This window comes from Anastrepha obliqua, chromosome 3, assembly GCF_027943255.1.
Source record: "Anastrepha obliqua isolate idAnaObli1 chromosome 3, idAnaObli1_1.0, whole genome shotgun sequence".
In the NCBI taxonomy this organism is placed as follows: domain Eukaryota; kingdom Metazoa; phylum Arthropoda; class Insecta; order Diptera; family Tephritidae; genus Anastrepha; species Anastrepha obliqua.
In genome coordinates, this window is record NC_072894.1 from 49,396,450 (window position 1) to 49,457,397 (window position 60,948).

Sequence of the window (60,948 nt, forward strand, 5' to 3'; positions counted from 1 at the left end):
CTCCGAACGGCAGATATTTTTATGAGGAGCTTTTTCATGGCAGAAATACACTCGGAGGCTTGCCATTGCCTGCCGAGGGGAGACTGCTATTAGAAAAATGTTTTTCCTAATTTTGGTGTTTCACCGAGATTCGAACCGACGTTCTTTGTGTGAATTGCGAATGGTAGTCACACACCAACCCACTCGGCTACGGCGGCCGAATATAATAGTTACTAAAATAATTATCGCAGTTTTAATACATATATGTTTAAATATCTATACATTGCTAAAATACCCCGATTTCCATGAAAATTTAAGGAAAAATAGTCCGATGCGAATGGCTAAAAGTGTTACCAGACTTCACTTTACATTAAATGTTTTATACAGCAACAAGATGTTTAAACATAGTAATTATAGAAACAGTGCTCAGTTATGTAAAATTATAATAAAACCGCTACAAACTCGAATTTTTATATGTTTCGTACTTATGGATTGAATTTTCCATACCATATGTCGCATTTTCAAAGACAATTTTTTCTTGGAACTAAATAGCTTTATTCTGTAATGTATTGCCCATTTTGATCAATGATCTTTTGCCATTTTTCAGGCAGCATTATAATCCCACGTTCATAAAACTTCTGGTTTTTATTAGCAAAAACTGGACCAGGTACGATTTGACATCATCGTCATTATTGAAATTTTTACCATTCAAGGAGTTTTGTAAAGATAAAAAAAAGTAATCAGATGATGCAAGGTCAGGACTATATGGTGGATGTGTGTGTGACTTTGCATTGTCGTGATGGAATACAATACTTTTTCAATTTGTCAATTTGGGCCGCTATTCTTCAACTGCATTGTTTAATTTCGTTAGTTGTTCAATGTAGACATCAGAATTGATCGTTCGGTTGGGTGGTAAGAGTTCAAAGTAGACAATTCCTTTGTAGTCCGACCTAACTGATAACAAAACTTTCTTTTGATGAATATCAGCTTTTGATGTTGTTTGAGTTGGTTCTTCTGGTCCACGACCTTTTCCACTTGATATTGTTGTAAACAACCCATTTTTCATCGTCAGTTATCAGTCGTTTTAAAAATGGATCATTTTCATTACGTTTCTTTAGCAAATTGCAGCTGTTAATGCGTTGCGTTAAATGCGTTTCTTTCAGTTCGTGAGGAATCCATGTATCGAGTTTGCAATGCATGTATAGTATGTGATACCTAAAGCTTCTCTGCAATCTCACGTGTTGTACTGTGATGATCCGGATCGATTATTGCTTTGATTAGGGTGTCATCAACTTCAGCTGGACGACCAGAGCGTTTTTCATCTTTGAGTGAAAAATCACCAGATCGAAATTTGGCAAACCAATTCCGACACTGCCATTCTTTTAAGGCTTCGTTACCATAAACAGCACATAACTTTTTATGAGCTTGCGATGTGGTTTCCCTTTGCGAAAATAAAAAGGAAAATATGACGAAAATGTTCCTTTTGATTTTCTATTTTTCAACGAACGCCAAACGAAAACTACGCGATCGATTAAAAAACTGTTTTTACTGATTGACAGCTGAGTTACCAATTATCAAATAACAAAATGTGTTTTACATTTGTACTACGTCGGCAAACCTAAAAATTCAACTGAAGCCATCTATGAGTGAAATCCGTAATTACTTATTTGCCAACCCAATATTTTTGTTTGCACGCTTTTCTAAGGAACGAATTTATCGTGTAAAAACAGAGTTAGATGTATGAACAAGAACGAGGAAGAGATGAGGATAACGAAATAGTGGTGGAAATGGTGTTCATTTCACAGAACAGAAATTAACATAATTATATTACAGAAGCAAACTAGAGCTGAGTTCCAAGTTCTGATCATCTTAGTAGCACTTTTAACCTTGGACACATAAAAAAGGATTACACGAAGAAGGATAAGAAACAGGCATTTGAAAAAAACATGTATGAACGAATTTGAATGAATGAATTTTCTAAAGTTTTTCCCCAATTGTGACTTATAAACAGCGATCACCATAGCATTGAAAAATCATGGTGATTAAAAAATCGCAATCGCTTAATTCACTAATAGCGAAAAATCACACCTATAAAAGCTTAGGAAATCGGCAGATTCAAACCAACATCATATAGGTTGGTAGGTTTATTCGCTATTGGAAGCAGCTTTTAAATGTATTTTTATCCACTATAAGTACTTTCATTACTTTAGACACCATCGGGGTGAATGGTGCGGGTGCATATCCCGGGATGCCGGAATATCGGTATTGCTTAAGTCCCGAAGATTTCGGTATTTTTGAAAAATTGTAATCTCTTATGAAGTATTATAAATGCAGGCAGAAAATCTTATTTTATAATAATTATAAAAGCAGCAATAAAAAACACTGTGCGACAACACTTTTGTCGTAGAAATCAGTGGAGGGTTTTGAGTCCAATGTATAACTCTGGAAATTACAGAAATTAATAATTAAAAATGTCTTTGTAAATGACAGTAATTTATAAATACAGAAATAAATAAAGAATAAGGAAGAAAAAGAAATAAACCTGTCGAAAGCCTCTGCTGCTAGCGCTGCGTTTGCTTAAATCTACTAATAATTTTATTATTATGTAAGCTTAAAAAAAAATAAATAAATAAATAAAACTCAGTTCTGTAGACTTCTTTTCCACGTTTAAGTCTTTCGCAATCGACCTTTTTTCGCTATTAATTAAGTTACTTTATCAGATATGTACACGCCAAAGTATTACTAAATGAGCATAAATTTAATCTTCTGTTTTGTTGTTACTATTGCTATAATTTTCACTTTAAATGAAAAACTATTATCAAACCCCATTAATTTAGTACAGGGTGGCTGATGAAAGCTGCTACCAAAAAAAAATTGAATAACTTTTTTTCTTTTTAAGTTATCTGTTCCATTTTTGTTTTAATTTGCAGATTGATCTTTAAAATTTATTAAAATGGACAACTGGGACACGCAAACAAGAATTTGGATAGTCCGCCGCTATCACGCACTGGAGTCCATAGTTTTGGTACAGAGAGAGTACAGGCGGATGTTTGGCGGCGATCCCCCGAGCAGATGGACCATAATGAGACTGGTGAATAATTTTGCTGAGCAAGGAACAGTCGCAAGAAGGCCTTATCATCGAAACCCACCAGTTCGGACGGAGGAAACGATCGCTGCTGTAGCTGCAGCTATACAAAGCAATCCAATTGTTTCAACAAGAAACTTATCTGCTCAACTTGGTGTCAGCCGACAGTCTTTGCAAACAATAATGCACAAAGATTTAGACTTATTTCCCTACAAAATTCAAATGGTTAACAAACTGAATGCAGCAGACTTGCCGATTCGCTTGGAATTTTGCCAGAAGATCCTGCAAATGGTGGAAGAAGACCAAAACATGTTAAACTGCCTTTTCATGTCTGATGAGGCCCATTTCGATTTAAACGGCAATGTGAACAAACAAAATTGTCGAATATGGAGTACTTCTAACCCACAGATACTCCACGAGACGGAATTGCATCCTCTTCGCGTGACAGTGTGGTGTGCGGTTTCTTCACACTGTATTGTCGGGCCTTATTTTTTTGAAGAAAATGGTCACACCGTTACGGTTACTGGAGACCGTTATTTGAAAATGCTGAAAGAATTTTTCTGTCCAGAACTACGCCGAAAGAGAATTCCTTTCAACTCTGTGTGGTTTCAACAAGATGGGGCAACGTCTCACATAGCCCAGACTGTTATGACAGAGTTGCGACGAAAATTTCCCAATAAACTGATTTCAAGAAACTCCGAATTTCGTTGGCCCCCCAGGTCGCCTGACCTTACTGCACCTGACTTTTTCTTGTGGGGTTTATGTAAACAAGAAGTTTATAAAACAAAGCCAACAAATTTGGATGAACTAAAACAATCCATTCGGGCAACAATTGCGGCTATTCCTGTCGCAACTCTCAAAGCAGCAATGAACAACTTTTTACTAAGATGCCGCACTTGTGTCAACGAGCATGGGGGCATTTAAATTCAATTATTTTTAAAACTAGTTAAGCTACGTTTAATAAAATTTAATGACCTTCAACTTGAAAAAAAAAATAAATGAGTTCCATACACTAAAAAAAAAGTTATTTGAGTTTCTTAATGTAGCAAAATTCATCAGTCACCCTGTATTTGTTGCATAGTTGAAGGGCTACTCAAATACTATTGATGCAACTTAAAATTAAGTTGTTCCAAAACAATGAATATCTCAATCCCTGGATTTCGGGATTATTTTCCCGACATCCCAAAAATTAGGGTACCTTAACAATCGACAAAATTTACATCCCTAGTATGTACGCATTTCTCGAAATGAGAAATAAGAAAAAACTTGTCAAGACCATTCACCAAATTAGCTATGAAAATAACTACCAGTATTGTATTTTTGTGTACTCTCAGTTTTTCGTTTACTCATAAAATGTTTACAGTTGTAAAAAATTGTTCAGCACCCAAAAAAGAAATACCAACTAATCCAACATTGCCTACAAAGCAATTGTCAAAACCCATTCTCAACGCATCAACACAGCAGCGTTAATAAATCTTAAATTTTTTTATTAACACTTTTTTATGTTTATGCATAAATTTAGTTGCGTTGTCTAGCGTACCACTCAGTGCTGCATTCATGCAAGTTTTTTTTTTATAGAATTCGTTGCAGTCGATAGACTCCTACTTTTGTGCTAATTACACAAATGGCCATTGACTTGATTAGCAGCCGAAAATAATTGCATATACATACATACATACATATGTACGAGTATATGTGTTTGCGCAAGTTTCTCACTATGACGAGATTCTACTTAAACTCGCACAACCAAAAACAAAAAAAACAAAAACATTGTGACCGTTAAATGTTGTTACCGCTGCTTTATTGCGGGTGTCCGTGTTGCTTTTTCTGTGTGTTAGCTTTTAAGAGTTGATAAATTTTTTATTTCGTGGCGGATTCAATTTCAAGAATAACTATCTATGATATTTTGGGGTTCTGCGCATCACCTCAGACGAATGCAACTTACCCGAACGATTCGTGGAGCGGCTCAAACACTTTTTACTCGTACATATGGACATATAACAGAAATGATTTTCCTCAAGAAGTACGATTGCATGCAATAATTAAATATGCAGCAATTCATTTCATTATTGATAGCTGAAATCTTCGGTGCATTGTAAAATATGCACTCGCATAGCCAGCATCGAATTGGTCACTTATCAAATAAATTCTTCGCATGCAGTTAGTTGTACCTTCAGTTAGCGGTAAAATCGCCGTAAATCACGCTTTGATTACGGTTACGTTGTCATTATTGATGCGGATGCCAATATTAGTGATCAATGTAAATCCCGATACTTCGGGATAATTTAAAATTATTAGCAAACAGCTTAATATATCTATTTAATTAAATTGAAATTTTAAGTAAGTGTGTAACCATCTGAGCGATTTTCAAGCCATAAGAAAGCCTTTCAAGTCTTTTTTTTTTCTCATATTCAATAGATCCAAAAAAAAAAAAGTAAATTCAAGCTCTTACCCACTTTGTAGAAAATAGTAAATAAATGGCGCGCACACTTTGCTCAGATGTTTAGCCAAGCTCCTCGTCCTATTTGTGGGGTGCATCTTGGTAAATGGTTGTTTTATGAGGAGCTTTTTCATGGCAGAAATACACTCGTAGGTTTGCCATTGCATGCCGAGAGGCGACCGCTAAAAGAAACAACTTTTTCTATCAGATCGGTGTCTCATGCTCGGAGATTCGAACCTACGTACTCTTAAATGGTAGTCACGCACCAATCCATTCGGCTATGGCGGCAGGGTTAAGAAATAGTGTGTTAAAATGTTCCACAAAAATATGAGGCCAAAAAAGGAAACCTTCAATACGTTGCGAAAAAAATCGGGACGTTTTCTTTCTTTGGTATAATTGCTTGACCGTATTCTTGTCTTCATTTCATTGCATTTTGGTGCACTGTGCAATTGTAATGATTAATATGAGATATGCCTGAAGATCTATTATAAGAGAGTTCAATGCCTCCTCCAGACCCAATGAGCTTAGAAGTTATAAAAGGAATTTGGGAGCTCTTACTTTGCGCTCTGCAATGGTCCGTGTGGATATCTCACAGTGTATTCCTTCGGATGTTTATAAGGTGTTTAAACCGTTTGAGGTTGCAGCCTAACAGTAGGACTTTTGCCACTGTAGTCCCATATTGTGGTGTGAGTGTTCGCTAGTTATTTTTATTTTTTTTTTTAGCTCCATTAATTGCCTATTGCTCCTAGCTAGGAGAAGCTGCGGTTCTTTTATTTTAGCCTCATCTTCTTTTCAATCGGTTTCCTTGCCCTTGTTAGTAACTCTTAGGTGCGGAAGCTGGAAGGGGTTACGGTTCCTTGAGAGATCAATTTTCTATACCTTGAATGCAGCTTAAATTTCACTTAAAATTATCGTGCGTTCATTGCAGTAGTTCCTCTGTAGGTAAAGCTCAGCTCACAGACTTTTGGCGTGGCGACTGAGTTCTACAGCTCATTGCAAGTAAATGGGAGTTTGTACCAAATGACTCGGATATATGCTTCCAAATTTGTATGGTTATAGCCTAAAGGCCTGCTTGGCAGTCATAAAAGCTTTGCAGTAATATTAAAATCGTATTTTCGTACAGCCGAGAGCGGGTTTTTTACCATTTCCGAACTATTTTCAAGATTCAACGTTTAAGTATAGTGAATATCTGTTTGATGGTGCAATCAGTTCACGGACGATGAGTATTGAACCCAAAAATTCAGCTGGGAAACGCATTTTAAATTTTGTTGCTACAAAATGAAATGAACAGAATGGTGGAATTTGGAAGACGGTGTATTCCATTAATTACTGCTTTGTGAAGAGTACAGCTTGGAGTAGATATGAAGCTGTATTTTATCCGAACAAAACAAATTTGATCTAAAATTCTGTTCTTAACAGGGTGACCCAAGCAGGTATTTTCATCAATAGCCACTTTTTCTCGGCTAAAATTTTGATAAACAGTCAGCACCATAACTTCGAGAACGAAAAGTTAAAAACGTTACCAAAGACTCGATTTTGGTCAATGGTAAGTGCTACAAACCCAAAGCTAATTTTTTGTGGGTTTACATTAAAGATTTGAACTTGGATAGCCTTTGCTTTCAGCAGGATGGCGCACCATGCTAAATAATTCATCGATTAGTCGATCCTTCGCGCGATTAATAGGATGCAAGTTATCCAGAAACGATTAAAAGTCTTGTAGTAAATATCGTTTAAGTCACGTGATTACACGGCCGCACGACCTGCTGCAAACTCAACCGAATGAAATTTATTCCATAAATTAAAGAAACTTTCACATTTATTTAAATTTTGTTAATTTTATTCCTGCCTGCGGACCACCCTGTCTAATTTTTTGATGATTTCAAATTAGAAAACAACTGGTTTTCGCCTACAAATCGCATTTGGACTTATCTTTAATTCATAATAAATCCGATTAGAATCTCTATTCAATATGCAGCTTTAATAGAAATGTCAATGCGAACCACCAAATTTTTTTGTATTTTATTCAACACAGAAAAACAATATCAGATAATCCTCTTCAATATTTGTAAATGCAACTGAAGTTCAACATTGCAATAAAAAACGCGTACGAAGTTTGGGCCAAAAATACAGGTGCAACAAAACAGTAGTTAAGATTCTTTACAAATTTATGACCCCAAACTTAAATCTTACGAAATTATATAGTTTTATAGAAGTTAGCGACGCAGTTTGATTTTTTTTGGAATTTAACTGCTAATGGTTGACCGTTAAATCGTATTCGCTGGCATACACAGTTTAAAGTTTTTTAACACCATGTTCGGTGAACAATTTTATGTGAATTTTTGTCTTTTTATACCCAATGCCTCCATATGCGTATTGGGCCTTTTGCTAGCTGGTTTAGTTAACATATATAATATAGTATAAGTATAAAAAAATATGCACCCAAATGTTAGTTTTTCGAAAAATGTGCTCAAAGTCCAGTAAGGGGATCGTACCTAGAATCTTTACTTATGCCTCCAAAGCTCTTTATGGGATCTCTTGGTCCAAGTGCTATGTTGTGGTAAATTGGTAGAGGGGAAGCTACTTAGCTACTTGGCTACGTACTATGCATTTTTCAGACAGTCAATCAGCTTTACAGTCATCTTTAACCAATTCACAAATTATCAGACAATGCAAAGAAGAACTTAATGCCTTAGCGCGCGCGATACACATCACACTCCTCTGGATACTTCGCTATAGGAACATAGAACGAATTAAGAAAGCTGATGAACTGGTAATACAGGGGAATCCTATAACGAAACCGAAGCAGTAGAAACAGGATGTCCCCAAGAAATGTGCAAAAGGCAAATCTTCTCGCTATTCCAGGAGCAGGCCGTTGACAGATGCAAAATAACTAAACGAACGTGGTCCAATTTCAACAAATCTAGAACTGGCAAGTTGCTAAGAAAGCTACGAGCAAACATATTACATAAAAGAAAATATACGACATAGGCAGATTTGTAGTCCAATCAAGATGATAGGACTAATAAGAAGCAGTGGTTCTACAAGTGGTGTATCAAAATTGTATCTTTGTGCTAATTGGGTCTGGGCTGTTCCAGTCAGACAACACCTCCATGACCACCAGCATTAGCTATATTAACAAAGTGTAGTGTAAGCCATTTTTTCCTCATTGTTAAATATATCAGTAAACATAAGCAACACAGCGGTTGGAGACCCCAGAGCCTGCGAGCTAATTAACCCAAAATGGGAGGAAATTGAAGAAAGTGGATCCGAGAAGGTGTTCATTTCACAAAAATTCCCAAAAATTCTCCGTAAGATTCATTGGCGCGTTCTATACTTGCTTACAGTAGACATTGACACTCAAGACGCGGATAGTCTCGTTCAGAAAAAAGCTCCTCAAAAAATTTAGAATAGTAGGATTGTCTTTTATATTTTGTGCTTTCGTGATGATGAGCTATAAATCGATATTTTTCTTTTCATTTCATCATTTCATAATTTTTCATTTATTATTTTCACTTTCGAACTTTATGTATTCCTTTTTCAGTGAATTTCCAAAAGATGGGAAACTCGCAAAAAATTTCGTGCGATAATTTATTTCGATTTCTGTAGTGGATTATCGAGGCATGAGTGCATTGGTCAATCTACTTCGACTTGTGGCATTCAAGCACCACACTTAGCCACTTAGCTGGTTGAAAGAGTTTCCACGTGACTGTCGCCCCTTGCAGGATGGACGAATTAATTAATTTGAGAACATGTCAGTTTTTTGAACATTTGCTATAAGAAGTACTTCTACTTGTAGCATTTATAGACTTTTATAACTAAGAGCTTTGTGAAGAGATGGGGTCATAAATTGTAGGGTGCGTGGGTTGTTTTGCCATATAGGTAAGTGATGGTGTAAGTGATGATGGGGGGGCCTATGCGTTGGGTTCAAACAATGCATTGCATATTCATTATTTGTCTTTTTATGTAATTTACTTATTATAAATTTGTTAATTTACTTAAAACTCTTTTTGTAAGCTATTTGAAATTAGAAATTATTCGGCAATAACATTCTGAAGGCCACTAGCCGAGTGCCTAACATGGCGTCAGCGCGTTTTTTACTATTTATACAAACTGTTGTTGGTTTCTTGTAAATTATCGCCATTGGTACGCGCTACTCGCGAATGTTGTTTTTGCTTGCTTCTTTTAAGCTCCATGAAACATACTCGTATGCATGTATTAGAATTGCAGAAAACTTGTATTTGGTTGCTGAAACGTGTTTCACGATGGTAACGCCAACGGCTCCATCGTCTGTGGCTTATTGCTGAAGCTACGTGCTTGACATCTCTGGCCATTGCAAAAAAATATGACAATATGGCGATAGTAAAAATTTCTACATTATTTGCGTAAATCAGCGCAAGCTAAAGATTGGTAACTATTTACAAATAAATATTCTTGTGCAATAGTGCTCCACCCGCGAGCCTGCTTGGATTATTTGCGTGCAAACAAGTTAAACTGCTGTCGCCGTCGCTGTTGCTGTGGCGGTCGCCGTTTTGCAAATTAGATGGTGCAGCAACGTTAAGTGTCCGCCATGGCGTATGAATGTGCGCGGTTGTATGCGTCTTAGCTTTAATGCATGACGCTGTCATTGATCAATGTTCGGTAAACTATTTGCGATTACCAATTTGCAATAGTACATCAAATTCTGGTCACTGCATTTTGTATGCATTTGTTGACGTGTTTCGATGGTAACTATTGCTGTTGCTAAGGCGATGATGGCTAGCGATGGCGCTTCTTCTTTTACATTGCCATAAACATACATACGTATGCTCCTATGATATTTGCAGATTCTAAACCGTTGCAGTAGCGCATGCGTTGACGCGTGCCATGCTGCATTGATCGCTCAAAACTATAAAATGCATTTGCACTGCACTGCAAAAATTATTCTTGCCTACCTTTGAGCGAGCAAGACGTGCAATTACCGCATTTAAACGGTAGCGCTAAAAAATAGTGAATAAAAGACGGACGCCATAACACACGGATAACTAAAAAGTGAAATTACTTACGTAATATTATTTATAACTTGCATTTTGCCAATATGAAATTGGTAAGTGAATGTGAACGTGTGACTTATATACAATTGCATACATCAACATTTACAAGGATAACGCAATATTAATGGACTTTTTCTTCTCTACAGATGCTAGTCTTGAGTTTTTTGTGCCTACTTGCCGGTAGTTTGGCTGCACCACAAGCTCCTGTCGAAATTTTAGAACAAGAGGTGGATAATATTGGCATTAACGGTTATAAATTCAGGTAAGTTAAACAAGACTTTTGTTTTTCCTATTATGCCTGTCTATTCTGGTAAACGATATTCGATTTAATCAAATGAGAATTTCAAATGCTGAATGCAAAAATAGTATCCTTCTGCTCCCACTCGGGTGGGGCGACAAACTATGAAGAAAAAACTTATTTAGAAAGGCACTATCTTGTTTTACTTTGAAGTTCGTATCGTAGCTTATGACCTAAAACAGATATAAAACAAATATTCACAAACTCGTTAAACTTTTTCCCACCTTCATTGCTAAGAAATCTTCCTGGCTACTAGCGAGAAGTTACTTAGATAATCGGTTTTAAATACCTACTGACTCAACATTTGAAAAACGAGATGGTCAAATGCATTTACTCGTTGAATTGATGAACCTAAAATTTTGTTAGATTTGCACCAGCATTCGCAAGCAAATATGAAATATTGTTTTTTATATTTGCTTGACAATAAAATGCGAAATATGAGTAGGATCTTTTGTTCACTGGTGCTTGTGGGCAAAGGCACTTTACCCTGGATTCGCAAGGCGAAATACCATTGAAATTACCACTATGTGTGTTACTAGAGATGCCATAATAAGGGACACTAATGGAATCACGTAGGTGTCTGTGCACATTATTAGCACAAGAAATGATATTTTCTGGATCATCTCTAAGGATTCCATATAACAATCTCTGTATTGAAGCAAAGCAACTAATATTAACTGCCCTTAAAAACCAATTTCCAAACTTGTAGCCGCCCTTATCGGTCATCAGTGGGCGATCGGCCCTCAGGCAATAAAACTAGGTTTACCTTTTAATCCCCATTGCAAAAGTCGTGGCGACTTTTCAGAGAAGAACGCTTTTGAGCATGTTCTCTGCAAATGTATGAGTTTGGCAGCCATACGATTAAGGTCACTGGGTGGTTCTTTCTTCGACAGCCTGGGGCAGTGCTACAACTTAAGTTCCATCAACCTTCTTTGCTACATCAACAGCTCTGGTTGGCTGTAGATATCTTCCTCATGGAGGTCTCAGAATGGTATCAAAACGGTGCTTTAGTGCTCCTTGGGGAGTGCCAGTTTGGTTCACCTAAATACTTACTCTTAGAAAAGTTAACACGAAATATTATTTGTATCATGAAAAGGAAGAACTTCTGAAAGCAAGCACTCCAGCTTTATAGTAATTTGAGTTTCAGGTTATGAGTTAACCATTTTATATGTAATGTGACACTCTGGATACTCCTATCCAAAAGTGCAACCTTGGGGATAGGTAGATGCCGCTACATTTCACCCACAGCTTTTCATGATTTTGTGACGTAAAAGTTTTCCCAAGCTATTGTCAGCAAATGCGAAATATGAAAAGCTCTGTGATGTACTTTTTTGATTCCTTTGTAATACACATTTTTTACTTTGTTATTTCTTCAAAACTCTCCAACTGACACCTATTGGTCGTTTCTCAAGAACTTAAGACCTTCTAATAGAACATGTTATGCAATTTAAAACTGGGTACTGTAATATTAGCAGAAAGTAAGTAATAAATCTGTCCATATGGCATCAATGGTGGCTCGAATATTGAAATAAATAAATTGTTAAACGCTGTATGACAAGTTGCGCCGTCTTCTTGGTCCCAAATATCGTCGCTGATTTGCTGATTAATTTTTAGAAATAAAAACTCAGTCAGCATGGCTCGATAGCGCTTGCCATTCACGATGACGGCAGCTTTTTTCTCAACTCGAAATAAATAGGGATCGATGATGCCGCCAGTGCTCTCTCTGTCAAACCAAAGCTATCAAACCGATAGTTCTCATGCAGCTAAAAAGGCATCCGATGAATCGGTCACTCCACTTCTACTTTTGCTTAATTTTTTTTTTCCAAAAAAGTTTGAAATTGGACTCAATTAGGGAACGTAACATAGTCCCAAACCAATATTTCATCTACTTTGAGTTATGTTAAAACTCTTACGCTCCTGAAATTCCCATGCTATTCCCTTATATGGTATATACATATAATTGCCGCTTACGACCTTTATTTGGTGGTTGGTTGAGATCCTTGTCCTTTTTGTGGTGTGCATCTTAACATTATTCTACAATTGTAGGGCCCTACAGTTGTACGCCACCTCCGAACAGAAGATTGTTTTTCATGAGGGACTGTTTTATGTCAGAAATAAACTCGGAGACTTCCTATTGCCTGACGAAGGGCAACTGCTATTAGAAAATATTTTTCTTTAATTTTGTGTGTCTTGCCTGGGATTTTGAACCTCAGTGACAATTATAATTCCTAATTCAATTTTAGTAAGTAAAAAGCAATTTTTTTCAAAAATGCGAAAAATCTGCTGAAAAACTCAAATAATTAGCAACGTACTTATTATTTTGTTCAACTTAACAACTTTAACATAAAATTCACACTCTTCTTTTCGTTCTAAAAGATGTTGCCATATCGAATTTTTTAAAATCAAACCAATATTGCTCTCGCGTGCTCTAATAAATTTGGTAAAATTTTGCAGTGGATTGAAAGCTGCATTTTTATTTATATTTATATTTCTGTTTCATTTATATTTAAAGCTTTTTTTTGTTTTTTCATCTCATGACAAATTATTTAAATTACATTTTTTTTTGTTTCATGGTAGATTTTTATTTCTCATAGCTAATTATTTTGGCCATGAGTGATGGTAGAAGGTGGCGCAAAATGAATCACCCTATCGGAAGATTTATACTTTTTGCAAATAGCGTCTTACGTCGATCATATTTGACACTTGTGAATTAGACAGCTGCAGTATACAAGCAGACAAGCAATGCAGCATCTAAAAGTCAAAATAGAGACTTTTATCACTCAAAATCATGTTTTTTTAGTTATTAAAAAGCTATTGAAAAACAAATCGATGATTATTTTTGCGCCAATTTTGTACACGTCTGTTATAAATGCACATTGTTGTTTGTTTTGTAAAATTGTTTTGCTTTACATTTTTGTTTTTTTTTTTCAGCTATAAACTGAGTGACGGCACAACACGTACCGAGGAGGCTGTTCTCAATAATGCAGGCACCGAAAATGAATCACTATCTGTGCGCGGTAGCGTTTCTTGGGTAGCGCCCGATGGACAAACTTACACTATTAATTTTGTGGCCGATGAGAACGGCTTCCAGCCAGAAGGTGCACACATACCGAAATAAGGAAATGTGTAGAGCCACTAATTGAAGCGAAAGGATAAAAACCAATTTAGTAAAAAAATTGCTTAGGTACATCGAAGACAATAGGAAAACAAAAAAACAAAAACAGGAAGTTGTAGATGACGATATGTGTGTGTGAAAAACTATTAAATAAATAAATACAAAAATTGTTACGGTCTCAGTCAGTGTCAAAAGTGTGTGTTTCATTGCAAGGCTTCTATTATTCAAAAATCGTATATGCAGCTAAATATTCTATTATATATTCTGCATTTTTTAAAACTTTTTATTAAATTTTATCAAACGCTCAACCAACATTAGTAATAAACAAACATAAACACATTTTTATGTGCCAACAACAATACAAACACTATATTTAACTTGGGAGAAAATCACTTCTTGGTTTCTCTTGGACTCTCTTCAATTTATCCAGCAGCTATGTATGCTTGTTTAAGCTTGTGGCAAATGTTCACCCACTGGCTGGAATCCATTCTCGTCGGCCGTATAGCTCACTTCGTAGGTGACACCATCATCGCCAACGTATTTGTATGAGCCTTTCACAATGATTGCCTCATCGTCGGTACCGACATTTTTCAGCTGGCCCTCTTCATCATGTTGAGTCCCATCGCTTGTCTCGAAACCATATTTGTAGTTTTCTGGCGTGATATCTGCATCCTGGCGCACAATTTCGACGTGATGTTCTACTGGTGCTTGTACAGCCAAGGTTTGCGAAAAAAGCGCAAAAAATGCAAAGGTAATGACGAATTTCATTTTAGTCGATTCAAAAAGGAATACTATTCTGATTGATTCCACTGCTTAATTCCGAATGTTGCACGATTTCGAGACTGTCAAAAAATTGCCAATGAAGCTTATTTATATGGCTGTCTCCCTAAGAACTTCACCATGAATTAGAGCAAAGGTGTTAATTTTTGAAAAACAGCCAAAAAAAGTTATAAAATTATTTAATATTTTATGTAGATGCTGCGGACTCATGAAAAGGTGAAAATTAAATATAAAACTAAATCAAAGAATTTTAATATGTTTGTGCTTACTAACCCCTACATAGCTGCACATACATGTAAAGGGTGATCAATTTAGAGCTATCGGATTTTAAATTGAAATAAAATAATGGAAATTCGAATTGAGTGAGCAATCTTTATTATTTTTGTGTAGAACAATTCATGAGGTATTTTCAAGATAATCCCTTTCAAATGTTGGATGCAACTACGCCGTAATTCGACTAACCGTAAACACCAATTTTGAATAACTCGGTGGAAGACTTCGGTTGGTATCTCGTGAATAACTTTAGTATGTTGATTTCCAATGCCTCAATCGAAGAATTTAGTCTTTGCATACCCATGACTGTCAAAAGATATGATACCACAGGATCTTAGTGTTCAATCCACTAGTCCGAGATGAAAGATAAATTGCTCCATTATTTCACAGGTTGTATGGCAAGTACTCGTAGTGCCGTCCTGTTGGAAGTAAATGTTGTGGGGAGGCTTCAATTTCCGGCATCAAAAAGTTGTTTTTCATAGCGTGATAGCGTTCGCTATTCACTGTTACATTGGCGCCAGCCTCGTCTTTAAAGAAATATGGGCCGATGACTTCTCCCGCCCATAGGCCTTCCCAAACGGTTGTTTTCAAAGGATGTAAGGGCTGTTCTTGAATGGCTTCAGGTTGCACCCACCTACCTGGCCTGTAGGAGATGTGAAAACACCAGTGTATGCTCGTACAGCTCGTACTGCAGAAAATATTGCTGCTGCTCGCGATAGTGTGGTTGAAGAGCCGTCCTCCTCAACTAGTCGTCGTGCCCAACAATTGCACCTCTCTCGCTCGTCGTTGATGAACATTACGCCTAAAGACTTGCATTTACACGCTTACAAGGTGCAATTGACTCAAGAACTAAAGCCTCTTGACCATTTCAAGTGTCCAAGAGTGATTGCCGAAAAACCAATGCACCCACAAAGAGTGACTGTTTGGTGCGGTTTATGGGCCGGCGGCGTCATTGGGCTGTATTTTTTCCAAAATGAGGCCGGTCAGGCAGTTACTGTAAATAGTGTTTGCTATCGTGAGATGATAACGAACTTTTTATGGCCCGAATTGAAAGATATTGATGAGGACGATATGTGGTTTCAACAGGACGGTGCCACTTGTCACACAGCTAACGAAACAATAGCTCTTCTGCGCGAAAAATTTGATGGCCAAATAATCTCACGTCGCGGCGATGTCAATTGGCCGCCAACATCATGTGATTTGACACCGTTGGACTTCTTTCTTTGGGGTTATTTGAAAGAAAAGATGTACGTCGATAAGTCAGCAATAATTCAAGAGCTAAAGTATGAGATAATTCGGCACATAACTGCATAGAACCTCAATTATGCCTCAGCGTCATCGAAAATTTGGAGCATCGGATGGAGGTGTGCTGCCGAGACCGCGGCGGCCATTTGGGCGTTGTATTGTGTTTCATACGTAATTAAGCCATACCAGTATTATCATAATAAAGAGAAATGACAATAATTTCTTAAAAAAATTGTATTTTATTCAAAATCAACACCGGCCCTTGAAACTTCACCACCCTTTACTTAGTTTGACAGTAGTTACGCGGGATCTGCCAAAAAAATCCTATTGGAAAAAGTACCTCCAATCTGATCACCCTTTATGTATATGTATATATATATACAATAAGTTATCCTTTTTGGATGCCAAAATTTAAAAATAAACACGGGTACGCAAAATAACGGTTTTGGAGATATGGAAAGCTACTGATGTCTCAAACATTTATTTCCAATCAATCAGTGCGTATTCTATTGAGAAATTGTTGTTAAGTATATTGTAAGCGTTCAATAACTAAGTATTTTATTTTATATGCAAATGAAGCCGCGGGTGCTATTTATAGTATACGGAGGAAGACTCTCAACATAGTCAGCACCAAAAAAAAATACCAGTCTAACGTTTAGACGCGATAGAAGTGAAACCTTCCGTAAAACAAACTGAGAGAGAATGAGACGAAAGCAGCATTAGGGGCGGGATAATTATAGGTTCATTATAATATTGCTATAAAGTTCATATTTTATTTTCTTCATTTTATTATTATTCATCCTCAATGTTTTCAATTTTATAGCTAAAATATGATACAAATGCTTTGTCAACATTGGTTTCGATGTTGTCAACATATCTTTGAAATACCGCGTCAATTGTTGTTTTTGATCGTGTTGTCGATTCAGTGCGATTGTTACACATTTTTAAATTGAATGTTGTATTGAGAAAGTCAATTAAAGGAACCCCTGTGTCCAATGCAAAATTTACGTTAAAATCGCCACTTAAAATCATTGGAACTTTATCGTAATCTTTTCTAAGTATCCGCGATACTTCTAGTGCATACTTTATTAAATTTTCGTGAATGAATTCCGTGATGCTATTTATTGATTGATTCGGTGAAATATAAATTGCCACAATTAAAACTGTTTTAGTTTTATTTTCTTTTTGTTTTTTTTTTTGTCGATATTCACTACACTTTTCTGCATTATTTTTCGGCATAATTGCGGTAAATATTTAAAAATGAAAATATATACGAATATAAAAATACGGACGCAATACAGCACAAGCGGTTGCTATTATGAGCGTCGTAACGCGTATATTACACAGACGTACTAACATACACACAAACATTCGTAGGACGCTTGGTGTAAGCAAGTATTGGGTAGTGTAGTATAGGTATACATAATGCCTTCTCGCTCACCGTGGCTCCGTAATACGCAGGCGCGCACACATACGTACTAGCACACATACAAACATACATACGTATGACGCTTGAACTAAACACCAAAACAAGTAATAGGCAGTGTAGTATACATACTATAATACTCACTATACTAGCGTTGCCCAGCAATACGCAGCCATACATATATACGTATATCAACATATGACGCTTCGTAGTGTCGCTTTTTCGTTTCATCGAGTCTCAAATCACTCCCAACGATACTAAAGAAGTTTTCGCTTAAAAAAAGACAACGTTTAAAATTAATTTCATTTTTGAAAAATGCGATATTCTAATACCTGAACTCTTAACGTATCTAAATACGATATCGCAACAGAAGTTGTATGTGAGCCACCCGAGTGGCAAACCTCCACTTTTCATTAAATTCTACTCCTGAGGTTTATAAACCTAACCAAATTCAATGAATTAATGTTGTTCGGCTGGATGTAACATTTGACGCAAACTCCTGTCGATATCATCACATTGTGTTTTCTTTCCCTTGCAATTACTCAAGCTTAACTAGCCTTGCGAAATCTGATCCCTGATGAAATTTAGAGACAGAAGAATCTCTTTCGTTGTTAAATATCGACAGTCAAGCCGTTCAATAAATATTACGATACCTCGAAACTCAAACCCAGTTGACAATGTGAATGACCGCGTTAACACCAAGTTAAAACTGTGGCGTCTTTCTTCAATGCTTTGCCAAAACTCTATGTTGCAAGCCAAAACTCTATGTTGCTGCTGGTTGTCCGAAAAAATTGTAATATTTACTTGGGGCTTGGACACCTTAGCGAAAGACCTTAATCAGTTCGATATGCAATTAATAAAGAAGAAGAGCGTAATTCTTATTCTGATCTCCCTTTGCAAGCTAGAAAAGCATTGATTCCTTGCATATAAGCACAATTAATTGCCTCCATTGAAAAATCAAATTCCACACCTTCTACTTCTAATTTGTTTACAAGATATTCGAAGTTAAAATTTATTTTAAAAACCATAATTTCTAATCCATATTTTCGATACGAAGCTAAAAGATGATGAAACAACACCACACGGCAAAATATTCAAGTCCACATTTGCATATTAAATAGATGATAATGGTGATGATGATGCAATAAAAAACTGATGAAATTCAATAAATTGTTTATGTGCGTGATGTAGGCAAGCTTTATGAAATAATTTGTGTAGAATTCCACCCATAAGGTAGAGGAAACCTCTTATTTCCTCAGAAGTCTCAGAATCTTAGTTCTATTTTAAAATGTAATAAAAATAACAAATATCAAATCAAAGTTTTATGGGCCGCTTGCTCACAAAGGGGTCTTTCTATTTATTTTTTCACTTTTTATACATAAATTTTGCCCCAAAATTGTGACGTAAGTTCTCGCATAATTTTTATAGTTCGATGACCGGCGTTGAAGATAAAAACCATAATGATCGTGTCAACATCGCTTACTACATACAAATACGTTGTACACACTTACCTACATACATTCATAGACACACAAGTATACAAAATTTAATGCTACTAGTTTTCTGAGACGATATTGAAAGATTCAAATATCATTTCCAGCATATTTTATTACATCTCGCTTTGGCAAAACGTGTGCTTTGTTGATATAAATTGTATTCTAATTTCGGATTAAAAAGCAATAATATGCAAATAATATTGGCTATGCAGAATATATGTGTACGTTCGTTATCGTTTTCGTCGCTCTATTCGCTGTGGCTTATGCTGCCTCTGCTACCCATGAAGTGGAGATTCTGGAATTGACATCTGATGTTGAGCCAGAGTTCAGCAGGTACTCGTAGGTTATCAACAAAATACCCAAGATCTAGCTTTCAATGATCCTAATCCTTTAGTCCACCTAATAAAGATTTTATAATTTCAAAATTAGTCTCGGACATGACAAAATTTTTGCTTTTCCTTATTTCCCCTGAAGGCCAGCGAAGGTACAGCATAACAAAAAGATGATCGAAAGGTCAACGCTGCTGTCGAAGATAAACACATTGTTACACATTGACACCTTCTCCTTTGACTCCTAGACTTTGAAATACATTGCTGATGAGAATATTTTTTTGAGTATTCATTGACATTTCATCATAGCAAGAGCTACGCCTCAATAATATTTAAAAATCGTTTGTGAAAAATGTTCATCGCGCACTCAGTCCAACTTATCATGTGCAGCGATAAGGCCCATTTTCGACTTAATGGCAATAAGCAAAGTTGCCGTATTTGTGCTGAAGAGCAACCCGAAACTATTCAAGAACAGCCACTAGAGCTGGAGGAATTATCGGGTCATATTTTTCCAAAGACGGGGTTGGCGGCAATGTGGCATTGAAATGCAAACGCTATCGCATAATTGCAAACGACTTTTTATTGCCGGAATTTAAAGCCCGTGAGCTCGACAATATTTGGTTCAACAAGACGACGCTACTTGCCATACAGCCCGTGAAACAAGGGAATTACTGCATCGGCATTTCGGTGAGAAATTTATCTTTTGTCTCGGACCAGTGGATTGACCACGAAGATCGTGTGATATCACACCTTTAGGCTTTTACTTGTGGGACTAAGGAAAGTCTAAGGCGGCCGCAGTGGCCGAATAGGTTGGTGCGTGACTACCATTCGGAATTCAGAGAGCGAACGTCGGTTCGAATCTCGGTGAAAGATCAAAAATTAAGAAAAAGTTTTTTCTAATAGCGGTCGCCCCTCGGCAGGCAATGGCAAACCTCCGAGTGTATTTCTGCCATGAAAAAGCTCCTCATAAAAAATATCTAAATGAAAAATATATATTGTAAAAGAAACGTCTAAATGTTTTATGAAGATACCGACAGAACTCCTCCAGTCAGTCATTCAAAATGTAGTGCATACGTATGACTAAATTACGGCGCAGTTGCGACCAACATTTGAAAGGGATATCTTTAAGAAATAAATGTTTGGTTCGACACAAAAATAATAAATATTGCCCAATCGATTTGAATTTTCGTTGTTTTATTTCAATTTAAAATCCGATACCTCTAAATAGACCACCCTTTGTTTATGAGGTTTTGCATTGTTTCGGCAGCGAGCCGCTTTGACGTTGTAGCAAGCTTTCCAAGCTTAACCTAACTGCATGTTAAAAATTATCAGGTACCATAAGTCCATTTTCGTCTTTTAGGTTGGGTGCCAGTAGGTGATAAGGTAATAAGTATGGATGCCTGAACACAAATTGACTTCAGTCACGAAAAGCGTAAATTATTGAAGTCATTGGAATCATTCTGCAACTACGTCTACTGCCTTTGTATGCAACAAACATTTCGATTTGTTTATTTAATATATTTTAAGTCTATTCTTAAACCAATGGGGTGTTACATACTTACAGACCAAGATTACGATTCATATAGTTTATAAAATTAATAATAAAAATAAGTAATTTGAAATGGCATTCCAAATGAGTGTACATAGCTCCAGTTTGAGAAAACTTTCATGAATCGAAATATGTAAAAATTATATAATATAATATTATACATATATTTTCATTAACAGCTTATTGAATTGTAAAAGCGATCTAGCAAAATTTGTTTGATGTAAATTTATAAAAAACAAATAATTATGTCGCAAGTATTTAAGAGGAACATTAAAAGCTACACTCGTATGTTCTAACAACCCACTACTGATATTCGCCTTAACAATTAAAGAACTCACCTCCATTCATCTGCATTCAATGGAATGCAAGCCAATCGCCTTCTGCAAGTCTGTCTCGATAGGAAACATGGAAAAGGCATCGACATCTCAATTATAATTAGCGATAAATAAAATCTCCAATTGGAAAGCAAGTCTGTGCATATGAACTTCCGCCGAGACCGAAATCATACGAGTATATAAATGGTACACAAGTTCCCTACTCAAATACTGCAAAATACTTGGAGACGACTCTCGACGCCAAGCTAGGATGGAACGCCTTTGTAAAGGAAAAGAAAGAAGAAAGGAATCAGCAATATATATAAACAAATTTGAAAGCCTATTTCGTCCTACGGCGCACACTTATGGGGCTGCTCTAGCCAAAGTAACATTCAATTTATATAAAGGTTCCAGAATAAAATTATTAAATGTGCAGTCGGTGCTCTGTGGTTTATAAACTCGGTAGCGGACACAATAATAAACGCAGCAAAAGCCCACAATACAAGATTAAAAAACCAAGTAATTACGGAGGCATCTATTCTTGTTTCTGGGGTCCCGGTGGTCTAAAGATTGAAACATTTATGGTATTTTCAGGAATTGTTTTTACAATAAAAAAGTGTTAAAAACGTAATTTAAATTTTTTTGGCTTTTTATTTAACTTCTTTTACACACAAAAATGAAAAGAATTTTAAGAAAGGCATCACAAAAATTGGATCTGGACGGTGTTATCCATTTTGGCTTTTCAATCTATCTTAATTACAAAAACTAAAAAAATTATTAACCAGTATGACTGTAGCTATGCCCAGTACTAGAATAAAAAATAAAAAAAAAATTAATTCAGACACCAGGCCGGAAAAAGTAGTTTTGCTGTTGTGTAGTTGATTTTAAAGTAAACTAAATAGAATCACACCTTCAGTGTTGTATGTAGGCGCAATGTAAAATGCAAAAAAAAGAAACTTATGTATAAATTATTATTAGATGTGTTTTTTTAGGTGCACATGTATCTGCGCTTAATTTCGTCTTATATATATTAATATAGTTTGGGGAAAAAGACATGACGATAATCATTTTTATTATAAAAAAAATGATAAGATATTCTATTATCGACATTTTCTCTAACATCAAAAATGCCTGAACGGAATCGACGAAACCAAAATTGCACTTAACATAATTATCTGTAAAGTATCGGCACCATAAACGTCATTAACAGTTTCAGCGGGTTGGCTTGCATTTCCGTCTTTATCAAGGAAACACTTTAAAATGTAACGAAGTTTCTCTTTGTTGATTTCCATTGTTAACACCCTGTAATTCACAACTGAATGGAACAAATAGAAAACAGTAAAAGAATTTTTTAGTGTGAAATATCACTTTGACAACGAGGATAAACTTTTCCTCCAACATTGTTGAACATTTATGTGAAGGACGGAAACAAACTTCAGTAAATAAGGGTTTTTCGATGTCAAAGTTCTTTTAAATCTGGCTTTAATAACATCAACTACAATGTGTATCACTAAGTTCGGTGGAATGTTGCTTCAGCTCTTTTTGAGAGGTAGTATTATGTGTATGGAAGGTGCATCTGGGCGGCCGCTATAACCGAATGGTCTGGTGCGTGGTCGGTGAAACACCAAAACGAAGAAAGAGTTTTTTCTAATAGTGGTCGCTCCTCGGCGGGAAATGGCAAGCCTACGAGTTTATTTCTACTATGAAAAAGCTCATCATAAAAAATTAAAAAAAATATCTGTCGTTCGGAGTCGACGCCACAAATAGGACGAGGAGCTCGGCCAAACACCCAGAAAGGGTGTACGCGCCAATTATGTATATATATAGATAAGATGCATCTGGTTAACCTTTGTTTTAATATGACAAACCTGGTTATGTTTTCCTAAGCAACCATATATTTTTCCAAATACTTTTGAGAATTCAATGTCTTAGTATCTGAAAGGTATAAAAAAGTTATATGTTGAGCAAAACAAAAATATTGGTGCAGTTTTATAGGCGCGGAAGATTATTTTTAAATTTCCAACTTATACCCTTATACATATATACTTGTACAAGATAGATATAGTTTTCAAATTTGAGTTTGAATTTTAATAGATAAGAAGAATAAGAATAAGGCTATAGAAATAAGTGGTTACATCAAATATTGGATTTTTAAACTTCCAAGTAAATTTTCTTAGTATACAATTGGTTACAGTAGCCCAGCATAGTCCAATTTTATAGACGCATGCAATTTTCTCAACTGTTATGTTATCGACATGAGTCGTTACGAGCCATTTGTTTCAAAAGCATTACTGGTATGACAGACGTATACAATCAAATGAAAAATTAAACCAAGGAGGAGAGAAGAGAATATTTCACTATTAATTGTAGAAGAGGGAACTGGCGGTAGGGCGAATGGCGATGTGGATGAAGATGGTGAACGAAGTAGTCCTGCAGATGCAGAAGGAACACCAAAACGCCGCACTTCAAGGAGGCTTTGCCTTTAGCTTTTTTCACATTCGCGACGTATTAGATGTAGTAGAGGATCCTCTTTCTTCCATCAGCAACCCAATTATGAATAAAATGGCTTTCTCGCGGAGCTGGCTAAGACTTAGCAATTTAGTTGTGATTAACATTTAATTAATCTTTGATCACTATATTTTTTAGGCTGATGCTGTGCAATGCCTTCAGAAACACCGACATTATAAGTACAGAAATTTTAGTATAAGGAATGGAATCGAGGCGATGCTTCAACTCGTGGTTGAATTGAATCAGGGGTCATCAGGCTCTCAGGATATATTTGCAGAGGTTATAAAAGAAAAATTAAAAATCACAGACCATACTAAGACACCATATTTTATTAAGACGTTTGGAAAATTCGTATTCACACAATGGCTAAGGTTCGATTTTGCTCATTTTAAGTACCAATAAGTATAGGATGTGTGTGGCATGCATACAAATCCAAATTTTTCCTAGAATTGTTCGTTGCATAGGCAGGCGTGCGGATGCGCTGCCAGATATATTTCCCTCATATATATATTTTCCCAGCATTCTAAATATTTTTCTATATATGGTACATTAGTACAAATGTGCCGCTATATTTACTTCTACAAATAACCGTTATATTAACATAATTATAATACCATAGTGGGCACTGTTTCAAAAATCGTATAAAAAAATGAAAAGAAGTAAGCAAAACTAGTTTGCTAATTTATCGGCTCTGTACGATGTGCGTACTCAAATTTAAGAATTAATAAATTCCTTTTGTTTCTTCGTTTACTTATCATCACAAATAGCAGTAGTTAATGGCCAATTTTTCGCATAAAAGCCCGTTGTCAATTTATCAACCACAACAGTTAGTAGTCTGATTTTGTCGTCTGCACACACAGCAAGCAATTCACAAAACATATCAAAATGAAATTCGTTATCGTTTTCGTTGCTCTCTTCGCTTTGGCTTATGCTGCCCCAGCTGCCCCTGAAGTGGAGATTCTGGAGTTGAAATCTGATGTTGAACCAGAGCAATACAGCTACTCGTAAGTTATCAACAAAATACAATTTTGGTCTTAGTCCTTTAGTCCATTTGATGAGGATTACACAATTTAGGTTCGAACTCAACTACTAATAACAAATGATTTGCTTTACATTATTTCAGCCTGAAGACCAGCGACGGTACAGCAAAGCAAGAAGATGGTCAATTGGTTAACGCTGGTGCCGAGGATGAACACATTGTCGCCCGTGGCTCTTACTCCTTCGTTGCTGATGATGGTCAGACCTACACTGTCAACTACATCGCTGATGAGAACGGTTTCCAACCACAAGGTGCTCATTTGCCAGTCGCCCCTGTGGCTTAAGTCGGCATTTGTTATTTGAGTGTGATTTTGTGGAATAATTGTTAGCTTAAGTGTGTGGAAATATGTTAAAAAAATAAAATTAAATGTAATACTTAGTAAAAGTAAGAATTTTCATGACATTTTTAATATTCGGAACCTTCGAAAGTGTTAAGTTAAAAGATTGAGTTTAAGTGCTCAAAAGAAAAATATGACAATAAGTGGGACAAATTTTAATTTTTGAAAGTTCTATTCGTCTTTCAACCAGCAACACGCTACTAATTGAAATCCTGTCTATGCCTCTGCTGGGATGACTGGAAACTTGAAAGAAGCCTACTTAATGTGAAAATTATAGAGCTGGCTACTTCTTCTATAAGCTACTGGCTAAGATGACATACTTACCATATAATCTGCCTTTGTCTCGCTAAAACCATTCATAATATTCCTCTCTATCATACGGTTTGCTGAAACCCTAGCAGCAGGACGTAGCAGCTGTTTAAGTGAACATAGTAAACAACAATTTACAAAAATGTTTTTTACTATTTTTGTTCGTATAATTTGTTCTTCTCGGAAAAAGCAACCGCAGTTGCTTAGCTCTATGCTTCAGTCTTGTGGAGGCACCTTCTATAAGCCAATGTCTAGTTCATAGAGTTTGACCACACCATAGTATAAAATACGAAGAAATAAAGGTAAATACGAGTAGTTGAATGTTTTTGATGACTGTGTTTTTCATATTTAATTCAATTCTAATGAAAAATAAATGTAAATCTGAATGAAAAATAAATTTGAATGTACATAATAACATGAAGATTGGAAGTTTATTACTTTTTCGTAGCAAGCTTGTTTGCTGTAAATTGTTGTTACACCAGCAGCGATCAATAAAGCAAAGAAGGCATATAATTATTTTTGTGTAACACCTTTCCATGGCTTTGGTTTCGTTACATTCGTTCTGAATCTTTGTATATGCATTAAAAATAATAATGCATTTCATTTCTTCGGTAATAAAATTATGAAATACATTAATTGGAGTCGAAGCTTTATCAACTGAACATCACCTCATTGACGTAAAAAGTTAGGTGCCTGACTTCTAAAATAATCTAGTTTGGTGTTTGTCCATTTGGTACCGTCCATTGACGATGAACTAAGCTCTTCATATTTGATATCTTTATCAAAAATAAGTTACAATACTTCTTTATCCAAAACAGTGTTTTTTAAATAACTGTTCCTTTTAGATAAAGGCGATATCACGGGATCGGACGAACAGAAACGAACGTTCGTTAGATATTCCATAGTGTTTTTTCGTGAACTTTTTTTTATGATGCTCGCGATAATATAGAAGTTTTTGTTTCTGAATCTATAAATCAGTTCTTCGCCTACACCAATTAATGGGGATGCAAGTTCTGGTTGATCCAAAAAGCGCGTGGCTGTATTGCCATTGTTAGTGTAGTTAGTCTTATGGTGTTTACTTAACTTAATTTACTTACTTAATGTGGACATCTGACCAAATACACGATTTAATTTTTTTAGCCACTCTTTCATTAGCATTCATCTTTGACACAAACTAGGGCGCGTTTCGTTTGCCAGCTTTATATAGGCTAGAGTTCGCCGCTACATTAAGCTCATCACTACGGGATTTGTTAAAATGGAAGAAACTTTGCGAACTTGTGTTTTGGAAACGCAATGTGTGAACTTCTTGTTCTTTTGATCGGGACTAATTGCCGAATCAACTAACAAAAGACGGTTGTCTAACCACTTCTTGTTTTTTTCCTGAAATGATTGGCCAATTCTGTGGCTATTTTTCCACTTCTCTACTAATTTTCTGAGCTGATTTGCAAAGTTCGTAATCTCACACCTATATTTGGCATTGGTCCTCATTATATTTACTCTTGTCGATAACATTATCAAATATAAATGACTCCATGCTAATAATTTTTTTGAAGGAATTTCCTCATCGTGCCATATACAAATAAGTTTAAGTTTGGTAGACGACATTGTTCCTAAAAAGTTGCATATCATTAAAAGGTGCAAATGTTAGCAGCTGATTTTGCACATTTACCATCACAACGAATCACATTAATAACAAAAAAAGAAAAACAAATATTAGCTTAAATACGGTCGAATTTAGTAATTTCCACTCTCGGAAAGTCTGACATTAAGAAATTTTACAAGGTGTTAACTCTGACTGCAATTTTTAATTAAAAAATATACACACATATCACAAAACCACATTTTTTTAGCTATTCCTTACCTTTTAACTGTTGGCTGCATTGGTGCATTGGTTGCATATTTTTATAAAACAAATTTTATCGAATTCTAAGAGGATGTTTTTCTTTTCTATCTATTCAATACTACTACCTTCGTTAATAAAAATATTTTGATTTATTTCTACAAACAGCACATTCTCACAAAATAGATTTTTTTTATATGAGAACGGTTTGTATTTTTGTGCGCTGATGTATGGACATTTGTATATATATAATAATTAATTACCGTTATATCAAATTGATAGTTAGCTTAAAACTTAGTGAAATAAGTATAATTAGAACTCCAGACCTTTGAGGTGTTGTTAGAAGCATTAGAAGTAAGAACTCCATGCGATGATTTACAGCTGTGGCATTTCTTCGCAATGCTTGCAATCTGCAACGAACATTTGTGGGCAAGCAGTTTTATTACGGAAAAATCTGCGTATTGCCAATTTTAAGTTATACTATAAATTTCTATATAAAAACAACTACAACCAAAATAAAAAAGTGTAGAGGAAAATTTTCAGATAAGTAATTCAAAGATGAAAAAATATAAGTCCGATGAGAGTGAAACCTTTTTTTCACATTATGTGCCTTTGATTGTCTAAATTGTTTGCTTTATAATTTTAAAACTAGGTCACGTTCAGGCGTTCTGGGCGTTTTTAGTTTCGTATGTGGAAGTGTTTTATGTTTAAGTGGTTAGATAAACTTATTCTAAGGATAAATTCTGTGACAAATTTCGCTTATTAAAAATGGAGTGTGGAGCTAAGGGAAATCGCATTGCAGTTATTGCATATCATAAGTCTGGTAAAAGTGCAAGTGAGATTTACGAATTGCTGAAAAAACTTAATATTTAGAGTATGTTTGTTTACGGCACGATTAATCACTCTCTTAAACGTCTGAAGTGACAGATAGAAAAAGAATGTTCACTGTTGGAGAAGTTTTCAATAACTAAAATGACAAAATATATGCTAAAACTTCTAAAAACGCAAAAAATGTTGTTCCAGGGTTCACCATCCATCTCCGTAATGGTTTAGTGGGGAGTGTATTGTAAAGGCGTTACCTCTCTTCGTTTCTGCAAAAAAGTGGTTAAGACCGGGACAAAAGTGTACCAGAAGGATGTCTTAGAAGGCGTGGCGAAGTAGTTGAGCAGTACTTTATTCAATGGAGAACGTTGGATCATGCAGCATCATTCCGCTCCAGCCACCAAGGCAAAAACCACCCAGCTGGCTAAAAAAGATATTCCTGGGTTCGTAGCAGCAGAAGATTGGCAGTCTGGAAGTCCAAATCTGAATGCATTGGACTACAGTTTGTGGTCAGAATTGGATATAAGTATAACGGACTTAACTTGTAATAGAACTTATGACAAGACTAAGTGGAGATTACAATCAGCTCGGCTGGCAAAACGGCAAATACATCCAGACGGTACCCGAAAAGTGGTGTACTATCACCATAAGGCGAAGCTTAGTAATATATGAATTCTTGATGGAATTAGACAACAACGTCTTATCATTTTAAGGTTATGCTGACGACGTAATCATAATATGAAGAGGGAAATTCGAAGATACTTTATGCAACAGACTTTAATTAAGGTTAAAACGGACTAGAAAGTGGTCTGTGCAAAAATCACCACTGTAACACTAACAAGGAAATACAAGCTCAAGCATCTTAAACCAATTTAGTATTTAGGTAAAAAATCCAAAGGGAAGTAAAATTCTTGGGAATAGTACTTGACCAAAAATTACTATGGAAGGCTCACATAGAAAAGATTGCGGAAAAAGCTCACTCAAGTATCATGACATGCAAATCGATTGCAGGGGAAAATTGGGGACGTACACAAAAAATGACTGCCATGAATCGGCAAACCTATGATTTCTTCACGGCACCAACACCTGGTTAAACATATTTTACCAGATGAGGAAAAAGAACTCATCAAATAGGACAAATACTAAAATTTATTACACTCTCTTGTATCTTTCGGATAACTATTAGAATTGGTTTTTTCTTCTTTCTTTCATTTGAATATTAGACGAAACTAAAAATTTGGTAGGCTTTGCTAATTTTGGACAAAAATATTTGCATAAAACATTTGCATAAATATTTGCAACAAAAAAGGTTTCGTTGTTGACGTAAATTTTTACCTTATTCGAGTAAAACTTGTTTCAAAGCATAAATGACCAACATCAAAAAGCCAAATCCGATTGCATGTGTCTTTAAGAATAATGAATAGCATGAGTTTTGGTTTATAGTTTGATTTGACAAAACTTTCGTATAAAAGCTAGTTGCCAATATGTTAACATCAACAGTTAGTAGTCTGATCTCGTAAACTGCACAACCGGCAAACAAACCACAAAACATATCAAAATGAAATTCGTTATCGTTTTTGTTGCTCTCTTCGCTTTGGCTTTTGCTGCCCCACCTGCCCCTGCAGTGGAGATCCTAGAATTGAAATCTGATGTTGAACCAGAGCAATACAGTTTCGCGTAAGTAAAAAACAAAAGCAATCGATTAATTAAATATGAAAAGAGACGAATGCCAGGCAGGATATGAAAAAAAGATTTTTATTTAAATATTCATTATGTGTATATATGGGTTTCATATTACAGCCTGAAGACCAGCGATGGCACAGTAAAGTCAGAAGATGGTCATTTGGTTAACGCTGGTGCTGAGGATGAACACATTGTTGCCCGTGGCTCTTACTCCTTCGTTGCTGATGATGGTCAGACCTACACTGTAAACTACATCGCTGATGAGAACGGTTTCCAACCACAAGGTGCTCATTTGCCAGTCGCCCCTGTGGCCTAAGTCGACGTTTGTTAAAAAATCTGTTAGTTGTTTTGGTATAAAATGAAATAAAAAATTCTTTTATAAAGAAAAATTGACTTTCTATGAGAAAAAGTAATTTGAGTGTTGATACCATACTACTGTGAAAATTTTAATATAGTTACATACATACATACATACTTGGCGCTTACGCCCCATTTGGGTGTTTGGCAGAGATCCTCCTCCTAGTTGTGGCGGGCGTCCTGATGTTGTTTCACAAATGGAGGGACCTAAAGTTTTATGCCGACTTCGAACGGCAGCTTTTTCATGGCAGAATGCACTCGGAGGTTCGCCATTGGCTTTCGGGGGGCGACCGTCGTTAGAAAAAGCTTTTTCTATCATTTTGGGGTTTCATGCACGGAGATTCGACTGGTAGGCACGCATTAACCCATTCAGTTAATGCGGCGGACATTTTAACATATTTAATGAAAATGAAATTGACCTACTGGCTTTGTAAGTTGAAGTCAGCAGTATCAACATTCATTCAACTATATTTTTTTTAACCATGACTTAGATTTTTTATTCGAATCATATCATAATAAGAACAAACAACAATTAGAAGTCAAACTCTTAATAACTGATCTACTTAAATAAAACAACAACAGCATATCTAAGCGATATAAAATATAGTTGCTATTTTCAAGGCCACCACAAAGCCCCATAAAACAGAAATCTTCACTTCAGCGCAGTTGGCATACTAGCGCTCTACATGCATACTTGCAGCGCCATGAAGTCTGTTGCTGTTTTCTCAAATTCATATAAATTATTTTTACACACGCGCTTAGTAGTGTAGGAAAGAGTATTTTAATTTTGTTCACATAACGGTTGTATGAATTGGAATAGATATAAACATACCATATATATGGTCAGAATGTTCAAAATGATGAGAGGACTCGATTTATACTCCGTACATGCCTGGCTGCAGGTACGTGCAACACCTCGAGCAAAAATGTGTACTGGCCGGTAGGGTAAGTAGGAGTGATATATAAATATTTACATATCTACTTATACGAAGTGTGTTCAAAATATAAGGCGAAGGTTTCAAATTTCGCGAGCTACATACATTCGATTTTCGTGTTTTTATGTTGGTGCACTCGGCTTGAAGATATGCTTACGGTTTTAGGAATACGAGCATATTTAGTGTGTTTGTGCATTTAATTTCATTTTTTACACAGGGTTTGATGCAATTCTTTGAACCACTTTTTCAACAGCAGAAAATCGCCGAACACGCAAAACACTTGGCTTATTTATGCCTCTCACAGACAAACTAAACATGCACGTATTGCTGAAACCGTGAAGATATCTTCGAGATGAGTGTATCTGCATAAAAATAATAATAAACGAAAGTCGAATGTACGTAGCCAGCGAAATTTGAAATCGTCTCCTTATTTTTCGAACACACCTCGTATATATAATTATCCTTACACTCTTTATTAGTGTTTTGCCGAGAAATACACTCAGAGGTTTGCCATTGCCTGTCGAGGTGGCTAAATTAAAATGAATTGCTAACTATTACAAATAAGCAAATGCAATGTTTTTTGACATTATTTCCTCTAGATTTTGAAGGCGAACGTTATTTTCTTTTAGTGTTGATTTGGTCGCTGGGTTGGTTTCACATACTTTACTATTGAAATACCCCCAAGATAAAAGTTCATATGTGTAATATTGAGTGACCTGTGTGGTCAGCATATATCACCGTAACATACTCGAATGTGCCTTTACCTACATCAATTCCTTTGCATTGTTACATACAACCGTTATGCGAAAAAAATTTTAATACCTTTGCGCGTAAGCGCGCGGGTGTTTAGAAACAAATGTAGAAGTGGCTGCGGGCCTGAAAGTATTCATAGCGGTACCAGCTGTTGGGAGCAGAGGAAGATGAAGGGCTCATTTGCGTTGGACAGATCAGGTGGAGAAGGACTTGGCTTCACCCATGGTATGGTACCGATACTGTAACAGCTAATTACGTACAATTTTGATTCCGTCGATTCCGTTCAGGCATTTGTATGGTTGTTGAAAATGTCGATAATTTCGAAAATATCAATAAAATCAGAAAAAAAATTATCGGAGTTAATCGGCATGTTAATAGTCGTAGCATTGAAGATCGACATAAAACTGTTTTACCCATTTGCATACAATTTTTACACAAAAATAATGGATTTCTTTTTCCCTAATATATATATTATATTATATATATATATTATATTATATTATATTATATTATATTATATTATATTATATTATTGTATATCTACATATATAAAAATGAAATGATGTTCGTTTGTACGCATTTTTTGGGCCGATACGAGGCCGATTTTATTCGTTCTTTTTTCATATTATAGGGATCCACTAGGGGAAGGTTTTTAGCAAAAAAAAATTTCTTTTAAATATTTTCTTCATATAAAAAAAAGAAAAAATCAAAATATTGTACAAAACAAAACTTGCTCGATTCTTAGATTATTTCGAATCGACATTCATTTTATGTGTACAACTTTTTTTGAATTTTTCGTTATTGTATACAGAAATTTCAAATGATTCGAATGAAATTTTTTTTTTTTTATTTCTTCCATAAAATATTACACCTGTCGTTAGACAATAAGTAATTTGATTTACAAAAAGATGGAATGAGAGTGATATTGAAGGGCCAATGCCCCCAAGCTCATTTAGAAGAAATATATACATATTATTTAAAAACAAGTGGTTAACAAACAATGACATATACGATTAGTTGACAATTGATTACAAGGATTTTGCAAGATCTGTTGGTGTTTGACGGTTAAGCCGACTTTGGGTAGATTTTTCTTTATTTGGTAGTCTTCTCATCATAGGATTTGTCTGCGTTAATAGTCTATTTATGTGTCTTCTGCTAGCGCTTTGTATTGTTTCATCAATAGTATCGATGTCAAGGTCGCGATGAATATCTGCGTCAGGTATGTACCAAGGTGCATTAGTTAAGGTCCTAAGTATTTATGAAAATAATGTTTCAGTTCAATTGAGCAATGCTTTCTTTGACCAATTCTATATGGAAATGAATGCGTTTGCAAACGATGTTTTCGGCTATGAACCAATGTTGGAATCGAATGAAAAAGGAAAGAAACGCGAAATGATAAAAAAAAAATCTTGGAAAATTTAAAATGAATGGAGCTTCATTGGAAAAATTCAAAGGTAATAAGAACATACACAAGATAAAGTTAGAATTCGAATTTTTAGATTTATTTTGTTTATTTCTCATTTTTTCAGAAGTACACCACACAACAACTCATTCCAACTCTGATTTTGAAATCCTGTTGGAATTGGTGATCGATAATTTTGTCACTATAATGGTCAATGGAAATTTGCGTGTATCAGACCCTGCATATTATTTACCATATCATATGGACCAAATGAACACAAAAAAATAATTTAGTTTTGTTTTGATTTTTTGCACCATTTGGGTTTTCAGTTAATACAATAAAAACAATACTGTTTTTTCGTGAACACAAAATTCTAAATTTATTACGTTGTTTGTTTAGAATATTTTTCGAAAGCATGAAATTTTTTCAAAACCAAATTTTCCTCAAAAAGATAAAAGAAATTTCTTCGAAGAGGTGTTTTTCTAAAATTACAAAAAAAAAATTTCAAAAATTTTAAACAAATAAAATAAAATAAAACTTTTTCAAGGGTATGAAATTTTTTCAAAACAAAATTTTCTGAAAACCAAACAAAATTAAAAAAAAATGGTGTTTTCAAAGCATTTCATATTCCACTATTAATAGAGAATACATTTTTTCGAGGGGGTGTTTTTCAAAGCGGAAAAAAATCTTTTTTAACAAATCAATTTAAATTTTTACAAAAGTATGAAATTTTTTCAAGAACAAAATTTTCTCAAAAACGTTAAATTAAAAAAAAAAATAGTTTTTTCAAAATTTTTAATTTTCAGCAATTAACTGAGAAGAAATTTGTTAGAGCGAAGTGTTTTTCAAAACTTCAAAAAACACTTTTTAACCAAAAAAAATAAACCTTTTTTCAAAAGCAACAGGAATGATAACATTGCCTAACAATTTCTGCACTTTTGCACAGTCTAAAGAGGCATTGATACAGAGTGTATTTCCAAACATAGTTCAACATTACAAAAACCATGATTGACTCAGCGAAAGAGCAATTTTAGCTGGGAAAAATAAGGACGTCAATGATATAAATTCAGCTATTTTAGATCAAATACCTGGTGACATAGTTGCGTTTAAGTCAATGGACACTATTACTGATCAAGATGAGGTCGTAAATTATCCAACTGAATTCTTAAACTCACTCGATTTGCCAGGCTTACCACCTCATAATTTACGATTAAAAATTGGAGCACCGATGATTATGCTGCGCAATAGTAATGTGCCCCGACTTTGCAACGGTACCAGACTCGCTGTGAAGAAGCTAATGGGTAACGTTATCGAAGCAACAATTTTGAAAGGGAAGTACAAAGGAGAAGACATTTTGATACCCTGAATTCCACTGATTCCGGCGGATTTACCATTCGATTTCAAACGTTTGCAGTTCCCTATTCGCCTTGCCTTCGCTATGAGAATTAATAAGGCGCAAGGACAGTCTCTACAAATGTGCGGTATTAATTTAGAATACCCAATTTTTTCTCATGGACAATTGTATGTAGCTTGCTCACGAGTTGGCAAACCATCGTCATTATTCACGCGAAAGATGAAAACACCAAAAACGTTGTCTACCAAAAAGTGTTACAATAAAGTTCGAATGAAATTGTATCAAAGAATTTGCTTTGTTTCGTATTAATTTTATTCTCTTTCAGCAATTCATTGAATTTATCGTCTAGCGAAGCGGGCGAGGGTACGCTAGTATATATATACAATTTATATAATTAAATAATTGGCGCTTATACCCTTTTTTAGTGTTTGGCCGAGCTCCTCTTTCTATTTGTGATATGCGTCTTGATGTGGTCCCACAAATAAAGAGATCTACAATTTTAAGCCGATTCCGAGTGGCAATTGGTTTTTATGAGAACCTTTTCCATAGCAGAAATACACACGAAGACATTCCCTTTGAATGCCCATTGAATGCCGAAGTGCGACAGAAGAAAAAATATTTTCTACCCTGTTAATGTTTTGTGCCCGAGGTTTTAAACTAAATGGTAGTCACACACCAATCACCACAAAAGATACAAAGCAATCATCAGCAAACCGTTTCGAAAAACAAAACTCGATTACCGTACTAAATGTGCAGATGCTTTTAAAATCAGAGCCTTCAAAGCTACTTCAAGGCAATTGTTTTTATATGTACAATTCCAATTAAAGATGGTATCGGTAAATCAGCTGACTTATGTTTTTTCTTTCGTAGTGTTCATGTGGCTGTCAGCCCAGAAAAAACAAGGCGAAGTCATTCTTTGTTTTCTACTTTGCCAATACTTTACTTTGACAATCAAATGTACAAAACTTTGTTGTTGGTCTAGTGCCACCACCTTTAATGAATACGCCTTGGTACAATTTGTTACTTTTCGTTTTCTAAAATATTCAATACACAACTTCGTTTGTCTTTTTGGTAAAAAAATATATTAAAGCGCTTATTTTTTTCGTTCAATAACACTTGTAAAAATAATACACAATCAAAAACACTCTGTATACGGGCATCCTTATTGCTGTGCTAACTAAATAAATTTTATAATTTAAGCTACGGGCAAATGAGCGCCTTGGGGCTGGAATCCATTTTCATCGGCAATGTAGTTGACTGTGTATGTCACACCATCATCGGCAACAAAGCTGTATGAACCCTTTACGACGATGGCCTCATCTTCGCTGCCGACATTCTTGAGCTGGCCTTCTTCATCGTGCTGCGAACCATCGCTAGTTGCGTAACCGAAACGGTATCCCTCGGGTTGGACATCGGAGTCCTGGCGCACGATTTCCACTTGCTGTGCTGGAGGAGCAGCCAAAGCCACGGCGAAGAGAGCAACAAAAACAATAACGAATTTCATGTTGATAAGTTTTGATTGTAATGGATTACTGGCGCTGGCAGCTGAGCTGTGGTTCACTGTTTACTGTGTTTGATTGAATGACAAATTCATATTCTATCGCATGCTTTTTATACTATTACTAAATTTTCGATAGATTTTCAAGTTCATCTTCTAAAGCAAGTCTAACCGTGGGTTTTCAATTACAGTTCGTTCAGAGTAAAGCCAGATTGTTTGTTTTTGCTGTTTTACTTACTTTTGATGAATGCGTCTCTGTTGTACGTACATAAGTATGTAATAGTTGTGGGTATTGACTAATTGCTTCATAGTGTCATTATCTGTGGACCGTTGAAGAGAGGCGATACATTGGATCAGTGCAACCAAAAACAGTAAGCTTATTCATTTCCTCGACTTGGATAAGCATAAACAAAATGTGTGTTAAATTTGTATATTTATTTCTTCTATGTCTACGCAGATTTTCTTTGGCTTTTTGAGTTTTTGAATTTTTGACTTTTTGTGTTTTTGCCGTAAATGCGCCTTTTGAACTGTTGTGCGGTACATGTTTGTGTGTTGTAAACAAGTTTAAATCTTCTTCATCATAACTATTTTTTTTTTGTTTTTGGTTGTTACTTGTCTCGTTTTCAATGGATTTTTTTGCATTAGATTTTGTCTTGAATCCAAATTAAGCTGATATTGTTTATATTTTTAATTTCTTCTCCGACGCTAAGATTTGTGTTGCCATGTGCAGATTGCAGTGCCAATGTTATTTATTATATATTTTATGAAATCATAATTCACGCCTTTACGTTGTAGCAAGGCTATGCAGGTTGTAGTATTTTAAGGTGTTGGAAAACAAGCTGCGCGCACGCGCAATCTTGACTTGTTAAAAAACAAACAACTTAAACTCAAATAAATATAAGTTGATATGTGGTATCTAAGTATGCAGGTAGAGTGTTCAATAAGAAACATCTGCATCTGCCTATTAATTTTGAAGTTTTGGAAGTTTATTTTACCGAACAGTAGATCATGTTCGGCCTAGTGAGTAGCTGATGGTCGATTGTTGTTTAGAAAAGATGATGAGTTAAAAAAGCTATGAATATTTTTGCAGCAATTTGACAATAAACTACTCATGTCATTGAAACCTGCCAAGTATGGTGTGCGTATTAGCACTCGATAAAGGACAATGATTTATAGTAGTTTCATACGTGAATATCTGTAATCGCTTGGAACATTGATTTGATGATAAGTATTCGAATAGTTGGCCAAGACCAAGGCCACGAGAGGCGGTATTCGGGCGAATGAATACGGTATGGGGGAGTTCGCAAATATCCAGACGCACTGAACTACGAATATTCGGCTCCATTGTAAATAGTGCCTCTACGATGGATGTATGAAAGCGAAACATGGCTGGTCTCTAACACCATTACACAGAGGCTGCAATCCTTCATCAACAAATCAAACACAGAAAGTGGCGATGGATAGGTCACACACTGCGAAAACCACCAGATAGCATCACGAGAACGGCACTGGACTGGAACCCGCATGGGAGCAGAAGTCGCGGTCGACCAAAAAACACTTGGAGAAGGTCGATGCTGCGCGAACTAGAAGATGCCGACATCTCATGGGACGGTGCAAAAACAACAGCACAGATTCGTGTACGACGGAAGAGTCTTGTCGAGGCCCTATGCTCCCGAGAGGAGTGAACAAGGAGAAAAACAAAATGCGAATAGTTGGAGAAGTATTTTCAATACACGTAGCGTTGCTGTTCAATACACGTAGCCTGTAGCTTGTTAAAGTTCGGGTAGGCTAACTCAGTGTTTACCGTGGATTTTCTTACGTATTGACGACTGTGTGGGGAGATCAAATCCCTACGAACTCATCAAAATAGCTAAACTAGAGTTGGATAGATCCAGTCGATTGCGAAGAATCTCGTATAGTTTTTCAAGCTTATGCTTGGTTACGGTGATAGATTTTTGCGTAAAGAAGAAAAACGAAATTACGAAACTAGGGACATGCTCAAAGGCAACTATTTCAAGCAGCCGCCACAACTAAATTATTAGACAGTTCCGGTAGACAGGTTTAAGTATACATTAGGACCTATCCACATCATACGCAGTTGGAAAGCAACAGACGTATCTTGTGATACTACCTGGACCAACTCCAAAGTTAACCGCCTAGCATAAAGAAATAATAGAAGAATGTTCTTCAAAAGCAGGGAGGTATGTAGTAGAAAGGTTGTTTGCAAATTGTAAGCTACATTTCTATTTGGTTTCAGTCCATAAGAGCATTGAAGGAAACGAGATAGTCGATGATATAGCGAAAAACGGGGTCTCTCTACCCTCGTACTATACGTTTTTCTATTCTCGGTCTCTATTTTCAACGAAATACCAAAGCCAATACGAATATTATATTACTACAACGCACTAGACGACAACATGATCAGAAAATTCAGGATAAGATGGGAGAGACTGCCCATTAACAGGAATGCTAAGCGAGCGTGTGAGCGTTATCGAAATTGAACGGTATTGCCCTTGAGTAAAGCTAATATCCTTTTACAAGACTGAATGTGAACAGACGCAGACCGTATAATATGCACATTATAACAATTTACCAAATCGCGAACGAACCGTGATAGGTACTGTGGTGTGAAGCAGCCGAACTGAATGAAGATTTTAATTCTCATTTCAAAAAAAAGCACGCCCTCTTCACAGGTTTATATCTATTCATGTCGGATGTCAATTCTGGTTTCAATAAACGTAAACGTATACAATATTCGGAAGGTCCAGTTGAGGCTAAGCATATTTTTGTTAAGACTCCCCTCGGGAGCACAGGGCCTCGACAAAACTCAGTTTTGCGTTTGTTGCGTTAATCTATTTTGCTTTTTGGCAGCATAGGTAGGATTAGTCTGCTACTACCAGTCCTAAATAGTGGAAATGCCCACCTGTCGTTGCTTAGGAACAACTAATTCTAATTGTTCAGAGCGCCATCTGTGTTTCACATTTTTGTGTCAGAAGGATCACACAACAGATGGTTGAGGACTTCGCTAAATTTTGGTGTGCCTGCGCTATTTTCGCTCTCTTCCTCTTGCTGGCGCCTCTGATTAAATGTGCAACTGTGTTTTTTTCTTTGTTTTAGCAGCCAAAATTCAAGTAATGCGCTGACGTTTGTGCGGGAGTAAGGATTGGAAGGACAATATTTTTGTGGTTAAGGAATGGAATTTTTTTTTAGGAACTAGGAAAGCAGGAACTAGGTGCGAGGGCCGTGCTTTACGTGTTTCTTTGTAATGAGCCTCATTAAATAATAAAGGCCTCTGTTGCTGAGTGGTTCTCGGTTGGTCACGTGTTGGGGTACTGAAAACCAGAAACATTAAATTATGGAAGAAGGTGTTCTAAAGCGGTTGCCACTCGGCTTGCAATGATAAACCTCTGGCTGCCATGGGAAAAATACCAATCATTAGGCTGTATTTAATTCTTCTTCTCAGAAAGTTTTCATCCACGAACTTTTCAGCCGAATTCTCTGGTAATTAAAAGTTCTAGAACAAGTTTTGGAGCGCAGTTTAAAGCTTATTAAATTTTAACTTGAAGTTGATAGAAGAATTTTTTTATATTTGAAATTTCGATTAATATGGTTTATGTTAGACAATAAGCTATAATTTTAATAAAAAACAATTATCATCCACAAAAGAGGAGTATCAAAACGGGTCAAACGGTTGATGTGCAATAGTTAGTGCATTAGCCCCGAAATTACTCGAGAACTATTTGGATGATCCTATTTTGGATTAACCTCATTAGATGCCTTAGTGGCAGATCTATCATATGAGGGCTACACCATATATGTTTTACACGCTTCTGATTCGATTATTTATACCATGCGCTAGTGCTCAAGCATTTCATTGCAAAATTGTGTAAGCTAATAGATTTAAAATTTTAGTTTATCTACTTCTGCGCCCATTATCGTAATTTAAGCTTAACATATTAACTTCCAGAACGATGACACAATGTGTTTAAGTTTTATGTGGACGTTTTGAAAACATTACTGCTTACATATGACGGTTCGGCTGACGGTCAATCCAAAAAAAAGATATACGACTAGCGGAAGTAGACTCTTAATTTATGGGCTTATTGGGCCAACAGCTGGGAGCTGGGAGAGATAAAGTCACGTGTTCGAGATTCAGAAATTCGTTTAAACATAAAATTTCACACTCATTTGAATTACGAATGAATTTTATTTCACCAGCAAATGAAGTCCGCGCAAAGTGCAACTAATATTGAAGATCTCAATGAAATGAAGTTGGAAGGTTAATTGGAATTGATAAGCGCATATGAAGAGTTATAATCAAATAAATTTTAGGTCGTTTGAAGTTCACAGGATGCTACTAAATTGTAATAAAAGAACATATGAATTAAAAAAATGTATTTAAAGTTTTATATGATTCGTTCATTTTGAATGGTTTAAATTCCAAAACTTTGCTACATTAATAACAATTTAAGATACTGCCAGAATATACTGATATGTGAAGATGTGCTTCGTGGTAAATTAACTTAAGCCAACTAGGGCACGGCGTAGACCGGGTGCTGGGGAATTGGATTCGTTCGATGCTGGCCCAAAGAATCGTTACAGTGCGAGCAAAGGAAGATCTGCTGGTGTCATACGGGTTTAATAGAGGTTGCCTCCCAGGCGGTGTGCTGCCTCCATTGCTCTGGTGCATGGTGATCGATCCTATGCTCACCTTCTTAAGCGATTCGGGAGTCTACGCACAAGCATATGAGGACGACGTTGCCTGCTTGGTAACAGGCCCGTCGCTTATGAACATCCGAGGGAAAGTGCAGAAAACTCTGTATATGATTGACACTTGGTGCTGTGCGAATGGGCTATCGGCAAACCCCACCAAGACTGGTATTGTCCTCCTCACCAGAAGGAGGAAGTTTGATGGACTCGTGCTACCTAAGCTAAAAGGAGTCACAATACAGCTATCCAAAGAAATTAAATTTCTTGAAGTAATTCTCGATAGTAAACTCCACTGACAGCCTTCTGTGGCCATCTGTTGCACCGGAGCTTTTCCGACTACTTAAGGCCCGGCATTAAATGCTCGGTTAGTCTACCACCACGTGATGTTTTCATCCAAAGAGATGCCTTGAAGGCCATCTGCAGGCTGAAACCCAATGGGAGTTCGTACGGCCCCTGTCCGGCATTGGACAACAGAGTAGGCATGGACATCGATTCAACGATCCTCGCCATGCCGGTTGACTCCATTCCATCCAGAGCCCTCCTTGACAAGAGATACAGTGTGGTGCTGTCTGAAAATGAGCCCGGCAAACACTGTTTTCGCATTTTCACGGATGGCTTAAGGACCGACCACAGCTCCGTCTTTGGGATCTACGTGGAATCCAGCGGGACAAAACCGCACTTTGCTCTTGGAATGCATGCATCTGTGTTTCAGGCGGAGGTGTATACTGTTCAAGAAGCGATGGACTTTGTTGTGGAAAACAGATTGATAGGCAGATCTGTATGTGTCTGTAGCGACAACAAAGCTGCGCTCATGACCTTAGACGGCCCCTCAACCACTGCAAGTCACGGTTAGCGAAGGCGTTACTCTGGCTCACAAGTGAGCTTGGCAGCCTGAGAGAGGCTGTAGAAGGACAAAACTGATCGGAGGTCACAGCCTTCAAAATGTTTAAGCCACGAATTTTCTTTCCGTTAATTTTGTTTTCTTTAATTTTCATGATTTTGGAAAAAAGAACAGTAACAGAGCAGAACAAAGCACCTTCTCATTAGAAACTTGAGAGAGGTTTTGTGTCCTTATAGGAAGGCTTATATTTTCATAAGCAAAATGAGTTTAAAAGTTATAAAACAAAATTGCCTTTTTTAATCTATTTTATTAAACATCATTTTTACCTTAGACCTAATAACAGTTCCGCACAATCACACTCAAATAATAAGTGCCGACTTAAGCCACAGGGGCGACTGGCAAATGAGCACCTTGTGGTTGGAAACCATTCTCATCAGCGACGTAGTTGACAGTGTAGGTCTGACCATCATCAGCGACGAAGGAGTAAGAGCCATGGGCAACAATGTGTTCATCCTCAGCACCAGGGTTAACCAAATGACCGTCTTCTTGCTTGGCTGTGCCATCGCTGGTCTTCAGGCTGTAATATAAAAATGAACAGTTAGCGGAGTTTTAGCAAAGTAATTCTCAAATTTAGTGCGTTTTGGTGGATGAAAAAAGGTACATTTTAAGTCAGGACTGTGGCTAAATTGATAAGGTGATAACTTACGAGTAGCTGTATTGCTCTGGTTCGACATCAGATTTCAATTCCAGGATCTCCACTTCAGGGGCAGCTGGGGCAGCATAAGCCAAAGCGAAGAGAGCGACGAAAACGATAACGAATTTCATTTTGATTATTTTTTGTTTGCTGGTTGTGCAGTCTACGGAATCAGGCTACTGTGTGTTGCAAACGACGTATCGATTTTATGCTTTTATACTAAATTCGGTGTCAAATTGTGTTTGTGGAATTCTTGAAAACTACTAAACTAATAAATGAATTTCATTAATTAGTAAACTTGATTTGTTTGTGCGTTCTGTGCTTATTTGTTAATCAGCTAGAAGAACCATTGTAATTTTTTTTATTTTGTAAATATATTCATGGTATTTAGTATGGTTGAATAGAATTATTCGCTGAAGTTTAGTTGAAGCTTTTAAAATATGAGGAACTATTTTGATTTTGATATAAATATGAGTATTAAGTATAGGAGAAGGGCATAAACGGGCTGGTAAACAATAAAGATATTAAGGCTTAGAATTCATGAAACTTATGCTAGTTCAAATACAAGCACATTTTTGTAGTTCATAAGAATACATACATACACATGTAGTTTCGGGTATTTCATTTTTTTATTATTATTGCTTCTTATCTCTGGTTCAACTTCGTGAAAAAGTATAAATTGTAGGTATTATTGCAAATGGTTCAAATTGATGGTTTGAGCTTTGCGCTAGACAGGAAATGTTTGTACAAAGTTAAACCGGAGGCTTTGTAGATGAATAGCAAAATGGTGCTGTTATTTTGGACTGTAGTTATTTAAACATTTTTGAGGCGAATATTTGTGTAAAAATAATTTTAGTACGGAACCCGTCGTTTTCAAGGAATTCAAACTTTGCAATAAAATATCTCGAAATGCAATAAAATATCCCGCTAGATCGATTTTAACAGTTTTGCATCATTAATTAATCATTCCTTCCAAAGGGTTTATACACAGTGATATTTTTCTTAAGCCTTCCAAAACATTTTTATTTGACTTCTAACGCCTACGATTAGTAAAAAAAAAGATAAGATGACTTTGTTTTCCTCAGATCTACATGAATCAGAAAATTTCATTCTTACTGTATATAAAAGTAAGCCGAAAGGATGACTGTGCTAATTTCTTTATGCCATTTGCGCTTTTTTGTTAGCTTCATTTATCGATTTACACATGAAAATATGGAATATTATATGATAAAGGCAGAGTCTTTCAAGTTCGAGTATATTTTTTAGCAGCGTTTTGTTAGAATAGTAGATGATGTATAATTTAGTGAAATAAGTTCGGTTTCGCTGAAGAATCGTGTAAAGAACAAAAATGCACTACGAAAATTGTTGATTTGTGAAAACCATTAGGGCTAAACTTTGCCTCCACCGTTTTATCCTAAAATTGTAAGGCAAGGTTTTATCAAAGTAATTAGATATTAACTTTTTGAAGTACCTCATATTGCTTGTAGTTTTGAAGGCACCCATAGATCGATCCATTTTTTGATTTCTTCATATAAATGAAATGCTGATCAGCCATAGCATATACCATAGATCGAAACATACATAGCTAGCGATGGCTATTATTTTGCAGATTAAATTTGTAACCATTTTTTGTTAATACCTAAACGTTTGAAATTGAAAAAAGTCATATTTCATAGGTATCTACCTGGAGAGCACGACAGGTGAGATAAGATCTTCTATTTCAGTGTTTCTATGTAAGTTATCTATATGTATCGAGGATATTTTTTCACGCCTTTCTTGATTTGAATGGTTCATAATATAATACATCAATCAACATAATTCTCACACTTATATTTCTAACAAGCAGGTAGTTTTTGGTTAATTTAGCTACGTGGGGGGAGCATCATCTTGCTGAAGTTTGTTTTATTCCACAATAATAATGTGCTTCAGCTTCTGCAGTGCCAACGATAAAAATAAAGCCTTCGTACCTGTGCTGTGGACACGCAGCATCGTACGCCATAATGCTTGCTGGATGATACGAGTATTTTTAATTTTCTAATCGCATTATAAGTGTCCTTGCATCAACTAAGAATTTCAATTTAATTTTTCAGATTCAACGCCGAAGAGTTAGTTGAAGTTTTAACAAATTAATAACCTTTATGTTCACAATTAGGCCGCATATAAGGGATAAAGTAGAACGGATCCTGAAGCTATGGAAATGTAGAAACCGTATAAATGTTGTATAAGTGATAGTAAGGACGTTTTTTGCCCATTCCTCCTGCTTTTATAGCTTTTTTAAAGTGCAACAGGCTATTCTCAGAATTAGGAATCCCATCACAGCAGGTTCCTTTGACAATGCTTACGCAGAAAGGCAAGAAAGGAAGAGTTTCTGTACAATGTAAATAAGGTGATAAGGTGAATAAGGTGATGCCTTTTCAACAACCATCTTCAATCCAGTTTTGCATTATCCTATTAAAGACTTCGCAAGATCGAGGCATCTATTTTTCAAGTCAGATTGTAGTATAGATGGACGATAAAGCCAATATTTTTGAGAAGAAAAATTATGAAGTTGGTTTGTCCCGTATTTCCACTGGGTCAATATGCACGAGTTGTGTTGTTGCTTTTCATGTAAATCCGCATTTAAACGAATGTTTTTTTTTCAACTCATATACAAAAGAATACGGCTAATAGTATAATATATAATTATAATAAAATCAATTATAGTAAAATCAATGAATAATTATTTTTTTTTTTTGAACATTCGCAAGCAGCCAACACAATACGCAGCCAATAGCAGTTTTGTTTAAAAGTTGTGGCAAAGGTACTTCAGCTAATACATCGGAAGCAATAAATGGGGGAGGTAGTAACTCATTTATATACATTGAAAGTGCAACTTAGCTAGAGAAAAAATCATTGTTTATCATTAACAACAGAACGCAACGTATTACATTTTCTCAGACTAAGATCATAAAACAATGCAAGTGTACACTTAGCTGACGCACAATTACCGGTTGAAGAATTTGCCTCAGCTGTAGAATTTACCGTAAGCTCGTTTACCCCACCTTTTTTTGTGCGTTACAACTTTTGTCATGTTCCAATTTTCTCATATTCTCTTCGAAGTGACTTCAAAGCTTACTTTATATCATTTTCTTGAAGGTTTTATACTTTTATATGATACTTTTGAAATGCCAAAAGTGGATAAACAAAACGAAAGTCCTCTGTACGATACTTGTTAAACTTCCAGAAAAGTTGAAAAGTGAACAAATTATGACAGCTTTTATTATCAAAACAAGATCGGCATATTTTTGCCATAAGTAATGTGGGTTTTGAAGTTTGCACTTTGAACACAGCAGAAGGTAAGCACATAAGAGGCAGCCCCTCGGCTAGTAATATCAAACCCCCGAGTGTATTTTTGCCATGAAAAAGCTCCTAATATAAAACCAGCTGCTGTTCGGAGTCGGTATAAAACTTTAGGTCCTTCCACATCTCAAATAGGAGGAGGAGTTCGGCCAAGCATCCAACAAAGTTTTTAAGCACCAATTATTATTATCTTTTTTCTTTTAATTTGTTCAGCTCGCAATACAGTATTTCTCTGCTGCACCGATATCTAATGCTCACGAGAAAGCATTAATAAGGTATATTAATGTTTCAACAATTAGCCTGGAAATTTCCGCAAAATAGAACATATTATTTTATAGAAAATGGCGCTTAATGGACTGAAATTCTCTACAAAATGGAAAAATTACCCTGTAGGTATAATGTACAACTTATGGTAAAGGAGGTGATGTAATGATATCTTTCATATTTCATTTTTAAAGCTATTGTATGCATTTGACCCCTTCTTTAGATGAATCAGCATACGAAATCACAATATACCTACGAGGGGGCTCAACGTATTTTCAGTATTACCGGGGTAAACTAAAATAAATTTATTTATGTTAATAAATTGGTACCGTCATTAATAAACTGTTACAATAAAATACTAGTTATTCAGTAGTTCTCAGTGAAAGAACATTGTAATCAAAGAAAAGAACAACGGTTGCTGGTTGTATTCATGGCAATGCTCCGGCTCTTTCAGCGCGTCCCTTCCTCTTCCTCGTCTAGACAACTTCTGCAGAAGTCATTTATTTGCACACCGATTCTCTGGGCGTGCCTACCGATTAGGCAGTGCCCGTAATAACTGGAATCAGTTTGCTAAGATTATGCTTATCTCTTCTTAGTAGAAGTTCCGTGCGTTTAACATTGAGAGTCGGCCACATCAGTCGGGCGATTTTGCAAGTTGCTTCATTTGCTATTCTTACAATTTGCTCGCGGATACGTAGTCTATATGTTTGCAAGGGTATACCTATGTATATCATTGTCTATGTACTCATCAGTCAATTTGGTACTGATTTTCGCTAGTTCATCGGCTCTGCAGTTCCCCCCAATGTCACAATGGCCAGGAACCCATGTTATCATTAGGTGAAATGACTCAGCCATCTCGTTAAGGGATTCGCGGCATTTCATGGCTACCTTGAAGGTTGTCGACTGTTTTGTGACGGATTTTATAGCCGCCTGGCGAAAAAGTGAAAATGTAGATATCATCTTCTGGTATCGCATCACACCGTACCAGTGTCACGGCTTTCATTAATGCCATCAGTTCAGCCTGAAAGACACACAGAATATACATCTCCGCCCATCTTGTCATTGAGCTTTGAGCCATCTGTGTATACATGGATGGACTCGCCCTATCTTACCACGCCTCGTTCACACTCTTCTCTCGAAGGTAGGCAAGTATAGACGGGACTGTATAGTTCACCTGTTCGGGAAACCTCAGCGTGCCATCCAGGATTTTATTGCAGCACTGCGCGGAATGTACTGTGCCTGAGGTCTACCGGAAGGGAGTTTAATATCAGATGTAGTGCTTTTGATGGTATGGTTGACATTGCACCGGTTATAAGGCTTTGGATCCTGTCAACTCTTTTAATGTTCACGCCCTTCTCCAGGGCATTCCACCATAGTGCAATACCGTAGTAGAGAATTGGTCTAATTACTGCTGCGTGCAACCAGTGTATCATTCTGGGTTTCAAACTCCATTTTTTTCCAATGAGCCTTCCGCCGGAGTATAGTTCCGTCGTAGCTTTGCGTACTCCATCTGTGACTGTGACTCCCAATTGAGCTTCCTATCCAGTGCAAGTCCTAGCTATTTAGCGTTTTCTGTTATCTTAAAGGGTTTTCCCCCTAAAAGTATTTGTTGAAGAGCAGGTGTTTTATGTTTCTGCTAAACAGTATCAGTTCTGTTTTTTCCGGATTTACTTCTAGTCCTCAACTTTTGCACCATAGAGATAGTCTGTTGAGAGCTCTTTGTTGAAGATTACAAAGTGTTGGAAGGTGTTTGCCAGAGATTGCTATTACAATATCATCGGCATATGAAATTATCCTACCTCCCATTTTTTCCAGTTCCTGAATTAGATTATTGACGGTCAGGTTCCACAGAAGTGGAGAAATTACCCCACCCTGAGGTGTACGCATACACTAAACGATTGCCACATATGTGAAGGGTTAGCCCATCTGTGCAATTTGTTACCTAAAAACTATTTTTTTCATAAAGTAGTTCACATTCAAACAATACCGAGTAAGCACTAAATGTATGTCGGTTTGTATACTGAGTATGAAACTTCCATTACACCGAACTTCAATTTAATACCTTTGATTTAAGAGAATCACGCACTTTACTAATTTTTATCTGTATCAGTAACTAATACATTTAATTTTATTCCAATTTAAAATTTAAACAATTTTCATTATTTCAAACAACTTAAGCGACTGGGGCAACGGGCAAGTGAGCGCCTTGAGGTTGGAAACCGTTCTCGTCAGCAACATAGTTGACGGTGAATTTCTCGCCAGTCTTCTCATCCACCCACGAGAAGCTACCGTGGACAACGATAGCTTCGTGATCAGTGCCAACATCCTTCAGTTGTCCAGCTTCCTCCTTCTTGGTACCATCGCTGGTCTCCAAATTGTATACGTAGCTTTCAGGTCCAACATCAGAGTCCAATTTGACGATTTCAGCATCAGGATTGGGGCGAGCGAAGGCAACGGCCAAAAGGCAGGCGAAGATGATGGCGGCTTTCATTTTGCTATGTGAGGGTTGTTATTCTGTTGGCGTCAGAAACTTAATGGATGTCAATGCAGATGTTGCACGCGCTTTTATATCCGATCTAGAAATATGCAATGTGGTTTTCGTTTTGACTTTTTTCAAATCATGACTTAATAGTTTCCGAGCAAACCAGGCATTCGTCTTTAAAAATTTCAATTATCAAAATCATACATGCATTTTATTACTGCAAAAAAAAAAAAAATTAAAAACCAAATTGCTGAAATGAAGCTAATTATTTATGCATAATTTCTAGTTTAGAGCTAAGTGTATACATAGGTATGTTTATTATGCAAGCGGCGGCTGTTTTGCATTAAAGTCACAGCTACATTTCTTTGATATTTGCAATCTTTTTCAATATCATTTTAGTTGCGATTTTGCTTCTTGATTATAAATAGAGGATATGAAATGCAAGTCTAAATCAACATAAGATTTTGGGTTTTGCATGACTTCAGATTTTCTTAAATTGCTTTTGCTTTCGCTCTTCTATGCACATAAAAACATATAGCACATTAATATATATGAAATTTCAGACAACGTTCAGTTGCTAATTAGAAGACAAGTTCTAGGTGGCCACTTTAGCTCATCACAAATTTTCTATGTATGACATGTATGTAAATTTTGCTTACCAGCTTAATTGCCATCAAGTTTTTGACATTTGATTAACTAACACTTATAAAATTTTTCTATTCTTCTGTGCTGACTTTCGCCAATGCTGTTGAATAATTTATTAGTTAGGTATAAAATAAAATAAAAAATACTTTCATTGGCGTACACACAAGCGTAAAAAGTTATTTAGTTGCTTTAACCGCAACTGGTTAAATTTCAGTATATTCTCTTATGTTTGTGATTTCTGAGCGTTGATACCGGAATACCGGGACATACAAAACTATCATCATTATCATCATTAGAACGACAGTCTTGTGCAGACCATTGGCTCTCCACCTCTATGGATCCTCTATTATTCCTTTCAGTTTGTGATCCTCATTTTTCGCAGGTCGGCTGTGACCTCATCAACCCACCATTTATTTGGTCTATTTCGACCCCTCTGTCCACTTGGCTGTCTATTGAACCCTAAATTGGCAGCTATCCATTTTAGCCTTCTGTACATCTTTCCCAGCCCTCTGATTTGTTGACTTTTTATAAAACGTATTGCACTTCCTTTATGTATCAATGTGTCAACCTCGTGAGTGCATCTTACCCGATATGTCCCGTATTCCATTTCACTTCCTTAAGCCTGCGATCATTGCCTTGAAATTTTTGGCCTTATCTTAGCGATCATCATATAATGGTCAGAGTCGCAGTTTGCGCCTCTAAACGATATATCATCAGAGGTAGCGCGTCTTTTATCGCGCAGAGCCTTCCGCAGGCGAGTGCCTTACACTCGCTAATACCGGTGCAAATCTTCTTTGCATTTAAATCTCCGAGTTAAATTTTTATGTTATATTTACATGATTTTGACTTTATATCTTCAAGTTTTGCATAGAGAGTGTCTTTTGCAATATCGTTTGAAGCATGGGTAGGCGCAAACGCAGCTATAATTGCTATATTTTAAAATTTTGCTTTGAGCCTGATGGGGCATAGTCTTTTACTAATTGGCTCGAATGCCATTATACTTTCTAAAAATCGAAAGTTTGTGGTTCATATGATTTAAAATATATTATATAGAATAGAAAAACATAAGAGTTCAGTCTTCTTAATGCGAACTGCTGTCTGCTGATGAAAATAAGATTTGGTAAGTAAAAGTTGTGAAATTGTAGAACGTTGTTGTATCGAATTGTTACTCCTTCACAGTAAAATTTTTTTTGTATATCGGGAAAGGAAAACTAATTTTTAAACTGGTCGCAAATTTATTTTAAAAAATTTTCTAATTAAAAGCTTTTCTTATGATTAAATATAAAAAAAAGTAAAAAATGCTAAAAGAACGGGATTCCGGGATTGCGGGACTCCGGGCTGCGGCATCTCCGGTATATAAATATGCATATATGTATGTTTTAACACCTATTTCAGATTTCATAATTTAATACTTATTTCAAGACGACCGGTTTATTCTTGTATTTGAATTTCACAGATTTTTATGTTTAAATATTTATACATGGAATTATTTTAAAGCCGGTTATACAACTAAATATGAAACAATAGCGCAGACTCACTTTCTTCATTTTTTGAAGATTTTAGTTTAATGCAAAATATTTCATATGAACTAGTCTTGCTGCAGTATTTTTTAGATTCACTTTGGAAAAGCTTAACTACTACTTTTTGGCCTAAAATCTAAAAATTTAGAGGTTTTCTAAAATGTATACCTACATATGTATATACATACATACATGCACATGCATGTTCAAATACACATAAGTTTTATCTAGCCTTTTTTATTTCTTCTTCTTTTTCACTGCTGCTCGTTCAGCAACTTATAATAGTAAAAAGGTGCCAGTTTCTTTTTTCTCGCAAGCTGGCGCTAATTAGGAACACCAACCCCCTTGGAGTACTTTCAGGAATGGGAGCTTCTGCGGCATGCATGGGAGCGGGCATGATGAGTTACTTATCAAGAGTTAATTTTGTTTGTTGAGAGAGGACTTTACTGCAAAATTGGTTACTAAGTCTAAAATAGCACTTTTTGGCAAGAGTTATTCTTCCTGGGCTTTACAGCTGACAGTGTTGGCTTTGTAAATTTCTAAGTACTCTATTGCTTTAAAATTAGAGCCACCAATATTGATAACCAAAGAATTAAGTAAATTATAAAAATATATAATTAATATGTAAATTTACTATAGGGCAAATTTTAATATACTCAACTCCCCCCAAAAAGATGTCATGGTGCTATATATGTATGACCAACAAATATTGCGATTAGAAGCCTTACCTGACGGCTTTGGGAAATAAGTATTGTACCTGGAATTTTGAACATTAGTTTTAAGTATTCATTGGATAATTTTTGTTTTGAATCTTATTTTATTTTTGTATCTTTTGTATTCTTTAGTATTTAGTCTTTAGTTAGGTAGTTATGGCTGACGAAATATTTGCATGTGATAAATGCAACAAGTGGCCGTTAAAGAAGAATGTGATAAAAATACATAAAAAATAAATTTGCATGAGTATTGTCTTATTATCTAGATCGGATATAAAAGCGCGTGCAACATCTGCATTGACACCCATTAAGTTTCTGACGCCAACAGAATAACAACCCTCACATAGCAAAATGAAAGCCGCCATCATCTTCGCCTGCCTTTTGGCCGTTGCCTTCGCTCGCCCCAATCCCGATGCTGAAATCGTCAAATTGGACTCTGATGTTGGACCTGAAAGCTACGTATACAATTTGGAGACCAGCGATGGTACCAAGAAGGAGGAAGCTGGACAACTGAAGGATGTTGGCACTGATCACGAAGCTATCGTTGTCCACGGTAGCTTCTCGTGGGTGGATGAGAAGACTGGCGAGAAATTCACCGTCAACTATGTTGCTGACGAGAACGGTTTCCAACCTCAAGGCGCTCACTTGCCCGTTGCCCCAGTCGCTTAAGTTGTTTGAAATAATGAAAATTGTTTAAATTTTAAATTGGAATAAAATTAAATGTATTAGTTACTGATACAGACAAAAATTAATATAGTAAAGTGTGTGATTTTCTTAAATCAAAGATATTAAATTGAAGTTCGGTGTAATGGAAGTTTCATACTCAGTATACAAACCGACATACATTTAGTGCTTACTCGGTATTGTTTGAATGTGAACTACTTTATGACAAAAATGGGTTTTTAGGTAACAAATTGCACGCAATGGGCTAACCCTTAACATAAATGGCAATCGTTTAGTGTATACGTACACCTCAGGGTGGGGTAATTTCTCCACTTCTGTGAAACCTGACCGTCAATAATCTCCTTCAGGAACTGGAAGAAATGGGAGGTAGGATTATTTCATATGCTGTGTAATCTTCAACAAAGAGCTCTCAACAGACTATCACTATGGTGCAAAAGTCGAAGACTAGAAGTAAATCTGGCAAAAACGGAATTGATACTGTTCACCAGAAACACAAAATACCTGCTCTTCAACAAATACTCTTAGGGGGGAAACCCCTTAAGGTTACAGAAAACGCTAAATAGCTAGGACTTGTACTGGATAGGAAGCTAAATTGGGGGCTCACACTCGCAGATGGAGTACGCAAAGCTACGACGGCGCTATACTCCGGCGGAAGGCTCATTGGAAAAAAATGGAGTTCGAAACCCAGAACGATACACTGGTTGTACACAGCAATAATTAGACCAACTCCCTACTACGGTATTGCAATATGAGGGAATGCCCTGGAGAAGGGCGTGAACATTAAAAGAGTTGACAGGATCCAAAGACTTATAACCTGTGCAATGTCAATCATACCATCAAAAGCACTATATTTGATATTAAACTTCCTTCCGGTATACCTCAGGCAAAGTACATTGCGCGCAGTGCAGCAATAAGGCTGAGCACTTTAAGTAAGTAGTCAAATACATACTACGGTCACGGTAAAATCCTGGATGGCACGCTGGGACTTCCCGAATAGGTGGACTATACAGCCCCGCCTATACTTGCCACCACAACGTTCGTGACCCTCCTACCCTCAAGGGAAGAGTGGGAACGAGACGTGGTAAGACAGGGCGAGTCCATCCATGTATACACAGATGGCTCAAAGCTCGACCACAGGGTGGGCGGAGGTGTACACATATATTCCGTGTGTCTTTTAGGATGAACTGATGGCAATAATGAAAGCCGTGACACTGGTACGGTGTGAAGCGATACCAGAAGATGATATCTACATTTTCACTTTCTCACCAGGCGGCTATAAAATCCCTCACAAAACAGTCGACAACCTTCAAGGTAGCCATGAAATGCCGCGAATCTCTTAACGAGATGGCTGAGTCATTTCACCTAATGATAACATGGGTTCCTAGCCATTGTGACATTGAGAAGAACTGCAGAGCCGATGAACTAGCGAAATCCAAATTGACTGATGAGTACAAAGACAATGATATAGGTATACCCTTGCAAACATGTAGACTACGTACCCGCGAGGAAATTGTAAGAATAGCGAATGAAGCAACTTGCAAAATCGCCCGACAGATGTGGCCGACTCTCAACGCTAAACGCACGGAACTTCTACTAAGAAGAGATAAGCAAAGTCTTAACACACTGATTTCAATTATTACGGGCACTGCCTAATCGGAAGGCACGCCCAGAGAATGGGTGTGCAAACACATGATTTCTGCAGAAGTTGTCTAGACGAGGAAGAGGAAGGGGCGATCCCGCACCTTTTGTGTCACTGTTCTGCTCTATCCAGACGTAGACTCGCCATTTTGGGCGGACATTTCTTTAATGAATTACAATAGAAGATCTCGGCTGTGTCGAAATTAAGGATCTAACGAAAATTTCGAAAAGTACACGTTGGTTTCAGGAGGGATAAGGGCTAGTTCCCCACGCGGCATCACAATGGGCCATGAGCCTGAGTGTGTCCTACAGTGGACAATCGTTTCAACCAAACCTAACCTACCGTAGTGGATACGTATATGTACTTATTTGGATAGAGTGAGAGAGATAACGTCTCTCTAACTAACAATTTACAACAAAATCCATATTTTTTTCACAATAACAAGGTCCCGCCAACTTCATATGGTAACGGAAGCCAAGAAATAATATATGACATACACCTTTTTAAAGTTTACATCTGATTCGTTTTTAAGGGGCCCAAAAGTATTGCTAGGATAATTTCTTTGAATATTAACCCTCAACTCCTTGACATATAATATCATATGAGAAGTGGCTTAAAATGTACATAACCACAAATATTATTGTTATTAAAATATTATATTTTTATTTCACTTTAAGTACGGTACAAAGGTTTTGCATTTCATTTAAAAAATATTTTAGAAACTTCAATATCTTATTTGATCTCTTATTGTTTGGCCGCTTCAGGGATCCGCAAGGAAAATTTTGTAAATGAGCTAGAATGACTAATCATTTAAATATTTACACTTTGTTTGGGAGTGTGAATGGTTTTGACAGCTCTACGTTATTGTGCCCACAAAATATGATCCAAAGCATTGTGGAACATCAAAACTATTGTGAATTGAAAATAAGTTACGATCCGTTTACATTCGTTGGGTCGATTGCGATTCAGCTTATACGATTTGCGAATGATGTAATTTTCTTTGCTATGGTTGTGATAGCGGCACGTATGTGATGATTCAACTCCAGCTTTCTCGTTCTCTTTTTTAAGATAGTATGGATGCAATGCTTGTTTGCACTAACACGTTCGAAAATACATTAATTGTTTTGACATTTCGGAGCTGTTTGAGAAATGTTTACAACAATTAATTTTTTTTTAAATAAATAATTATTTTTTATTATCAGGACAACTAATATCCGTTCAAAACCATCCGACTGTCATACTACAATTTCAATCAAATTAAGTGCCCCGGTAATAAGGATTAACGCTGCCGTCTGCCAATGCTATTCTGACCAGCTAATTTTAACAAGTAGCTCCTGACATTTTTATCAGTTTTCTAGCATTACGCAAAGGCTAACAAAGTTATAACAGCTGACTGCCAGGTTTAAACTATACACCGAATGAGATAAAGTCTCCCATTCAAGCTATTAGCTCATATGACATGTCGTTTAAAGATGTACGTATGAGATCTGGCATCATGCTGAATAAATACAACCCCCTTTCCAACTACTGCTTAACCGCTTATAATATTATATATTGATTGATTGATTCGATCTGGTCAGCTGCTGTCAGTAAAACTACGCATTGAGAATAGTTCATAATGGATCAAATGTTTTTTAAAGCGATCAAATGTACAGTCTGTCTAATAGAAGCGTGAACGGCAAAATTCAAGTTGAAAGTTCCGTTATAAAAAAAAAAATAAATGCTGCTAAATATACCTATGCTTTTCGCAAAATGCTTTGAACAATTTCTTAGATTTGAAAGAAATTTTGAGAGAAATTTGAAAGGCGTGCGCTAGTTTTACAAAATGAGTTCCGCCTATGAAAAATAATTTGAATTCTTATGTAAAAAAGGCCCTAAAAAGTCGCGTGCTTTAGCAGCAAAATATTATATTTGAAAAAGTCGAAGACGTTCATAAATAAATGGGTGAAGGGCATAACTAAGTTAGAAACATTGCCAACTTCTCCGGACAAACCTAAAAAGATAACCTTTTCAAAGCAAGACTAGTGATTTATTCGTGACAAAGCCGAACTTATCATTCCGAGAAGCTGAATCAGTTGAAGAAGGTAAAAGGAAAGGGGCTTTAATGCATCAAAAGCCACGATTTGGACTTTTACGTGCAGAAAACCTCAAATTTCGGAGTACATTACAAAACCGCTGCTCTCATTATCAGACATTGAAAACATGACTTACATGGGCTAAGGAGAGTTCAGAACGGAATTGGGTAAACGTAACATGCACGGAGGAATCTTTCTTTTGGGCGAATAGTTGCATACGTACTGCTGATGATCGAACTGTTAAGCATCCAGTTAAGGTTCATATTTGGGGCTGTTTCTCCGAAAAATTATTTGGGCGTTTATTTGTGTTTACCGCCAATTTGTATGCAGTTTTGAAGAATAAAATTTACCAAAACGCATTATTACCGTCGGGTGCCAAAATGTTTCAATAAGTTAAGCTTGGTAAAACGCTGGCTTGCATTTTGGAACTTCTCGGGCTGGTGGACTATACACTTCTGCCTATACTTGCCATTATAACGTTCACGACCATTCTACCCTCAAGAGAAGAGTGGGAACGAGATGAAGTAAGACAGGACAAGTCCATCCATGTACACAGATGGCTGAATGCTTGATGGCAGAGTGGGCGGAGCTGTATATTCTGAACATCTAGGGATCTCCCGACTACTGTAGTGTCCTTAAGGCTGAACTGAAAGCAATGGCAATAATGAATGCCATGACGCTGGTGCAGTATAATGCATTACCGGAAGATGATATCTAAATTTTCACTTTTTTGCCAGGCGACTATAAAGTCTTTTACAAACTAGCCGACAACCTCCAAGGTAGCTATGACATGCCGTACATTTTTTAACGAGATGGCTGAGTCATTTCACCTAATGATAACATGGGTTCCTGGCCATTGTGACATTGAGGAGAACTGCAGAGCCAATGAACTAGCAAAAATCGGTACCAAATTGATCTATGAGTACATAGGCAATGACATAGGCATTCAAATACAAACATGTAAGCTACTTATCCTTGAGTAAATTGTAAGAGCAGCCAATGAAAGAGGCGTAATGAAATGCTAAGCAAACAGAATCTCTGCTAAGCCAAAATCAACACAGTCTTAGCACACCGATTTTGTCTAGATGAAGAAGAAGAAGGGGCGATCTCGCAACTTCGGAGACATTGTCCTGTTCTATGCAGACATGGGTTTACTATTCTATATAGACAATTTTTTAATGAATTAAAAGATCTCTTACCCTATATTTTCCGATACCCAAATCGTTGACGACAGAACTGCCGTTGCGCTACCCGACCATGACGGGGCAAGAATAGAGATAACGCGGCTAAAGAACAACAAAGCCGCGGGCGTCGACGGACTGCCGGCTGAGCTATTCAAACATGGCGGCGAGGAGCTGGTAAGGTGCATGCATCAGCTTCTATGCAAAATATGGACGCCTGAAAGCATACCTGCCGATTGGAGTTTAAGTGTGCTCTGCCCAATCCCTAAGAAGGGTGATCCTGTAATCTGTGCCAATTATCGCGGGATTAGTCTTCTAAATACCGCCTATAAGGTTCCAGCGAGCGTTTTGTGTGAAAGGCTGAAACCCACCATCAACCAACTGAAGGGACGTCATCAATGTGGCTTCAGACCTGGAAAATCCACCATAAAACAAATATTCACAATACGCTAAATCTTGGAAAACACCCATGAAAGGAAAATCGACATCAACCATCTTTTCGTTGATTTCAAAGTTGCATTCGACAGTACGAAGAGGAGTTACCTGTATACCGCGATGTCTGAATTTGGTATCCCCGCGAACTAATTTGGCTATGCAAGATGAGGTTGCTCAATACAAGCAGCGCCGTTAGAATTGGGAAGGACCTTTCCGAGCCGTTTGATACCAAACGAGGTTTCAGATAGGGTGACTCGCTGTCGTGTGACTTTTTTAACCTGATGTAGGATGGTGCGAGCCGAGGAACTTAATCTTTCAGGCACAATTTCTTATAACAGTGTACAATTGTTGGCGTATGCCGATGATATTGACATCATCGGCCTTAACAACCGCGCTGTTAGTTCTGCCTTCTCCACACTGGATAAAGAGGCAAAGCAAATGGGTGTAGTAGTGAGCGAGAACAAAACGGCATCAAACAAACAGTCGGCGCATTCGCGTTTCGACACCCACGTCTCTGTTGACAATTATGATTTCGAGGTTGTAAAAGACTTCGTTTATTTAGGAACCAGCATTAACACCTATAACAATGTCAGCCTTGAAATTCTCTTTTGACAAAAAGTGCTATATTGGACTAAGTAGGCATATGAGTAGTAAAGTCGTTTATAAGGCTCTCATCATGCGCGTCTTAACGTATGGCACAGAAGCGTGGACGATTACAAGATCCGATGAAGCGACACTTGGAGTGCTTGAGAAAGATTCTGCGCAAGATTTTTGGTACTTTGCACGTTGGCAATGGTACGAGGAGCTGTATGAGCTTTACGACAATATAGACATAGCGCAGCGAATAAAGATCCAGTGGCTACGTTGGCTGGGTCATGGCGTCCGATGGATACAAACGCTCGGGCTCTGAAAGTACTCGATGTGGTACCAGCTGGTGGTAGCAGAGCAAGAGAAAGGTCTCATCTGCGTGGGAAAGATCAGGTGGAGAAGGACTTGTCTTCACTTGGTGTGTCCAACTGACGCCGGTTAACACAAATCGCGTAAGCGATTATTGCGCCAATTAAGAAGGAGGATAATCTCAGAAATGCAGAAATGCAAAAATCAGGGATATCCTTCAAATTTTTAAAAACATAGCCCTTAAAAGGCTCGGCTTCAACTATCCTACCTCGGCACAAATTCGCTAATTTACATTTGAGCTGCTCTATGTTTAAAATATCTTTTAATAGCCAAATTTTTACCAAATTGTTTATGAGCGCTCTGCCTAACGACTTAATGGCTGTTCTACTGAATGAATAATCAAATAACTTTGTCTGTCTGCACCGATTAGTCCAATTAGAAACTGTAAATTTGGAAAACTACCAGCAAAATTACCATAATGCTTCCGATCGATTAACGACCCTTGTCAATAAATATTTCTTTTGAGAGCTTGTCGTCGACGTCATTACATTTGATTTCACAGTTCCCACACACTCATACCCATACAGCTCTGTTCTTTGCTGCTAGACTGAAGTGTATAATAGTACGCTTTAGAAACCTTGGACGTACATACCCAATAGGAGAGGATCCTTGATGGCGTGCAGGTACGTGTCCTTCCAACTTTAATCGAGTTTTCCTTAGGGAGGGCTATGAGTTTCTTAAATCTCTTTTGTTTTTAGCCCCATTATTTGGTGCCAGCTAATCTATTTTAGTCTTAGCTCTTCATTCTTAAGATTTTCCTTAACGGTGTGTTGTCCAAGGGGCAAGGACGGGTTCGGGTTCTATTGGTAACGGGGCCGCAGCCGCTTTTGCCAATATGTTCACTACTTCGTTCTCAGTTATACGTCTGTCTCTTGGGAGCTGGATGCATACACATCCTCTTTGAAGATGCTTAGATGAAAGTTTATGCCAGCGGACATCGAGATTTCCAGCGCCTTAGCGTGAAATATGTCGGTTCATTTGCCCATTGTGATCTATATATCTCATGAAAAATTACAATATGAAAAATTTAAAACGGATATACTTGTACTTATGTATACCACGAAAGTTCTTATATATACAAAAATAGTGAAAATTAATATTTATGCAAAAATTAAAATCCAATTGCAGTTGGATTTTAAGATTATTTCCTGTGGGCTGAAAGCACCACAGCTGCTTGATTGCATCAGCTTTTTTTACAGCATAAGTACATTCACATATTTGCCAGTGCTTGCAGCTAGCTTAAAGAAAAATAACTTTTCCTATCATTCCAAAAGTTCACGTGCGGTATTTCTTATGCCGGAAAGTAAATAATGCATTAAGTTAATACCTTATCCGGCTAATACGCAAATTCAGCTTAGTAGTTTTTAAAGTTAATTAATCTAATAAAATACTTCAATATGAAACCGGTATATTATGACAATTATTCTACATATATTTTCGACGTTGATATTGATTTAATTTGTGAATATTTATATGCAAATTCTATGACGGCAACGAGCTTCAGTGACAAGCGAAAATCCGCGCAGTCGTTATCAATAAGCCAGAAAAAATTAAAAATAGAGAAATACTGAAAATATATATGTGTACATATCTATGCAGCTATGTATGTACATAAAACTATGCAAATCCATCTTGAAATAGCATTAGTTGTGATAGTAGTACCAAATTCAAGCTTTTTTGCTTTTATTTCTGACAGCGTAAACCAGATTAAACTGAGTCTATAGAAATACAAGCATGCATCGGAAATGATATAAAATAACACAGAGCAAAGGCAAAATTAACCACAAATTTGACAACCTCTCTTGTAGCAACATATCTAATCACCAAACAAACTAATCAACATGAAAGCCGCCATCATCTTCGCCTGCCTTTTGGCCGTTGCCTTCGCTCGCCCCGATGCTGAAATTGTCCGATTGGACTCTGATGTTGGACCTGAAAGCTACGTATACAATTTGGAGACCAGCGATGGTACCAAGAAGGAGGAAGCTGGACAACTGAAGGATGTTGGCACTGATCACGAAGCTATCGTTGTCCACGGTAGCTACTCGTGGGTGGATGAGAAGACTGGCGAGAAATTCACCGTCAACTATGTTGCTGACGAGAACGGTTTCCAACCTCAAGGCGCTCACTTGCCCGTTGCTCCAGTCGCTTAAGTAAATTAATTTGTTAATTCAAGTTAAAGTTTGTTAATGTAATGTTTTATTAGAGAAAGTAAATTAATTGCAGTGTTTGAAGTTTGAAAACTTTTGTAATTCTATTTTTAAATAAATTATTTAAATTTATAATTATAAATAATTTAAAGGATAAGAGGTTTTACCAATTGTACTTATACTTGCGGGGGAGTGTAAAATTGGATACATTTACATCCTAGCAAGTCACTTTTTTTCTTCTTGATAGTCGCTGTATGTTGATTAATTTGTAGTGGCAGCGTCAATTCCTTAGTTTTGAGATTGGCTATTGTGAGCTCATAATATTTGTTATGACTCTGGAAGGGTTGCTACTGAGCTTCATAAAATACCTTTTAAGAGAGTTTTCTTAGAGTTTCTAACATGTATTGGCAGCACGAGAAAACT

The 60,948-nt window shown here is 36.6% G+C and overlaps 9 protein-coding genes across 9 annotated transcripts; 5 read left to right on the forward strand and 4 right to left on the reverse strand.

The window, feature by feature from the left end:
• Positions 1 to 10,441: 10,441 nt before the first annotated feature.
• LOC129240941 (endocuticle structural protein SgAbd-6-like) lies at positions 10,442 to 14,141 on the forward strand. Its single transcript, XM_054877019.1, has 3 exons — positions 10,442 to 10,587; positions 10,681 to 10,796; positions 13,764 to 14,141. Exons 1-3 carry the CDS (start codon positions 10,579 to 10,581, stop codon positions 13,948 to 13,950), a joined length of 312 nt encoding a protein of 103 aa, XP_054732994.1. The 5' UTR covers positions 10,442 to 10,578; the 3' UTR covers positions 13,951 to 14,141.
• A 253-nt stretch (positions 14,142 to 14,394) lies between these two features.
• On the reverse strand, positions 14,395 to 14,715 carry LOC129240940 (larval cuticle protein 65Ag1-like). The gene has a single exon (XM_054877018.1). The coding sequence runs from the start codon at positions 14,713 to 14,715 to the stop codon at positions 14,395 to 14,397; it is 321 nt and encodes a 106-aa protein (XP_054732993.1).
• A 10,014-nt stretch (positions 14,716 to 24,729) lies between these two features.
• LOC129242331 (larval cuticle protein 65Ag1-like) lies at positions 24,730 to 25,257 on the forward strand. The gene is made up of 2 exons (XM_054878913.1): positions 24,730 to 24,871; positions 24,991 to 25,257. The coding sequence occupies exons 1-2, from the start codon at positions 24,753 to 24,755 to the stop codon at positions 25,187 to 25,189; spliced, it is 318 nt and encodes a 105-aa protein (XP_054734888.1). The 5' UTR covers positions 24,730 to 24,752; the 3' UTR covers positions 25,190 to 25,257.
• Positions 25,258 to 29,747: 4,490 nt separating this feature from the next.
• On the forward strand, positions 29,748 to 30,213 carry LOC129241849 (larval cuticle protein 65Ag1-like). The gene is made up of 2 exons (XM_054878383.1): positions 29,748 to 29,891; positions 30,015 to 30,213. The coding sequence occupies exons 1-2, from the start codon at positions 29,773 to 29,775 to the stop codon at positions 30,211 to 30,213; spliced, it is 318 nt and encodes a 105-aa protein (XP_054734358.1). The 5' UTR covers positions 29,748 to 29,772.
• Positions 30,214 to 35,819: 5,606 nt separating this feature from the next.
• Positions 35,820 to 36,208, reverse strand: LOC129241423 (larval cuticle protein 65Ag1-like). Its single transcript, XM_054877718.1, has one exon. It carries the CDS (start codon positions 36,200 to 36,202, stop codon positions 35,894 to 35,896), a length of 309 nt encoding a protein of 102 aa, XP_054733693.1. The 5' UTR covers positions 36,203 to 36,208; the 3' UTR covers positions 35,820 to 35,893.
• Positions 36,209 to 42,119: 5,911 nt separating this feature from the next.
• LOC129242347 (larval cuticle protein 65Ag1-like) lies at positions 42,120 to 42,572 on the reverse strand. Its single transcript, XM_054878939.1, has 2 exons — positions 42,454 to 42,572; positions 42,120 to 42,324 (listed from the first exon to the last, which is right to left on the reverse strand). The coding sequence occupies exons 1-2, from the start codon at positions 42,570 to 42,572 to the stop codon at positions 42,126 to 42,128; spliced, it is 318 nt and encodes a 105-aa protein (XP_054734914.1). The 3' UTR covers positions 42,120 to 42,125.
• Positions 42,573 to 48,161: 5,589 nt separating this feature from the next.
• LOC129241624 (larval cuticle protein 65Ab1-like) lies at positions 48,162 to 48,561 on the reverse strand. The gene has a single exon (XM_054878063.1). It carries the CDS (start codon positions 48,533 to 48,535, stop codon positions 48,218 to 48,220), a length of 318 nt encoding a protein of 105 aa, XP_054734038.1. The 5' UTR covers positions 48,536 to 48,561; the 3' UTR covers positions 48,162 to 48,217.
• A 3,164-nt stretch (positions 48,562 to 51,725) lies between these two features.
• Positions 51,726 to 52,124, forward strand: LOC129241644 (larval cuticle protein 65Ab1-like). The gene has a single exon (XM_054878081.1). The coding sequence runs from the start codon at positions 51,756 to 51,758 to the stop codon at positions 52,071 to 52,073; it is 318 nt and encodes a 105-aa protein (XP_054734056.1). The 5' UTR covers positions 51,726 to 51,755; the 3' UTR covers positions 52,074 to 52,124.
• Positions 52,125 to 60,175: 8,051 nt separating this feature from the next.
• On the forward strand, positions 60,176 to 60,592 carry LOC129241566 (larval cuticle protein 65Ab1-like). The gene has a single exon (XM_054877964.1). It carries the CDS (start codon positions 60,217 to 60,219, stop codon positions 60,526 to 60,528), a length of 312 nt encoding a protein of 103 aa, XP_054733939.1. The 5' UTR covers positions 60,176 to 60,216; the 3' UTR covers positions 60,529 to 60,592.
• Positions 60,593 to 60,948: the final 356 nt, after the last annotated feature.

What these genes read in the sequence shown, in the direction of transcription:
- LOC129242347 (XM_054878939.1), bottom strand. Translation starts at nt 42,572, where the DNA reads ATGAAATTCGTTATCGTTTTCGTCGCTCTCTTCGCTTTGGCTTATGCT. An exon ending in CCAGAGCAATACAGCTACTC is followed by an intron (nt 42,325 to 42,453) that starts GTAAGTTATCAC and finishes TTTATATTACAG; the next exon opens with CCTGAAGACCAGCGATGGCA.
- LOC129241566 (XM_054877964.1), top strand. Translation starts at nt 60,217, where the DNA reads ATGAAAGCCGCCATCATCTTCGCCTGCCTTTTGGCCGTTGCCTTCGCT.
- LOC129240941 (XM_054877019.1), top strand. An exon ending in ATTAACGGTTATAAATTCAG is followed by an intron (nt 10,797 to 13,763) that starts GTAAGTTAAACA and finishes TTTTTTTTTCAG; the next exon opens with CTATAAACTGAGTGACGGCA.
- LOC129241423 (XM_054877718.1), bottom strand. Translation starts at nt 36,202, where the DNA reads ATGAAATTCGTTATTGTTTTTGTTGCTCTCTTCGCCGTGGCTTTGGCT.
- LOC129241624 (XM_054878063.1), bottom strand. Translation starts at nt 48,535, where the DNA reads ATGAAAGCCGCCATCATCTTCGCCTGCCTTTTGGCCGTTGCCTTCGCT.
- LOC129240940 (XM_054877018.1), bottom strand. Translation starts at nt 14,715, where the DNA reads ATGAAATTCGTCATTACCTTTGCATTTTTTGCGCTTTTTTCGCAAACC.
- LOC129242331 (XM_054878913.1), top strand. Translation starts at nt 24,753, where the DNA reads ATGAAATTCGTTATCGTTTTCGTTGCTCTCTTCGCTTTGGCTTATGCT. An exon ending in CCAGAGCAATACAGCTACTC is followed by an intron (nt 24,872 to 24,990) that starts GTAAGTTATCAA and finishes ACATTATTTCAG; the next exon opens with CCTGAAGACCAGCGACGGTA.
- LOC129241849 (XM_054878383.1), top strand. Translation starts at nt 29,773, where the DNA reads ATGAAATTCGTTATCGTTTTTGTTGCTCTCTTCGCTTTGGCTTTTGCT. An exon ending in CCAGAGCAATACAGTTTCGC is followed by an intron (nt 29,892 to 30,014) that starts GTAAGTAAAAAA and finishes TTCATATTACAG; the next exon opens with CCTGAAGACCAGCGATGGCA.
- LOC129241644 (XM_054878081.1), top strand. Translation starts at nt 51,756, where the DNA reads ATGAAAGCCGCCATCATCTTCGCCTGCCTTTTGGCCGTTGCCTTCGCT.